This window comes from Panicum virgatum, chromosome 4N, assembly GCF_016808335.1.
Source record: "Panicum virgatum strain AP13 chromosome 4N, P.virgatum_v5, whole genome shotgun sequence".
Taxonomy (NCBI): domain Eukaryota; kingdom Viridiplantae; phylum Streptophyta; class Magnoliopsida; order Poales; family Poaceae; genus Panicum; species Panicum virgatum.
In genome coordinates this window covers 38,815,350-38,885,737 of record NC_053148.1, presented here as the reverse complement: position 1 = coordinate 38,885,737, position 70,388 = coordinate 38,815,350, and the positions used below count along the sequence as shown (strand labels likewise).

General features: G+C 47.1%; 5 protein-coding genes and 2 long non-coding RNA genes across 12 annotated transcripts in view; 4 read left to right on the top strand and 3 right to left on the bottom strand.

Moving 5' to 3' along the window:
* LOC120670519 overlaps positions 1 to 235 on the top strand; it is a 1,124-nt gene extending 889 nt beyond the window's left edge. Inside the window, exon 2 of the long non-coding RNA XR_005673226.1 lies at positions 1 to 235. This exon is cut by the window's left edge and continues 344 nt beyond it. This is a non-coding gene — a long non-coding RNA (uncharacterized LOC120670519).
* Positions 236 to 15,178: 14,943 nt separating this feature from the next.
* LOC120670992 lies at positions 15,179 to 24,477 on the top strand. Of its 3 annotated transcripts, XR_005673464.1 has the most exons (5): positions 15,179 to 15,628; positions 15,765 to 15,982; positions 23,142 to 23,415; positions 23,797 to 24,043; positions 24,137 to 24,477. XR_005673464.1 is itself a non-coding variant. In XM_039951183.1 (3 exons), exons 1-3 carry the CDS (start codon positions 23,003 to 23,005, stop codon positions 24,218 to 24,220), a joined length of 744 nt encoding a protein of 247 aa, XP_039807117.1. In that variant the 5' UTR covers positions 22,986 to 23,002; the 3' UTR covers positions 24,221 to 24,477. The 3 variants fall into 3 exon arrangements, 1 of the variants encoding a protein (XP_039807117.1); XR_005673463.1 differs by having other exon boundaries at positions 15,180 to 15,982; XM_039951183.1 differs by lacking the exons at positions 15,179 to 15,628; positions 15,765 to 15,982 and having other exon boundaries at positions 22,986 to 23,415.
* A 1,235-nt stretch (positions 24,478 to 25,712) lies between these two features.
* LOC120670991 lies at positions 25,713 to 28,057 on the top strand. Of its 2 annotated transcripts, none has more exons than XM_039951182.1 (2): positions 25,713 to 27,611; positions 27,740 to 28,057. In XM_039951182.1, the coding sequence occupies exon 1, from the start codon at positions 26,172 to 26,174 to the stop codon at positions 27,609 to 27,611; it is 1,440 nt and encodes a 479-aa protein (XP_039807116.1). In that variant the 5' UTR covers positions 25,713 to 26,171; the 3' UTR covers positions 27,740 to 28,057. The 2 variants fall into 2 exon arrangements, with proteins under 2 accessions (XP_039807116.1, XP_039807115.1); XM_039951181.1 differs by having other exon boundaries at positions 27,726 to 28,057.
* Positions 28,058 to 29,153: 1,096 nt separating this feature from the next.
* LOC120670740 (flavonol 3-O-glucosyltransferase UGT89B1-like) lies at positions 29,154 to 30,914 on the bottom strand. Its single transcript, XM_039950887.1, has one exon. It carries the CDS (start codon positions 30,902 to 30,904, stop codon positions 29,297 to 29,299), a length of 1,608 nt encoding a protein of 535 aa, XP_039806821.1. The 5' UTR covers positions 30,905 to 30,914; the 3' UTR covers positions 29,154 to 29,296.
* A 903-nt stretch (positions 30,915 to 31,817) lies between these two features.
* On the bottom strand, positions 31,818 to 32,681 carry LOC120670118. The gene is made up of 2 exons (XR_005673060.1): positions 32,400 to 32,681; positions 31,818 to 32,269 (listed from the first exon to the last, which is right to left on the bottom strand). It is a non-coding gene; the product is annotated as an uncharacterized LOC120670118 (long non-coding RNA).
* Positions 32,682 to 40,483: 7,802 nt separating this feature from the next.
* On the bottom strand, positions 40,484 to 45,873 carry LOC120670990 (disease resistance protein RPM1-like). 3 transcript variants are annotated; one of them, XM_039951178.1, is made up of 5 exons: positions 45,665 to 45,873; positions 45,501 to 45,571; positions 45,205 to 45,353; positions 41,860 to 44,630; positions 40,484 to 40,972 (listed from the first exon to the last, which is right to left on the bottom strand). In XM_039951178.1, coding segments are annotated over exons 4-5 (2,769 nt in total). In that variant the 5' UTR covers positions 44,627 to 44,630; positions 45,205 to 45,353; positions 45,501 to 45,571; positions 45,665 to 45,873; the 3' UTR covers positions 40,484 to 40,970. The 3 variants fall into 3 exon arrangements, with proteins under 3 accessions (XP_039807112.1, XP_039807114.1, XP_039807113.1); XM_039951180.1 differs by having other exon boundaries at positions 41,860 to 44,619; XM_039951179.1 differs by having other exon boundaries at positions 45,501 to 45,547.
* A 2,859-nt stretch (positions 45,874 to 48,732) lies between these two features.
* LOC120669013 (UDP-glycosyltransferase 73B5-like) lies at positions 48,733 to 50,364 on the top strand. Its single transcript, XM_039948844.1, has one exon. The coding sequence runs from the start codon at positions 48,764 to 48,766 to the stop codon at positions 49,916 to 49,918; it is 1,155 nt and encodes a 384-aa protein (XP_039804778.1). The 5' UTR covers positions 48,733 to 48,763; the 3' UTR covers positions 49,919 to 50,364.
* Positions 50,365 to 70,388: the final 20,024 nt, after the last annotated feature.

The window sequence follows — 70,388 nt, the reverse complement described above, 5'->3', positions numbered from 1 at the left end:
AGCCCAACTGAAGTTATAGACCATCAATGCACTATTGTGCAGAGTCAATCTTTGATTCCGTTCTTGATTTTGTTCAGTTGATTTATGGTTGCCAAATTCATCTGTCAACGTCTCAAAAATTTCGTTGGTGAACAAATACTTAGATTAATTGTTAGATGCAAAAAAACAGGTGCATCCTGTTTGGATGATCAAATTTCATGATGTTTTATTTGCACAAAATCTGTGCATCCTTCTAGTCGAATTTTAGCATGCTTCGAACATTTTTTCCAATACAAAAAACACAAAGTGTTTTTACTCGTTCTCTAATGTGATGCACTGTTTTTAACAGTAAGGACCCACTTGCAAATCTTTTAATATCATCTTCCCCGTCGCATGCATCTAACAAGAGTGAGAAGACAAAAGAAATTATCCTTTAAATACGAAAAAGTGAAAATCAATTAGGGATGATACTACTCACAAAAAAAATATTGATGATATGGGCATCCCCTAGTAATGGCTGAGAATATAATCTATGTGCAAGAAAATGTGCATCCAAATTTATTGGACCAATTAGTCTGCCACTTAAAATTATCTGGCTAGCAAAATAATTTGTGCATCATTAATTATCTAACAGTCCAGGCTTCCCATTATGCCCAAAAACATGTGCATCTTGTTTTTTTTAGAATTTCTCAACCATAATCTTGTGCACCCTTATTTATTGAATAATTCAAATAGTTTCTGCATATAGAAAATTATTGCATCTTGGTTTCATAGTTTAAACAAAATATAATTGCATCCTCTTTGATTGAAATAAACTGTAATGCAATTAATTGATTATTGCAGCAAAAACATAGGTGCATTGCTCAAGTCTTTGTATTTTTCAATGAGCAAAAATATATATCTAGGTACATAACAAAATATATGAATCTAGAAAAATTAAAACGGCCTACATTTTGGTGCATGTTTTCTACAGCTTGATGTTATGCTACTTCGAAGCATTTGCAGCACATGCAACCAAACTTTTGCATGTGTGCTCTTTCCCATCTTGCTATGCATCTGTCTTGGTCCAACCACTCTTGACGCACAAATGCACCCAGAACAACACACACCTTCCCCGTTGCCGTAAAGGAGTACTCGTGAAATCTATATATGGATAGAGTAAGCAACCCCCGTCATGCAAAATTTGAGGTGAAAGAAAAAAAATTTGTAAAAAAAACAAAAAAGAAAATCTTGCACTTGAGTAGTAGCAGATTCAACTGTTCATCTCCAATCCGTAACTCGCTACTATTGATAGCTACTATTAATAAGCTGATTTCTTTAATTTATTTTTTATTGCACAAATTTCAATTGCATCTCAAATTTTGCATGCATTGTCCATCCATATTTTTTTATTAAATTCTTAGATGCACAAATTTAAATTTCTATTATTTTTAAAGCAAACAATGTTTCCTTGGTCCGTCAATCCGAATCTTAATCGGAGTCTGAACAAATCAATCTAAATTCTAATCGAACCTTGAACAAATCAATCGAATTTCCAATTGGAATACGGACAATCAATATCTCGCACAGTGACGGCACAATTTGTACATGAAGTGAATGAACATAAAATTGATGGCATTACATATGTCTATTATATTACCCGTAGCAACGCACGAGTACTATACTAGTCTAATTAAAGTTGATAATTTAGTAGCATCTAACCCTTGGTAACTCTTAGTCCATCTCAAGCCCTGTTTAGTCCAAAAAAAATTCTACAGTATCTGTCACATCGAATCTTCAGACACATGTATGGAACATTAAATACAGTTGGAAAAAATAACTAATTACACAGTCTAACTGACTCATACGAGATGAATTTTTTAAATCTAATTAGTCTATAATTAAACATTATTTATTAAATAACAATAAAATGTGATACAATACCAAAACCTAAAATTTTTAACCAACTAAACAGGAGCTGCGCTTCATTGGAAATGTGGTACATTACCAAAAACTAAAATTTTTAGCCTCAGGCCGTGTTTGGTAAAGAGTCAAATCAAGATTTTTAGCCTCCTGCCTTATCCTCTCCACTCACGGGTTGGCCTATCCTCTCTTCTATCCCACTCTCTTTCTCCCTCGGGCAACAGGCAGCGGTGATGGGGCGGGGCTGCGACAGCGCGAGGAGCTGCGGTGGCGCAACGGTGATGTGGAGCCTCGGCTACGGGAGGAGCTGCGGCGGGGCAGGGCGGCGCGGAGCCGCGAATGCGCAAAGCAGCGACGGGCGGGGCCAAGCAGTGCCGGTGCCAAGAAGCAGCGAGCGACACCGTGGAGCTGGGCACGGCGCCTGGCGCGGAGCCGCGGCGTGCGGCGGCGGCGGCGAGCTGAGGCACGCGGACGCGGTGCCGAGCAGTGGCACAGAGCGGGGGACCGGGCCACGACACGGAACAGCTCGACGGTGGCTCCCGGCGACCATGATCAACGATTCATCTGCGGCGGTAGAGCGCACCGTGATCCATAGATGTCGTTGTTCAGGAGGACCCGGGAACTCCTGCGCGGAGCATCTCCAGGGAAGAAAAGCCGGTGAGCAAGAAGTCGACGGACGGAAGAGTTCTAGATGGATTCCATCCGCGCTGTATCCCTTTTCTCGAATGCTCCCGTCCATCCTCTCCTCGGGTCTTGTGCCGCCCCCAGGAAAAATCAGTACCCCTAGTCTGAATACACAGTTACTATTCATAAATACGCCCATAGTACATCTGCCGCTGCCGTCGTCCACGAATCTTAGCAAAATCGGACCCGTCCAGATTACCGGCGCAGCGGCCCCCGGGGGCTAAAAATCCGGTCTCGTATTTAAAGCCGGGAGGCTGGCTGCTGCTGACTGCGAGATCCATGCGGCGGCCCCGGCTGCTGATCTTGTCTTTTTGTGCTGAGGTCACTCGCACCGTCGCACGCGGCCACGCCCCGAGCCCGCGGAGCCGGAGCCGGAGCCGGGCCAGTCGCACGCACGCGGTGCAAACGGCGCGGAGGGGCGGCCAGGTGGGGTGGGGCCCGACGCTGCTGGCTGCTGCCACCGTGGGATGTGCCCAGCCTGGCTCGTACTAGGGATGTCAATTTTAGCCGCGGTTGCGGGTATCCGACCCGATGGGTGAAAGTATGAGTATAAAATTTTACCCACAGATATGAGTACGAATATAGAATTTTACCCGCAGGTAGAACACGGGTAATAATTATTACCCGCGGGTACCCGTTGGGTACCCGAAATACAATAATCGTAACCTAGCGAACTCATTCATTCTTAAATTTTATGTCTCATTTTCTCGTAATTGTATGAACTATATAGATTAATAATGAGATTGTGTAACAAATGTGAAAGCAATATATTTTACTTATAGTTTGTAGTGAAGTGTATGCATCATTATTGTATTTTTAAATAAAATACTTAGCTACAATTGTGTATTTACTCACATACAACTACAAAAAGATGATGAATATAAGAAAAAAAATGGTGCAGGATGAACCATTTATTAGTTCTCTATTTAACTAATGCTTTGCGTTCACTTGTATAAGCGATAAATTCAAAATATGCTAGTCTATAAGGCCAAATGACTTGTTATTTACTCTATCATTAGTAGACCCGATGGGTATCCGAAACCCGACCCGTATCCGGTAGGTACAGGTATAAAATTCTACATGCTAGACTTTGCGGGTACAAGTATGCCTTTGAGTTTCGAATATCATCACGGGCGGATATTTACTCTACCCACACCATATCCGACCTGTTGCCATCCCTGGCTTGTACCGCGCAGAGTCCTGTCCTCCGCGGTTGTCTCGGCTCACGTGGTTGGCTGGTTGCCTGGGCTATGTACATGCACCGACAGTTTTTTTATTCCAGCTGTTTTGCTGACAGGGCACGTACACAGAGCCAATCAAACGACAGATCTTTTCGCAACCCCGGATGTACTGTAGGTTTGGCTAAGAAGAACTGGCTGGGCTGGAGTCCAACCAGCTCGAGCCAGCATTCCAGCTAGGGCGGGTATAGAAATTGAAAGCAGAGGGACTCATCTTTCTTCATCTTACTCTAATCCTCACCCTCTAATTTTCATAGAGTTCTCAGGGCTTGAGCCCCCGGCCCCCGCCAGCCCCCACATTGGCTCCGCCACAGATTCCAACCGTTCGGCTGGACCTGGGCTAATGGGGTGCCGAGTGGTTGGACTAATCCACCAGCTGTTCGGCTGGCTCAACTAGAACCAGCCCAGCTAGGTTGTTTTCCCACAATCCAAACAGGATGTTTGCATGCTGCTGGCCAGCGGCGGATCCAGTAGGGGGGCTAAGGGGGCTTCAGCCCCCTACTGGTTGCAGCCTCCATTAGAAGCAAGGGAGCTAGGGAAGAAGAAAATGGGAGAAGAAGAAAATAGAGAGAGGAGAGGGTGGGGAAGAGGTGGAAGAAGACATCAACCCCCCTACGTCTCTTGGCGAGATCCACCACTGCTGCTGGCCTCATCCAATTCCAAACTCGTGGTGTGCAGGAAACCAAACGAGACAAACTTGCATCAGGGAAGTTCTGGCAAACCAAATCTAGATGTCTGATTGGTTGATTGAATGCTGATTTTCGCCAAATCAAAATTATGGCAAATTAAATTGTAGACATTGCTAAATTGTGGCAATAAATTATGTATTTATTTGGTTCGACAAACCAAATTGTAGATATTGCCAAATTATGTACTTTTGGTAATGGATTGGGCTAAATCCAAATTCAATTAGATTTTAACCCTTGGATTCTACTGGATTTGGATGTGGTTGGATATGCATATCCATTGCTTTAGATTAATTAGAATTGGATTCTATCGGATAAAAGAATAGGAAATAATCCAAATCTTGCTGGACTAGGGGGAGCACTGCCAGGCACGACGCACGCACATCATCTCCCCCGCCGACACAGCCTCGGGGTGCTGCACACCGGGGCCTAGGCCGGCGCCGGCGTTGGGCGTGGCGGCACCGCCACTTCCGGCGGCCCCGGGGGCGGAGGCGCCTCCAGCGCCGTGCTGGAGCTCGATGATGAGCCAGCGGACGGCCTTGCTCATCTGCTTGAGGCGGGCGGCGCTGATGGGTTTCATGTTGGGGGCAGCAGCCAGCGGCGCAGGCTCGGATCCGGAGGAGGCAAATCACGTGGCCTCGTCGACGAGGCACCCGGAGCCAACGCGCTGGTGGATGAACTCGACGAGCTCCTCGGCGTGGTCGCAGGCAACGCAGAAGAGCTCACATCACTGCTTGAAGGCCTCGAGAGCGACGTTCGTGGCTGCCGTCTTCTCTCCGCCCAGCTGCACGTGGGCCTCCACCACGGCCGCCGCCGCCACGAACTTGTTGAAACTCTTGGGACAGCACCATACAACGCTTGATTGTGCTCTGGCCTGTCCCACTGGGGGCAGTCTGTCTCGACCCCCTCTTACACAGAAATCACATGTGGTATAATTCCAGTCCCAAGAGGCTGGTACACATATTTCGACAGAATGGATCATTGCCAATTGTATGGCAGCGGTTTATGGATTTCAATTCAAAATAAAAGAAGAACAAAAAGAAAGTAAGCTAGTATTAAAGCTACAACATTGATGAAGCAGTCAACATCGCAACTCAGCATCGTGAAGGCCCACGCCACAGGCAAGTCGGGTGCGGACGCGACGACTAGGGTAGACTTCTCCGGTGTAGAACCGTCTCTGTAAACGCAGGCAAGAGTGAGTACAAAAGTACTCAGCAAGACCAATCCTGCCCCACGGAGGGGATAAAAATTCATGCATAATGAAGTACAAGGAAGTGGCTGGGTTTTATTTTGCGAAAAGCAGGTTTTTACCCATGCAAAGTCAATTTTGTAAAGGCATTTTAGCAAAAGAGTAATATAGTCATATTTATATTTATAAGTATTTTTAAAAAGAAGTGAGTTCAACTTTTAATGCTACTGGACACTCCGTCCGCAGTAGCCCACGGCACTCTTGCCGGACATTTCCAAAATCAGACTCAAATCCCATTTTATCAAAATGGTTTTAAAAACTCTAAAACCGGCGACTAGTACAAGCGCTATTGACCATGAGCACGGCTATTCGAATAGTTTTACACTCTCCAGAGGTCGTACACTTTACCCACACGACATGTTTCGCTTTGATGCCAGCACGGGATCAGTGCGCATATACATAATTCCTTAGATGTGTCGGCAAGCTAACATGACAGAGCTGTTACATCAGCCGGACCCAAAATATGCTACACGACAGACTGCCGGAGTATCGCGGCTCCGTACATCTGACCGGGTTAGCTACCCCGATACCGACGAGCTCCTCGAGCACTCGGGCGGTAGCATCCTCTTGAGCCGACTGACTTAATAAGCTAAGGCCAGTGCCCATTTAGCCGTATGGTTGCACTGTAATATTTTACTAGAATAATGCCAATTATGGGTCCTTAATCGAGATAAGGCGGACAACTACAAGACCCTACCACACAGGCTCGAGTCCAATCTCCAGTGGTCCCACACATGGACCTTATTCCGCCCCATCTCTGGGTAATCACCGTCATCGTCATCATGTTCATTATTTTTTTAAAAAATTAACTCACACCTTTTAAAAATAACCAACCCATTTTTCTCGTTTTATAAATGATTGCATTTGGTAAATAACAGTGAGTAATATTATATAAATAAATCCTAAGCATGCTAGCATCATTTATCAAGGCATTCATCCAAACAGAGCTAATCATATTTAGAGATAAATCTTAGGTTGTCAAGGGATAATCAGGATGCAAACAATAGCAAGGTATGGCCTTTCAAATGGGTATTTAACTACATCAAGCAGTAAAATATTTCAAGATTTCATATACCAATTGAATGCACTTTTAAATAGGCTTCTACGGATTGTGTTTAAAAACTGGGATAAACATGATCAAAAGGGATAAGGTTGGACTTGCCTTCGCTCAACGAATATGTAGCTCAACTCGCGGTACGCGTTTTGATTTCCGTCTCGCGGTACTAGTCCTCGTGCTCGTGGTACGTACTTCGGGCTTCTGCTTGCGGTACGGCACCGGACTCCAGGCTTCTTCTCGTCGTCGTTTGTCAGCTCTCGGCGACTACTACACGACACAAACCAAATAAACAAAGCATCCATAATAATAAACTGAAATCCTTAGTTTATAAAACTAACAAAGACAGTTAGAGCTTGATTTTTGATGAATTTAGGAAAAAGAGTCGGGCCAGATAGCATGCAATACTTACCAAGAGCACAATGAGCTTGCTAGGATGAGAGAGCGGCGAGCAAATTCTTGCTCTAATGGAACTGAGGGAATGAGTGAGCTCGGGATGGAAAGGTAGCTGGGTTGGTCGGGAATGAGTTGGGAGTGATGGAGGAGCTACGCGAATGCGCCTTTTATCGACCAAGAGGAGGCAGTGGCTGACAACGGCGTGACAGGGTACTGGTGCGAGAACAGAGATAACACTGTAGCGAAAAGCAGCGTTGCCGACACACATGTGACGAGACGGCAAAGCCGGCGCGGGTGGCAAAGCATCATGGTGCCACAGTGTGGAACGGCGCCGAAAGCTGCCGAACAGTGATGTGTGGTCTCATCGTGGGGCCAGAGTGTTGCGACGTGCGTGAGTGCAGTTCACGCGTGTCGTGAGTTCAGCGAAAGGGGATGGCGCCGCGAGGGGCACCTTGAGTAGGAGGTTGGCGTGTGGCAACGAGTCGGCAATGTTTCGTCCGGCGAACGGCTCGGCATCCGTTCTACCGAACAAAAGCGTGCCATGTGCACGGTTGGATAGATTGTAACTTTAGATTATTTATGAAAAAAGAACGATTGTGCATGCTTGCGCTCGTGGTGTCCAGCGACAACTGGTCCACGGCGACTTGGCTCGTGCCCGGGGCGTGCGAGGACGGTGGCAATCATGACGGCCTCCGACAGTATGCATGCGCACGGTGCCCGGCATGGCCGGTTCGTGACGTGCCCGCCCGCGGTGAAAGCACGGGGCAGAGCGGTCGTGGTACCGCAGGTAGGCTTGGCAAGGCCAATCATGCGTTCGTGGTGACTAGCTACAGCTAGCTCGCGTCGCGACATCGGCGACGACGGAACGGTTTGCCTGTTTGGTCTGGGTCGGGGCGTGTTCCATGCTTGGTCGTGGCGGACCTGCGTCTGTGGCTGCGGTGTGTGCAAGGACATGTTCAGCTTCCTCGTGCTCGTGGCCGTTGACGTCGTCGTTGCTCCCGGCAATGGCTTCAGCTCGGCGTCGTCGTCTTGACATTGTGGCAGAGCAGCTCGGCTAGGTTGAGCGGCACAGAGGCAGGGCCTTTGGCCGTGCGCAGGCACGCAATTCAGGTTGGGCTTTGAGGAGTAAAGGGAGTGCCTTGTGGCCAAGGGTGAGCACGCGCGCACGGGCTTACGGCATGGCCGAGGCCGCGGCATGGCCGAGACACTCGCGAAACGCTGCCAAGGCCGGACCGCAGCAGTGTCTGGATGCAGCGAGGAAATGCATGGTGACGGTGTTCGGTTCCTGCACAAGAACACGGAACGGGGGTCCTAGGCTCTATGTAGGGGTCATCGGCGGCCGTAGCTCACGTCGGCAGCACTAGGACGTCGGGAGCGGGACGACGCTCAATGTGGGTCGACGGTGAAGGCGTGGCCGGCACGGTGTGAACTCGCGGTACGACAACACACGGCTCGGCGGCGGCAGCTTGGCTTGGTCGTCGGCGAGGTCGGAGCTACGGCTTGCGGCACTGCTCGTCGTGGCTGTCGGTGATTTGGCGTCGGCGTCGAGGGAAAAAGAAACGGAGGGGCTGCTGGTGCGGTCGTGGTTGTGGGCCCCGTCCATAGTCACAGGATTCGGGGTCGATGCCTCGTCCCTCAACCCGGGAACGTCGTTCCGATTCGAGGGTCGGGGTCGAAGAGGGTCAGTGTCCCATTCAAGGTTGGATCGTGTCCCGGTTTGAAAGGGGTCGCAGTCCCATTGCTAGCAGATTTAGTTGGGATAAGAAGTTTAAGGACAGTGGATTTGTGTGGTTTTTGTTAGACAATGAGCTGAGTACGTGTAGCATAGTCTAAATGTACTTTTTTATATGTTTCTTATATGCTTGTGCAGATTAGTTTCTTCAGTAGTAGCACATATATAGTTTTTGTCTTTATCGACCCCGATGAATCAAAATCGCATCCCATATAATAATTTATTATTCCATAGATGTATACCCCTTTCGTACCATAATTTTATAAAATGACGACCCTCGACCTCGTTCCTCGACCCGGTCGACCATGAACTTTATGACTATGCCCCCGCCTGCCCGAGCTCGTCGCCGGTCGTCGCCTCGGGCTCGCCGGCCGAGCCACGCTGGCCGCTCCTGCCTGGGTCGCGCTGCTGCGCACCTGGCCGCTGTCCCGACCCGTGCCCGCACCTGGAATCGCCCCGCGCTGGGCCGCGCCTACACCTGCGCCACACGAGGAGGCGAGGGGGACCAAAGGGGCTGGGAGCGAGGGAGGAGCGAGGGAGGAGCAGGGAGCCGCTTGTGCTTGGTGCTGCTGGTGGATGCGGAGCTCGACGCCGTGGTGGAGAAGCTGCTGGTGTTTGGCGCCATGGGGAAGGGGAGGCGCCATAGTGAAGAAGAGAAGCAGAGCGTGCTGCTGTTGTGGCTCTGCTGGTGGATGAAGCAAGGAAGAGAGAGACGCTGCTACTCTGGTGGCCTGCCCTGCTAGCGCTGCTGCTGCACGTGCTGTGTGCCTATGTGTAATGTGTGCACGAGTGTGCTTGCAAGGAGTGGTGGCGTGCAGCACTTGCTTGTGCATGGATGGAGAGTGTGATAGGGAGGGAGGAGTGCTGCCACCGACGGAGAGAGAATGAGAGAGCAGCAAAGTTAATGCTGCTGCTGTTTGCTTGCTGCGGTGGAGGAAAAAAAATAGAGAGGGAGTACGAGTCAAATAGACAGAGGCTTCTCCCCATAAACGCAAAAAAAAACCGTAAACGCAAAATTTTGTGAAAGAATTTTATTAATTTAAAATACTAAATGAAGTCTATTTACAAAACTTTTTTTCATGAATGGGCTGTAAATCGCGAGACGATTCTAATGAGCCTACTTAATTCATGATTTGCAACAGTGATGCTACAGTAACCACCCTCTAATTATTAATTAGTCTTGGATTAATTAGCATCATTAGATTCGTCTCGCGATTTACAACCCATCTGTGTAAAAAGTTTTGCAAATAGACTTCATTTAGTACTTCAAATTACCTAGATTCATTTGCAAATTTTTTTTGCGTTTACACCCCATGGGAACTAAACACGGCCAGAGTTCGGGCGGGTCCGTGTGTGCGTGCGCTGTTGTGCTGCAGGATGGATCCGGATGCCTGAACATCCGAATTAGCCGTATTCGTATCCGCTTAAAACGTAAATATATATATCCGTATCCGTATTCGAATTTAATATGGATGTCATATGGATGCATCCGAATTCGATTTTAAGAACTTTTCTCTATCCGATTCCATATTCGTATTCGAAGAATATCCGATCACATCCGTATCCGTCCGTATCCGCAAAGAAAAAGTGACTAGTGAGACAATTTTAAACTTATCTTTATACCTATTACTTAATGATGTACACTATTTAAATTATTTAGAAAGTTAGATAACTAATAATATATTTATTAAAATTAGTAATGATATAAAAATTAACTTTAACTATTTAATATATTTATTTCATGATTAAAATTATTTAATACGAGTCAAATTAATTAATTATTTAATGATAAAATCTTTTTTATATATCTTAATTATTAAGTATTTAAGTATTTATTTATTTTACATTTATAATTAGTATTATATAATTAATATAAAAACTATGCATATATAATTATATTTTTTTATTAGCTATCTCCTAATCCTTTACTCCCTACTTGTATAATGATTTTGATCTACTATAAAATTGTTGACAAAATAAACTGATACTCATGATAGCTCTATGTTTCAAATCGAGAAGGTACCCGGATTCGTATCCGGATTCGAACTATCCGTTTTGTATTCGTATCCGATGAGATCCGCATTCGTATTCGTATTTAGATTAAAATGTGGTAAAAAGTGACATCCGGATCCGATTTCATCCGTATCCGATCCGAATCCATCCTTAGTGCTGCTGTGCTGGTTATTGCTCCACGTTGTCATTGCTCCGATCTTTTTTTCCACCGATATAGAGAGAGAGGATGGTGAGAGAGGCTAGAGAGAAAAAGATAGTGATTTGATAATAGTTGTTAGAAAGAAATTAAATAACTTAAGATGGTGAGGGATTTTTTATGCAAAGTAAGATGAGCTCAACAGTCTTAAAATTATATTTTTAAAAAACAAATTTTGAATTCAAATAATTTTTATTTATGTGAGATTTTGGACTGTTACACAGTCCTTGCCGCCGACGCTCTTCCTCATGGGCGTCACCATGCTGCACGAAGGCCTCGTCCCCGCATCTCATCCCGCGCATCCAATCCAAGACATCTCAGCCAGCTCAACATGGCTTGCCATCGTGTAGTACTTGCCTGTTGCCACACGTTGGGGCGTTGGAAATCCACTCGCTGTTCAGATGCAGAGATGCAGTCTGATTGATCATGCTGCTCGATCGGTGCATGGGGGTGTAAAGCTGCTGGTCAATCTCCGTCGTCAACATGTAGGGGCGCGGCACGGTCGTGTTCCAGTGCAAGAATGGCGAGCACAAGGCACTGACGGATGTGTACTACATCCCCAAGCTCCGGTGCAACATCGTCAGCATTGGCTAGCTAGACGAGCGAGGCTGCCAGGTGCTGATCGACGACGGCGTGCTCCGGATCAGGGACCGCGAGCGGAAGCTGCTCGCCAAGGTCGAGCGCGGCAGGAATCGCCTCTACACCTTGGCGCTGCGCATTGCATGCCCGGTGTGCTTGGCGGCAAGGTGCGACGATGCGGCGTGGCGCTGGCACGCGCGCTTCGGCCATTTGAGCTTCGATGCTCTGGCCAGGATGGCGTGGCAAGGCATGTTGCGAGGGCTGCCACTGTTCGAGCATGCTGGCGAGCTGTGCGACAGCTGCCTTGCCGGAAAGCAGAGGAGGCTGTCGTTCCCCAAGAAGGCGAGCTACCGCGCTGGCGACACCCACGAGCTCATCCACGGCGACCTCTGCGGGCCAGTCACGCCGGCAACACACGGCGGACGGCGCTATTTCCTGCTCCTGGTGGACGACTACAGCCGCTACATGTGGTTGCACCTGCTGTCGAGCAAGGACGAGGCGCCAGCGGTGATCAAGGAGTTCCAGGCGCAGGTGGAGACGGAGACAGGGAAGAAGCTATGCGTGCTGCGGACGGATCGCGGCGGCGAGTTCACCTCGGTCGAGTTCGGCCTCTACTGCGCGGGATAGGGCGTTGAACGCCACCTCACGGCGCCGTACTCGCCGCAGTAGAACGGCGCCGTGGAGAGGAGGAATCAGACGGTGGTCGGCATGGCTAGGAGCATGCTGAAGGCCAAGAAGATGCCGGTGGCGTTCTGGGGCGAGGCGGTGAGCATGTCGGTGTTCATCCTGAACCGCGCGCCCACCAAGAGCCTGAAGGGCACGACACCATTCGAGGCTTGGCAAGGGAGGAAGCCGGACGTGTCCTTTCTCAGGATATTCGGCTGCGTCGGGCACGTGAAGAAGACGAAGCCCAACCTCACCAAGCTGGAAGACAGGAGCACTCCCATGGTGTTCCTAGGGTACGAGCGCGGGAGCAAAGCTTATCGGCCCTATGCCCCGGCCAGCAGCAAGGTGGTCGTGTCCCGTGACGTCGTCTTTGACGAGGTGACGTGCTGGGGCTAGGAGTCCGGCGATGGGGAAGCGACGCTAGGCGGCCTGAGCAGCTCTTTCACCGTCGAGTACATGGTGTACTCCGGTGCGGGGGAGCTGGCTCACAACGACGGGGAAGCAACACTCTCGAGCGAGTCGCAGGGGACACCCTCGAGAGCGGCACAGGGGGCACCCTCGAGAGCGGCACAAGGGGCACCCTCGAGCGAGTCGCAGGGGACACCCTCGAGTGCTACCAGGGGGCACCCTCGAGCGAGGCGCCGGGGACACCCTCGAGCGAGGCGCAGGGGGTACCCTCGAGAGCGGCACAGGTGACACCCTCGAGCGAGGCGCAAGTGGCACCCTCGAGAGCGGGGCAGGGGACTCCGATCTCCACCGCAACGAGCACCGTTTCGTCGATTCGCTTCGTCACGCCTCCGCCGAGCGCCTCCCCAAACATCGACGCCGATTACTCCGACGAGCCACTCCGATTCCGTCTGGTGGATGACATCGTTGGCATGGGGAGTCCGCCCGGGCAGGCGGCCCATGTACTGTACGACCTCGAGCTGCATCTGGGCAGCGCAGAGGAGCCACCAAACTTCGCCGCAGCAGAACAGGAGGCACGCTGGCGGGCGGCGATGCTGGAGGAGATGGTGGCGGTGGAGGAGAACCGCACGTGGGAGCTGGTGGATTCGCCGGCCGGTTGCCGGCCAATTGGGCTCAAGTGGGTGTTCAAGGTGAAGCGGAACGAGCGCGGCGAGGTGGTGCGGCACAAGGCGCGTCTCGTCGCCAAGGGATTCGTGCAGCGCGAGGGCATCGACTTCGATGAAGTCTTTGCGCCGGTGGCGCGCATGGAGTCCGTGCGCTTGCTGTTGGCGCTGGCGGCGGCGAGGTGCTAGAAGGTCCATCACCTGGACGTGAAATCGGCATTCCTCAACGGAGAGCTCGCTGAGGAGGTGTACGTGCAGCAGCCGCCGGGATTTGTCATCGCCGGCGAGGAGCACAGGGTGCTCCGCCTGCGCAAGGCCCTGTATGGGCTGCGTCAGGCACCGCGCGCGTGGAACATCAAGCTCGACGCCAGCCTCGCGTCGCTCGGCTTCACCAAGTGCACCACCGAGCACGCCCTCTACACACGGCGGTCGAAGGGAGGCCTGGTGATTGTCGGCGTGTACGTCGACGACCTCATCGTCACCGGAGCTGAACAGCGGGACATCGACGTGTTCAAGGAGAAGATGAAATCGATGTTCCGCATGTCAGACCTCGATCTGCTCACCTACTACCTCGGCATTGAGGTGGAGCAGACCGGGAATGCCATCACGCTCCGCCAGAGCGCCTACGCGAGGAAGCTGCTGGAGCGGAGCGGATTGGGCGAGTGCATGGCATGCCAGACGCCCATGGAGGAGAAGGTGAAGCTGTCAAAGGACAGCACTGCCCACTTAGTGGACGCCACGAGCTACCGAGCATCGTCGGCACACTGCGTTACCTCACGCACACGCGGCCGGACATTGGGTTCGCCGTGGGGTACGTGAGCCGGTTCATGGCGGAGTCGCGGGAGGATCACCTCGCCGCGGTCAAGCATCTGCTCCGCTATGTGGCAGGGACGCGCGACTACGGGCTCGTCTACCCAAGGAGGAGTAGAGGAGAGCTGGAGCTGATTGGGTTCAGCGACAGCGACATGGCGGGCGACGTTGATGGACGATGGAGCACGACTTGTGTGCTCTTCTTTCTTGGAGCATGCCCGATCTCCTAGCAATCGATGAAACAGAAGGTCGTTGCGCTGAGCACTTGCGAGGCAGAGTACATTGCGGCGGCGACGGCATGTTGCCAGGGAGTTTGGCTGGGGCGGCTGCTGGCAGAGCTCACCGGAGAAGAAGCTCGGACACCCGTCCTAATGGTGGACAACCAGTCCGCCATCGCTTTAGCAAAGAACCCCGTCCACCACGACCGGAGCAAGCACATCGACACCAAGTATCACTTCATCCATGATTGCGTCGATGGTGGATAGATCAGGCTCGAGTATGTCGAGAGTTGAGGACCAAGATTGGAGTTGAGGAGATCAAGCAAGAGCAGTGCAATTAGGGGAAAAATTGATAGATAATTACCCATGCTCATGCTTGCTTTTTCCATGCCTAGTAGTAGTAGCAGCACTAGCTTGTACTTAGTCAAGCCTGCCATTTACTCTTGGGCGGCAAATGACTATTGTGCATAGTAGCCGCTGCAAGTTGCAGCATGATAGCAGTAGATGGCTGTACATGTAATAGTCATGGCTGCATTGTCCTGTAGAGTCATGGCTTGTAAATTCTCACTTTGACCGATATGTCTATAAAGAGGAGAGCAGCTACAGCTCAGAGTCTTAAGCAGCTCCACTTCATGTGCTCTTCTTGAGTCTTTTCTTCTTCCTCTCATCTTCTTCCTCCACCTGCAAGCAAGAGGGTATTGTGTGTGTGAGGGAGTGCCAACAGAGTAACCATCCTAGCCTTGGAGCTAGTAACCATCTGAATTACGAATCATGGAAGCCTTTGCCCACTGCGCCATTATAGAATCCATATACAATGGAGTTCGATACGCCTTCACATTCAAAGAAACAATTGCACCGACTCTTTGTAGGCTTTATAGCCACTTTTGAGCAGAGACAGAGTACTCAAAATTGATAATCTTAATTAGCTTGTTCCAATATATGCTATTCTGCTTTGTCTGTTGCGCTTGAGAGTTATCCATAATGCAACATCTGAGGGTGTCTCTTTTGCAAATTAAGCTTCGCTTAAATGACGGCATGCGTCATCAGTCCAGTGTTGCTAGCATCACAGAAAAAGAATCGCAATCCGCACGGGAAACTTGCAGAGTGAGCTTGACCTGTTATTACTCTTCTGCTGATCTTTATTCTGAACTGAAAGGTACAATACGTTTTACATCAATGTCACGGCAGCTAGCTGCAGTGCCATCGGCCATTTGCATTGGCATCACCAGGTTTATTCACACCAACACACAAGTACATGGGATGCTTTTTTTTTTCGTTTTTATATTTTTCAGTACTGGAGCTGTGCACCTCGGAGCTGGGAATGTGACGAAGGCAGTAGGCAGCCATCAGCCCATCAGGGCTGAGGGGTCTATGATCTCTCCGCTCGGTGCTGGTGGAGGCGCCGTGGGTACCGAACCGCGAGGACGAAGCCTACCACCTCTGGGCCATCCTGTCCATGATGGGTGGTAGAGAGGCTTATATCTAAACTTTCAAAAGTGGTTAGAAAATGGTGAGATATCAAATTCTAAGTCAAATATTCTAATTTATTAAGTAGATTTCAATTCCTCCAAAATGAGAGGCATTTCATCAGGTTAAGTTTCCCAGTACACACCACGTGAAAAAGAAGACCATCTGTAACACCTAAATTTAAATTTTGTTTGAATTCAAGAAAAAAATATTCAAATGATGTTTGTGAAAAAAAACAACAAAACCTCTTCCTCAATTCTCTTCCCAACCCAGCCCACCAACCTCCTCCCTCCCTCTTTTCTTTCCCGCTGGCCCAAGTCACCCCAACAAGAGCTGGCCCAGTTCACCTCCCCTCCTCTCTCTGTCTCACCGATAGGTGGGGTCCACTCGTCAGGGTCACCCCCAACCTCCAACCGGTTCCTCTCCCCAATGCCGACGCCGCCGGCCGTCTCCCTCCCCGCAGTTGCATGCCTCCCCTTCCCCCTCCACCAAACTCGCATTCAATGCTCAGTGGAACCGCCACAACCTCCTCGCCTCCCCTTCCTCTTTGCGCCAGTAATGGCCGCCTCCACCGAAGGCCATTGATGGTCGGCCGACGAGCTTCGCCGCGCCCCTTCCCCTTGCCATCTCCTCCCCTTCCTTCCTCAGCCTACAAAAAGGCGCACCCAAGCCCCGTCTCGCTCTTTTCCTTGCTCTGGTGCCCCGCCCTCCCTCTCCCCTATCCCGCGGCGCCACTGCATGTCATGCCCGGAGCGCCGCCGCAGCCGATCTCCCTCGCCCCTGCCTCTTTTACCTCTCTCTTTCACTTCCCCGTGGCCGGAGTTCCCTCTCCGCTCCTCACCATCGTGAGCTCCACTCCGGCCACCCCAGCGCCACCAGAGTCCATCGTCTTCCCCGTTCCCTCCTCTCCCTCATCGACTTTTTCCCATGTCAAATCGAGGCTGAACGCTCGATTTCGAGCAAGTCCGGCGAGGCGCCGCCACCTCTGCTCGCCGCCGGGCGCCGGCGACCCGAGCCGCCGCCTGCGCCGCTCGCTCCGCCTTGAGCCGCCCACCTGGAGCCGAGCCGAGCCACGCCAGAGCCGCAACTGAGCTGAAGCATCCCCTCATAAGAGAAGACTTAAATGTGTTACAAACATCAGTCCCAGGAGGCTGATGAAACATTTATTACATCAGATGGTTCATTACCGTACAACTCTATGCGGTAGTGAGCAGAGAAGTGCCACTATCGCGAGGATTACAATCCACACACACGCAACGATATTAAATATAAAAAGAAGGTCATCAGAGTCTTGCGCCATGCGGTAAGTCCTGCGGGTGACCCAAATCCACAGGCAAGGCTGGGTGCAGACGATACCCTACTCAACGTCCTCTGGAACGAAGTCTGGGTCTTCTTCTGTAAAAATTAAGAATGGGGTGAGTACAAACGTACTCAGCAAGTCCAACCACACCCACGGAGGGGGTATAAACAGAATATAATGCACAGGGTAAATCAAGGATAAGGCTAGGGTTTGATTTGCGGAAAGCAATATTTTATGCAGGGATCATTTGAAAGAAAGCATTTTCCAAAACCAGTTTTCTTGTACCGAGTAACACGAGGGGTTGATCCACACAGGATCCAAGTTTTAAGCTGCTACCGTACTCCTCATACGCAGTAGCACACGGCACAACTGCCGGATTTATTTCCAAAACAACTCACACCAACCCATCCCACAATAAACACCAGTTATGTGATCACACCGTAACTCGCCCAGTACCGTGGGCACGGCTATTCGAATAGATTCTTAACTCTGCAGAGGTGTGCAACTTTACCCACAAGCGGGGTACCGCAACTCGATCACCTTAGTGTCAGTCCAGATCCCAACAAAGCCATTACCCACCTTAGCTAGACCTGACTAGCCATCACGAGATGCACCAAGGGGTTATCGACCTATCACAGAGGTTCTAACCGGGGCATAAGTCACACAGAGCTAATCCCTTCTCCTTGATTACCCGTTGCTCTCAGCTCTCCTGATGGCTATCAGACTAACTAGTGGGGTTTATGCTAAGCCGTTGCCCATACAACGGTCGAGTGGTTTGCACGATTGTGGAGTTAGGTGAGATGACACACCAACTCGGTCCTTAGTTGTGACAAGATGGATATCTCCCTTCCTTGCCCTGCCACACAGGCACGAGCACACCAATCGGCAAATCACACAGAAATGCCATCCATCCCGTCTAAACTTATTTTTCGAAAATTTCACTTTTATCCCTTCCCACACACACCTTTTCTTTATACAACAAGTTGTATTATATATAAGATCCTAAGCGTTCTAGCAGCGATTAATGTCCAAACAAAACACATTCAGACATTAATCTAGGTGGTCAAGGAATGGTTATAACAAATCAAGGGGTGTCTATCCAACCGTGTTTTCAGCAAGCAAAACATATGCAATTTTGTAAAATAGGCCAATAGGTTGTGTTTATAAAAACTAGGACAAAAGCATGCATCAAAGGATGGGATTGAACTTGCCGTCTTCGAAGCCTTCGGGGAGGTCCTGGTCGATGCACTGTCCTTCGGGCTCGGGGTTGCGGAACTGGTCCTCGTTCGCTGGCTCGCAGTACTGCTCGTCAATGGGCTCTCCTTCGTTCACACCATGGTCTATGACGCATACAAACAAACACACAATCAAGAAAAAGAAATAAAAGTTTTATCGTTGAGCTCGAATCGGAAATAATGAAGATATGGAGTTCGGAGTAATATTTTTGAGCGGTTTACTAATGGCATGGACAAAACTAAGTCATGAGAAGCGTGGTAAAGTTTTAGGTAGATCCGAGGTCGTTTGGCGCATGAAATGATAGGTTGTGTAAAGGTTTAGGAGTTAAATAATGGTCCCGGGACCCGTTTGTAATTAGTGAAAGGACTTAATTAGAATTTCAGGGAAGGTTTGGGTTAATCTGGAAAAGGTAGGGGCTCAATTAGAATTAGTTCTATAAGGTGGAAGGGTTTATTTGAAATATAATAGAAAAAGAGTTTATTTTGCAAAATGGTTAAAAGGTGGAGGGGCTCTTAAATAAAAACAACAAAGGGCAGGGGGGTAAGGGCATTTTTGCCCTGTCTCCTTCCTCCCCTCGCGCTGAGAAACAGGGGAGGGAAGGTGGCTCGCCGGCGGCAGCCCGGGCCGGCGGCTCAGGGCGCGAGGGCGGCCCCGAGGTGAGGGAAAAAGGAGAGGGAGGAGGGAGGGCCCGGTCCCCGGCCGCGGCTCGGCTGGAGGCGGCCCGAGGTGGCCTAGCCACGACGGCCGGCGGCAGTGGGCAGCAGTGGCACTGGGTCGGCGGCTCAGAGGTGTGGTGACGGTCATGGAGGTGGGGGAGAGCACCGGGGGACTCCGTGGAGTCGATTACCCCGCTCACCTTGGGCAGGGGTGACGCGCAGAGGCGGGGCGACGGGAGAGGGCGGCGGTGGTCTCTGGAGCTTGGCGTGGCGGCGCTGCAGGGCTAGGAAAGAGGCGGCGAGGGCTAGGGTGGCCGTGGTGGCTTATGGAGCGGAGGACGGCGCGGGAGGGGGTCGCTTTATAGCTGAGGAGAGGCGGTGGCGAGTCCGGTTGTAGGTGGAGGCCGGCGAGCGGCGCGGAGCGCCATTAATGGCGTTCGGCCGTCTGCTTGTGTCGTGACGCGGCGTGCAGCGATGGCGTCGAGGGCGTCGTCTAGAACGTGGGGGAGATGCTGTGCGGGCACAGGGGTGATGGTGCGCGGCGAGGGCAGGATGCTGCGCGCGGCCGTCCTGACGACGAGCAGCATGGCGGGCGGTGCACACGCGAGCGGGGAAGGGCGGTGGCGGTGCGTGCGCGTGGGGATTTGGCTTGGCACGGATGCGCGCGGGCGGCCGGTGCCATGGGCGAGTGCGGATCTGTGCGCCGCGGCGCGGCGAGCGCGTGCGCACGGGCCGGCTTGGCGTGGCGCGTCGCTCGGCCAGGGAGGGGAGGCCGGGGGTGGAGCGCGCGGGCGTGCGCGGGTGGCGCCGAGCGTGGGCGTGCGCGCGAGGGGGAGCAGGGTGCAAGGCGGCGTGGGTGGAGCGCGTGGTGGCGGACTGCGCGGGGAAGGAGAGAGGAAGGAGAGAGGGGGAGGGAAAAAGAAAAACAAAAGAAAAGAAAAAAAAAGAGAAATGGAAAAAAGGAAAAGAAGAAAATGGAAAAAAAAAGAAAAAGAAAAGGAGGGGAGAGAGATTCATGCCGCGATCGCGGCGTCAACCTCGGGGCCGGTCGGCCGCGTTCAGCGGTCACACGCGTACGCTGACGAGGTCACAGGGAAAGGGGTCGGGGGCTAGAAATCGGGCACTTGGATCAGGGAAAGTTTTCGGGAAAGAGGGTTCGGGGTTTAGGAGGGTTTTGAGCTCAATGATGAAAAGTATTTTGAAAAATTATTTTTTAGCGTGTGATTTATTTTGGTGGATTTCTGGGGATGTCACATGAGCCAAGCCAGCCAAGCCACCAACCCAAGCCGCCCGATGCTCCTTGCACCGTTGGATTTTGATCCAACGAATAAGTTCCAACAGAGCCGAGTCAATAACAGTCAGCGCCCTGGTGTTTTGCAAAAGGCCCCTGGGTTTATCTGAAATCAACCCGAGCTCCATCTCAGTTCAAAAGTAATATCACAAAGGTCCTTTCTTTTCTGTTTTAGCCCCTGTACTTTTACAAATTCGTACCCGCCGTCCAGGACCTATCCTTTTGCAATCTAGTCCTTGTATCTAATGTTTATTTATGTTCTAGTCTTTGGTTTCTTCGGAACTAACCCTTGAAAATTTTGTTTCTTCGCAAATAAGCCCCTGGAACCTTGTTTTGGCCATATCTTCTTCGTTTTAACTCCGATTTCAGCGATTCTTGCAACGCGTACAACATTTATCACCTTATTCTTCTATGCTTTTACTGTTTTACGTGTTGTTCCTTATTTTGTGCATATTCTGCCTGTGTGATCGTGTAGATGACACGCCGTTCGAGGGAAATCAAGAGCAACAGTTCAAGGAAGAGACACAACAGTTTGGCAAGGAAGGCAAGTGGACTTCTCCCTCTGCATATTCCATTTTGTCCCAATAATAGCATGATAATTCACTTTACTTTATTGTTGAATTGCATAAACTTGATGGGACACCTATTAAGGATTTACCTAGTCTTTTACCCCAAAACCTTGAACACCGGGTTTAATATATCTGTTGGGTAGAAATGCTTAGTTGCTTGACATTGGGAATGGTTATATCATAATCTTTTGAGCAATGTTAATGATACTTTATTTATGTTGTTATGTTGTGGATAATTACAAGATCATATGTTTTTAATTGGAACATGGAGAACCACCAAAAAAACAGTACAACCACAAGGACCACATGACTGTGGTCTTGTCTAATTAATTAGAGATTCTAGTTTGAAGCGGTCTTACCAAAAGGGCAAGAGGGGCGGCGGTTGACAGGGTATAACCCGGTCCTCTTGGGCAGTAAGCTTTGCTAAGACACTATGCCCATTAGGGAGGTTTATGTTCTGCTAATGCTCCGGAAACCTTAGCGGACTACTTCTTACTAGGGAATCTTTATAAAGACCTCGTAGCATTGGTAACTAGAGAAAACAAAAGAAAAATAGGCTCTCCCTGGACTCCACGCAGGACTTCTTTCTAAGCCTCACATAATTAGAATTTCTCTGACATTCCATGTTTCCGAAACGGATCCTACAGAAAATGTCATATTGCTTGCTTCTTTGAAAGAAATACTTAAGAAGCTTGGTTTTTTAGTGAAGATCAAAGGAAGTCACTAGAAGATACTTTCTGGCACTTCTTTCAACTGGCTAAGATATTCCTGCTTCGGCTTCTGCCTTGTCTCGAGTGCACCCTAGAGAATTTTTTAAAGCAAGTATTGGCGTAGGAAGAGCTCGTTAGCGTACTAGTATGAAAAATTTGAGTCTGTTTTGCCCACTTTATCCATCCCCCTCTATTAAAATGATCAAAAAGGCATTGCTTCTTATTCCCGTATTTGATCTTATCCATCTCTGCCCTTGCTTGCCCAGTTTGAGTAGGGAGGGATATCTAATTTCCTTAAATTGTGCTGCCAGGCCTATGCAACCACACCTCAAAAGTGTGGTATTGTGCCTGATCAGCACAACATGGTTGGGTCCAAAGTTCTTTTGAACTTTTACGCGACTTGTGAGTAAAGTGTATAACCTCTGCAGAGTGTTAAAACTGATATATCAGTCGTGCTCACGGTCATGACGACCTGGACCTCACATGATAATTGAACTTGAAGAATGATTTAATTCGTGGGGTTTTGGTTTTATAATATTATATTTTTTATGATTTTATGTTTAAGTGGGTTAGTATAAACTTATACCTAGCAGGGTTCACCTTACCGGTGGGAACCGGCCCGGTTTGCCCGGTTACCGGTCAAACCGGTCCGGTCCGGTTCCGGTTCCAGTTTGGGCCGGTACCAAACCGGCCCAAATTCAAAATTCAAATTTGAATTCGAGAAAATGAAAAATTCCCAAAAAATTTCTAAAAATACTTCAAGGTGCGACGAATCTAATGGTGTCAAATTTTCTCAAAAATTTGTTCATTTAACATACTTTTCGGGCATTTAAAGTTAAAACAAAAAAGAAAAAGAAAAAAATGAGACACCCATTAAGGCCCATTTGGTAAACCAGTAAAACCGGTCTAACCGGCCGGTATACCGGTCCAAACCAGTTACACATGCGATTTTAAATTTGGATTTGAATACAAACCGATCAAACCGGCCGGTAAACCGATCAAACCGACCGGTAAACCGGTCTAACCGGTCGGTATACCGGTACGAACCGGTTGAACTGAGTTTTTAAATTCAAATTTGAATTTGACCGGTTTCTACCGGTAACCGGTCAAACCGGTCCGGTAAACCGGAACCGGTGGGCGCCGGTTTGGTTTGGGTAAACCGGTCAGGGAAAAAAAACTGGGAGGCGGCGCCGGGTGGGATGCGGCGGCACAGTGGTCTTCTCTTCCTCTTGGAGAGAGTTTTCTCCTATGGGCGGCGCCCCTGCCCCCCCCCCCCCTCCCCCCCCGCGTGCGCGCGCCCGATGCTCGCTGCTGTCCCGCATCTCCCGCTCACGCGCGCCAAATCCGTCCCGCATCTCCCGCATAGCGATTCCTCTCATGCTGCCTCTGAAATACTCGTGCCAGGCGTCTCTCTAACCCTCCCCATCCCAATCCATCCAGACCTCTTCGAGATGAATGGTCGGAAGAGAAACCTTGCGCCAAGTTCCAGTCGAGGCCCCGACCTTTCTGCTGCGGTCGCCGGTGGTCCCCCGGGACTTGCTGCCGCGGTCGTCGGTGCTCCTGTTGGCGTTTCTGCTGCATCTGCGGCGGCTGCTGGTGCTCCCGCCGGCCCTGCGTCCTCTCCACCCGCAAGTCTTCACGCCAATGGTTTTCCTGCATGGTGGACAAGTTCATCTCCAGTGTCCTTCAGGCATGAATCATCTACTAGCGCAGGGTAAGTTCATCTCCAGAGCCTCTTACTTGAGATGCAGAGCAATCGGTGGGGTTTGGTGGGGATGTGATTTGACTATTTGATGTGGCCAATTACATATGGTCAAATTTATTGCTTCAGAGCGATTCTGAGATGCGATCTGCATAATTGATGCAATATTGTTTATGTGTAGGATTTAGAATAGTGTTGACATAAAATTGCTTCACTAAGATTTGAGTTCTGTTCATAGACACAGCAAGTGAACCTTAAATCCTGATATTCACAGACACAGCAATTGATTTTTGTATGATTCTAATGGCCAGATCACTTTTGATTCTTTTTTTGGTAACCTTAAATCCTGATATTTATATTTTGGTAACCAGTCTAAATTCAGATTTTTTTCAGGCTGTACCCACCAGGTGGCTTTACCAATTTTATGCAGTCAAACAACACTCTAGAAGATTTCCATTTAGTTGGCAATACAACAAGCAGAACTAGTGTTGGTCCATCTGCTACAAGTTATAGAGGAACACCCCCAGGTGAAAGCAATGCACAAGATAAAGAAACAATCACTGTTGACGCGGATGAAACCATTGAAGATAGTAGGACTGAGAAGAGATTGAACTGGACAAAAGATGAAGACATTAGATTGGTAAGCAACCTTTCTTAGTTTTTAATTTCCGAGTTTGTACTGTAGGAAAAACTTCTTGATTGTAATCTTGGAGCTGTTGTTTCCGAAATGTAGGCTTCTGCTTGGGTGCATAACTCAAAGGACCCGGTTGATGGAACTGATAGGAAGTCAGATCAATATTGGGCGGATGTTACGTAAGAATACAACAAAACCACAGAGGTTTGCCGCAGGAGAAATCGGAACCAACTGAAAATCTGTTGGGATCGTGTTAAGAAACCGGTTAGTGAGTTCCATGGTTGCTGGGTAAGAACAAATAAAGCGTACAGAAGTGGTATGAGTGATGACCAATTGATGGAAATTGCTGAAAAGATGTATGCTTCTGACCATAGTGATAAGGAATTCATGTTGAAGCATATATGGAAGGTTGTGCGAGGTGAAAGAAAGTGGTCTGCATATGTCAAAAAAACTAGATGATACCCCGCGCGTTGCTGCGGGATTTCTTAAATAAAATTTTAACGTAAAATTTAAAAGTAGAAAAATTAAGATGATTGCATGGCAACATTCACAAAAAAAATCGATGGTAAACATAAATAGATGGCCCTAGTGGGCGTTGATGTGGCATTTGATATAATGGGTTCCTATATGATGCGGATAACTTGCATGTTAAGAGAAATAGAGTAAATGACTTTAGTGGGTGTCATATATATAGGCTATACAGATGATATGAATTTTATTTACATGTTATTTTTTACGAGGATCTGGTAGAAATCGATAAACTAACAGAAGTAACATCAATAGAATATTTGATCACATTATAGAAGAATAGGTGCTCAAAGAAATAGAGTATGTATATAAGTCTTTACGTTAATAGATTAAACATTAAAGGTATTGCAAAAATAGAGTATGTATATGACTTTACGTTAATAGATTAAAAGTATTGCACATAGTAGAGGTCATATGGACATTTTCTTGTTTATGGAATCTCGTAAAAATCGATAAGCTAAAAGAAGAAACACCAATAGAATATTTGATCACATTATAAAAGAATAGGTGATGAAAAAATAGCGTATGTATATGATTTTACTTTACTTAATTAAAGATTAAAAGTATTGCATATTGTAGAGATGACATGAACATTTTTTGTAATTAATAAGATAGTTAAAAGTTAGTGAGACACTTAGTGGAGAATGAGGTGGACACCTTGCATGAAGAGAGAAATAATTAGTGGGTGCTATCTATATAGGATATATAGAAGGAACAGGAAAAAGACAAGAACAAGGGTACAACTAATAGCCCAACTGTAGTGGTAAATTTGGAAGATAATCCTAATATTCGTCCTATGGGGCATAAGTGGGCTAAGGATGAGCGCTATAGGAACAAGAAGACACCTGAAGCATTTTCAGCTATTAGTGAGAAGCTAGACAAGTTCATTGAAGTTAGCACATTGGCTAGGAAAGACCGTGAGAAGATGTCACAGACACAACAAAATTTGGCAAACAGTAAGGTTGAAGTTGCTAGGTTGAATGAAAAGGCAGCAGAAAAAAACCTTAAGTGTAAAATGCTGGACACTTATAGAGAGCTACTGTTAGCACCGACAACCAATCTGAATGCTCATGATTTGGCTGAGAGGGAGAAAGCACTAGAGAGTATGAGGTTGGCTTTATTTGCTTCAGATAATTAAGGTATTTGGTAATTACTACATGTGACAATCACTTGAGCACTTTAAATTTCTTTGTGCTAAAATTAATTTCTTTGCAGCAGATTCTGAAGTTTAAACTTGATGTCCACAAGCTTGGTCGAACTATAAGTTCCATGTTTCTTTCTCCTTTCCACGTGAAAATTGTCTCCATTTTCATGATAATTGTAGTATTTATTTGCTCAAACTGAAACTGCATAGTGGGATGTCAAACTGTAGTTTTTATTTGCTGAAACTGAAAATAGATAGTGGACCTGAAATTGTAGCATTTATTTGATGAAAATGGGCGTGAATAGTGGGATGTGAAACTGAAAAGTCAGTGTGAAACTGAAACTAGATAGTGGACTTGAAACTGTAGCATTTATTTGATAAAAATGGACGTGAATAGTGGGATGTAAACTGAAAAGTTAGTGTGAAAACTGAAAACTGCATGCTCAGCTAGCAGTACTATATATGCTAAGCCTACACCTCTATATGCACAGCCAAGACCTCTATCTCTCTCCTCTTTGCCTACTCCTAATGTCTCACCAACCACCAAGTGATGTTGAACCTCATGACGAGGATGCTCACCAATCACCAACCAGCATAGACCCAGAAGATTTATACACGGATGATGAATTTGTAGCCGAGCAAGAAGTATTAGAAGACCTGCAAGATGAAATAGTTGCAGATTTGAGTACTGAAATTGAAAGGGTAGAAGGGAGGAAACGGAACAGTGGTCCAAGGAGATATTTGGCAAGGCCTCGTGAAGAAGCCAATCAGCGGCTTATGCAGGATTATTTCACAGATATTCCTGTCTATAATTCAGCAATCTTTCGTCGAAGGTTTAGAATGAGGAGGCCCTTGTTTCTGCGTATTGTTGATGCCCTCGGTGAGTGGAATCCTTTTTTCACCTTAAGATTGGATGCTCTTAATCGCCCTGGGTTGTCTCCAATTCAAAAATGCACTGCTGCTATAAGGCAGTTAGCAAACAGAAGCCCTGCAGACCAGCTTGATGAGTATATTAAGTTTGGTGAAAGTACTGCTGTAGAGTGTTTGAAGAGATTTGTTCTGGGAGTGATTCGAGTATTTGGGACAGAGTATTTGAGGCGACCAACGGTAGATGATGTTGACCGCTTGATGGCTATCGGTGAGCGTCGTGGGTTTCCTGGTATGCTAGGGAGTATAGATTGTATGCATTGGCACTGGGAAAAATGCCCTTATGCATGGAAAGGGATGTATACCCACGGTGATCATGGTGTGCCTACTATCATTCTAGAGGCAGTTGCTTCGCATGATCGTTGGATATGGCACACTTTTTTTGGTGTTGCTGGATCCAACAACGATATCAACGTGCTCAACCAATCTGATTTGTTTGTCGAGCAGCTGAGAGGAGAAGCTCCTAAGGTGCAGTATTCTATCAATGGAAGAGAATACAATATGGGTTATTACCTAGCAGACAGAATATATCCAGAGTGGCCTGTTTTCGTGAAGTCTATCCGTGAGCCACAATCGGATAAACATAAACTCTTTGCACAGCAGCAAGAAGGGGCCAGGAAGGATGTTGAATGCGCCTTTGGCATTTTGCAGTCTCGTTTTTGTATTTTGCGTCGACCAGCACGTCTCTTTGAGCAAGGGGATCTTGAGAATATCATGCTTGCTTGTATAATGCTCCACAATATGATAATTGAAGATGAGAGGGATATAGAGCAGGTTCCACTTGATTTGAATGAGGAAGCCAGCGCATATACTGTTCAAGAAGCTACAATCTCTCATGGAGAGAATCCAGAGATGGAAGACGTGCTTAACAGAAATTTCATCTTACATGATCGCCAAGCATACAAACAACTTCAATCTGATTTAATTGAACATATTTGGCTAAAGTTTGGGAATTCAAATAGGCAAAATAATTAGGTACATATCTAAAAGTAGATCAGTTTCTAGAGATTTTAGGTTCATTTTTGTTCTCTATGTTTATCTCTGTTATCATTTTTTTTGCTGAAATTCATTGTTTATTTTCACTTGCAGATGATGATATCGAGCTTGATGGATTTTGAGGGAGATTTGCAACCTGATGGCTTCTGGAGGACTTCTGAACCTACCTGAGATGATGCTGTGCAATTGAGATGATGATTGATGACGTGCAACCTGATGATGCCACCTTATTATTTTATACTATATTATGTCATGAACTTTAGTTATTTTATTGCCCAGCTATATGGACCTACTTTACTTTACTATGCATGTTATGAACTTCAGTCCTTTTGTTATGAACTATATGTATGAGAGATGATGGATGATGCTACCTATATATGGTTCTCGCAAGTGTGTTGGACAGCAGCAATATTGCAGTTTCTTTTTGTCAGTTTGCTTTGCAAACATGTTGGCTACTATCATGTGGTCACGTTGGCTGCACAAAAATTGCCACAGTTGATCTATCTCCTTTTTGTGCTGCATTTAAGTTATTCTTTGTATGACCATTAATATAGAAACCATGGGTTAGGGAGAATGGTTTCTATTGACATTAATTACTCCTTTTTTTTCCTCTCGAAAACTACTCCTAGACACTGGCCATTGGGACTGCCCTAGGTACTAGCCGGCTGCCTGCCACACCGTACCGACAACTTGCTGCTAGTCATGCACGACTCACGACTTCTTCATGGATCGATCCGTTCATTTCACACTCAATCGGCCCACCGAAACCTAGTGGAAAAGTTTTATAGAACAGAGGGACGAGAGTCCATGCCGTTTCTCCTTTCTTTCATCATGTAATCATTACTTATTTTTAAAGCAAGCAATGTTTCTAGTAGAAATTTTGATTTTGTCCAACACCACCAACAGGTGGAGCCGAAACGTATACAATGAGAACCGAACAACAACACTGAACATATTCGAATACAATAAAAGTGTGAAAATATGACAAAATTCATATTAAAAAAAGCCTATTGTAGAATGAAAATCAGCCAAGACTATATAAGCTTGCTCACTTATATTCATACATTTCTAATTGTTTTCTTTGTTTTTTAGTTTTTCTCTCCAATTTCATCCAAATTTTAATGATTTTGATGAACTTTTGTTTAAAAATTCTACATAATTTCTGTAACATTTTTTTTAAGTTTTGTTTTAAAATTATGTTTCCTATTTTGATTTATATATTTGTGTTTTATATAATTTTGTCATATAACTTTGTCTCAAAATTTTCCATTTTTGTATTTATAAATTTAGATGAGGCTTTGGTTTGGGGAATTAATGAGAAAAACATGACATGATGAAAAAGGAAAAGAGACACGGACCACATGTTCGCAATCGTATGTCCGAATTCAAGCATAGGGAATGCTTCCGTTTCCATCGGGCGACCGTAAATTTGGCAATTAGCAGCAGGCCCGTCTCAAGCTCAGCTGGTGTGAAAAAAGAAGCTCGAGCAATCATGTTGGAAACAAAAGGAGAACAGATAAAAAGAATTATGCTCTTCTTATGACTCAAAGTTGCCACCCGGATGAACAGTATGGAGGAATTCAGGGAGCACATGCTTACATAACACAGGCAAATGGCGTAGAACAAGCCGATGACACTTATATGAAACTGAACCTGGAGAAAGACTACTTTGTCCCCCTCACCTCGCTTTCTTTGCCCACGACGTCGCCGTAGGTCCGTTGCAGCTCTTCCACCAGATTCCGTAACGTCATGGCCGAAGTTCCACCGCGGCTCACCGCCGACTCCGCCGCTTGCCGCGCCCACGCAGCCCTCTCCCGCATACTCCTCGCCGCCTTGCTGCCGGCGTCCATCAGCTCCCGCACCTTCTCCTCCACGTCCGCCCGCCCGACGACGTCTGCGCCGGGCCTCACGGCCACCCTGACGCCGACGCCCAGGATGTTCGCGACGTGCCTCGCGTTCAGGTGCTGCTCGGCTATCATCGGCCACGCCAGCAGCGGCTTCCCGGCGGCGAGGCTCTCCATCACCGAGTTCCATCCGCAGTGGCTCACGAACCCACCGATCGCCTTGTGGGCCAGGACGCTCCTCTGTGGGACCCACCCGCGGACGATCCGGCCGTCGGGGCCCACCACGTCCGCCGGCGGCGACCACGTGTCGGATCGGACAGCCCAGAGGAAGGGGCAGCCGGACTGCGCCAGCCCGTGCACCAGCTCGTCGAGCTGCGCGTCCGTGACGTGGGCCTGCGTGCCGAACGAAATGTAGACCACGGACCCCGGCTGCGCCGCCCTCTCGTCGAGCCACGAGAGGCAGCCCTCGGGATCCTGCTCCTTCTCGCCCTCCGGCGGCATGTCGTCGCCGGCGGCGAGGAACAGCGGGCCGACGAGCCAGGCGCGGGATCCCGGCTCGTAGAACGACTCCAGGCCCGGCACGTAGTCCCCGTCCAGCGCGGCGAAGCTGTTGACGAGGACGCCCCAGCTGCGCACGTCCGAGTCGCCGATCTCGTGCACGAAGAAGCGCGTGAACGGGTTGTCGGGGTCGGCCCTCTTGGCCACCCCGTCGGGGACCTCCTCCGCCCGGACCACCACGTGGTCCGGCATGTCGGGCACGTGGAGCTGGGCGCCGGGCTCGAAGCTGGCCAGCGGGCTCGCGGCGAGCGCCTTGCAGATCGCCGACGCGAAGCAGGACATGCCGTTGAACACGATGCGGCGGACGCCGGCGTCGGCCGCGACGCGGCGCGTGAACCCGAGGAAGAAGTCGGAGACGAGCGCGAGCGGCGGGGACGGGAGCGAGGCCAGGAACGCGGCGAAGGGGGCCCGCAGGAGCGCCGTGGCGCGCAGGAAGGCCAGGTGCAGCGACTGGGACGGGAGGGCGTCGGTGGACTCGACGCCCGCCGGCAGCGGCGGGAGCGACGGGAACGGGAGCGCGACGAGCGGCACCGACGCCGGCAGGCGGCTCCTGGCGAAGGCCACGTTGCCCGGCGTGGTGACCAGGGTCACGCGGAGGCCCCCGTGGCGCGCCGAGAGGGCCGTGGCGAAGTGGAGCAGCGGGAGCATGTGGCCCTTCGCCATGAAGGGGAAGATGACCACGTGGTCGCGCCCTGAACCTGACACGGGGACGCCGTTCCCGTCGCCGCCGTTGGCCACAGCGGCGGAGGTGGTAGCGTTGGCCATGGAACGGGCGCCATTGTCGGCGGCGGCGTTGGCCACGGCAGGGGCGCCGCCGTTGGTGTCGGCAGCGGCGGCGTTGGCCACGGCTGGTGCGCCGGCGTTGGCCATGTCACCAGTGTCGCCGTTTGCGCACTAGATGTTTTCCAGATCCTATTTATAAGTCTGGTTCTTCATCTTCATGTAAATCGATCTTGTTTTTGTTCCTCTTTTGAGAGGGTCGTATGGATCTGTTGTGTCTGTTAGATCACATCATCTGTGTTCCTTGCCAAGTTGCGAACATACCGGCTTTGATCGAATCTCCCCCCCTGTTTCCTGCATCATCTTCTGCGTGAACAGCTAACGTGCAGGCGGTTCGTGCGCCGCCCGGGCTGCCGATGGCTTTGACTGTCTCATCGTTCGGGAGACGGGGCATCTCATTCAGGCACACAACAAGGATCTGTGCATGCAGGTAGGTAGAGCTGTTTGGCTTGCCTTGTCAAAGCTAAGCCAGGTTGGGTGTGTGACTGTGGCTAGATGACTCTGTTCAAAGGAAATGGCCTGTTACCTTGGCCCAACAGCTGTATATGGTTGCACATTTTGTTCTTTGGATTTTGAGCGGCATCAGGGGAGCATTTCATAGCGAGATTGGAAAAGGAACCAAACAGACCCTTAATTTGGTTTGGCATCATAGCAACAATGTAAAAATGAAAGAAGGGAGCAATCACAACAGACAAGGAGAGAACGACTTTTTGTTTTTGATAAGGAGAGAACGACTTAGAAGCTGACGGAAGGACATGCACGCTGCATATATACTCCCTCTATTTTTATTTACATGTCGTATTAAATTTGTCTTAAATCAAATTTAACAAACTTGGACCAAACTTATAAAAATAAATAATAACTTTACAATACCAAATTTGATTAATTGAATCCACCATGAAGTATATGTTAATAATGCATATGTTGGACTATAGTTGTTGCTATATTTTTCTATAGGCCTGGTCAAATTAAAACAAACGCAATACAACATGTAAATAAAAACGGAGGAAGTAATACTCGCTGTCGGCCGCCAATCTTTATTCTGAACATGAATGAAGTACTAGTACATTCACAGAACACAAACCGATATTTATGCCGCGTAGCCGCGGCACTGTCAGCCATCTGAACTTCAGTTTTATTCATACTACACAAGCACACGAGACAATACGGTGCTGCCCGTTTAGATTGCGGCTACATCTTAGGTAACTAGTATGTTGTTGCCAAGTGCCAACTCTATCGTTACGACAACGTGATCTTGATCGAGGGCAGCCATCATCCTTCAGGGGTTCTCTCCGTTCGGTGGCTGAGCGGGTGTACCACGGTAGTATGGGATGCCACCTCCCGGGCGCCCATAGGGACGAGGGATGTAGGGGCCACCTCGTACTGGGCACCTCTCGCCGATGCAAGCAGGTCGGTTAGGGTTTAAACCGCCGTAACCGTAACCTATCTCTGGAACTGCATCATCCAAGTATATATCCAGATGCTCCATCTGTTAGCATATCCCCGAATTCTACCATATTGCTAATAAACGCCACGAGACGAAGAAACAAGCAGTTTACAATTGTGATGATTTAACTATACCCACCGGTGCGCGCTCCGTGGCAACGTGAGCCGCCGCTCATGATCACCGCGGAGACGACGAACAGCGCGATCTGCAGGACCAGGAGGAGGCGGGCGGTCTTGGTGGAGGGCGCCATCATCGCGCGCTTTGGCTGGCAGCGAGGAGCTAGCTAGCTGCTTGTCCGCGTGAGTTGGAGTTGCGCTGGCTGGTGCTTGCTGAAACTTCGTGATCTTGGATGCCGTATTTATAGCGCAGCACAAGAAGAAAGAAAGGAGAAAGGGCATGCACTCTCGCTCGTCCCTCTGTTCTATAAAATTTTGGTCTTGAGAACAATGGCCACTAAGTTTCAGTGGGGCGCCGGTTGAGTGTTTGAGTGTCAGATGAACTGGCCCGTTTGTTTCACTAGCGCTACTGCTACAAAAGAAATTTTATATGCATGAAGTACTTAATGAAGTTTATTTGCAAAATCTTTTCACAAATGAGTTTAACTTTTCGAGACGAATCTAATGAGTCAAATTTCAACATGATTGTCTACAGTAGTACTATAGTAATCATTCTCTAATCATACGGTCAAAGATCTTATTAGATTCGTCTCGCGAAGTAGTGCGGGGTTGTGGAGTTAGTTTCGTAAACTGCTTTTATTTAATACCTCTAATTAATGGTCAAAGTTGTCTACAGTTGCTCGTGCTCCACGAAGACTCGTGAGTCGTGCATGACTAGCAGCAAGTTGGCAGCCAGTCGGCTAGTGCATTATATTGGAGGAAACTTTTTTCTCTCCCAAAAGCAAACAAGCAAGAGATGACCACTAATCTGACCCCTTCTGGTTCACGTTCATGCGCACCAGAAGTCTGATAGCTAGCGCGGCTGTTGCTCAACCGTGCGAGACCGGCAAAGGAAACTGATGAGTCAACCGGGCGGCGAAATCAGGTCTTCGTCTCGCAGAATTTTTATTTTTATAAGGGTGGAACATTTAATTATAAATTAGGAACAAATATTTTGGGTTAAAAAATTTATTTGATATTCAATAAAAGATATGATGAGAAACAAAGTTATGTGTATACTATTATGAGTCAAACAAAAGAACATATATCTAAAACAAGTCATAGGGGAACACAAATCTGTACGCCTAGAACAAATATAGAAACTTATAAAACAAACATTCATATACATCTAAACCAAATCATGTATACTTTTGTAACAAAACAATATACATGTAGAGTAAAGCGTACAAACACGAGGAAAGAAGTATGTACATTTAGCATACAATTTTCGATGGTCAATCATAATTTCAGGCTGAATATATACTACATAGGCTGAACTAACTTATATGGACTAAAATAATAAAAATTATAAGTGAAGAATCAGTCCAAATAAAGCCCACTAATTAAAAAGAATAAAAGTAACACAGGGTGGGCGGCGGACGGGAGTATTTTGGGCGCTCCTGGGTAATGCGCGTTACCCCCGGTGGAACTATCGTAGAAGGTATAGTTAGTTTGATTCCTTCTTAGTTGGACCGAAAGTAAGAAGATAAGTTAGCCCAATATATCAATTCATGGCAAATATAAAAAATAGAATATCTTTTTGAGCGTGGAATACTTCTTTTTTATTGCTGGAATAATTATTCCAGCAATAAAAAAATTATTCCAGCAATAAAAGAATTGTTCCATGTGTGATGGTCCCGCACCTTCTAATATTTGCGAGTATTTCTATGTTTGTTTGTGCAAGGAATCTTTGTTAAATGGCCACTGACCCCCTCCTTGATAGTTTCCTTTAATTTCTCACATGGTAGGATGCAGGCCCCCTATCACCTCTCACACCTCCTCTGCCGCCACGGGTGGTCTCGACCCCCGCCACGTCTCGCACCTCCCTAGATCAATGCGATGGCCACAATGGGCGTAGCTATACATCACCGAAGGTGATGGAAATGAGATCCATCGCCTGAAGGCCCATGGTCGGCCCACTAACATCTTCTTCCTCCTCCTCGGCCTCGCACCGTCGTAGTTGCGGCACTAGCTGGAGTCGAGTTGAGTAGTCAAGGTCAATGTAGTCGTTCACTCAAAGATCCGATCTTCGAACTCGTCGAAATCGACCGCTAGGAGTAGATTGATCTTGATGAAAAGATCCTTCAAACTCACCCAATGATCGCGACGATTGGCCCCATGGTGGGCGCCAACTGTCGGTGTTTTTACTACCAGCCTACCTAGGGATACCTCAAGGTAGGATATCGTTTGGTGAGGGATTGCCGAGATCTGGAACTTAAAGGTAAACACAAGGACACAAGACACAAATTTAGACAGGTTCGGACTACCAGAATAGCGTAATACCCTACGTCCTGTGTGGTGGTTTAGTATATTGCACGCTGCGCTAGGTGTTGTGCTCTATTGAGCTTTGGGTTGTTTCTCTTGAACCTATGCCGATCTTGGTACTCCGCCCTCCTTTATATACTCCAGAAGGTGGGGTACTAGCTGGTTACAAAGTATGAGTCCTAGGAGGATTACAAAGTAGAGTTCTAGTAGGATTACAGAGGAATTCTAGTAAGAGTCCGATTTCTTCCTTCCTTGCGGACACCCGTAGATCTATCTATGACACAACTCATACCAACTGGTCATATTCAAAACATGATCTCCACTTGTCTCATGCTCTTTAAGTCTAGTTCCAAGATGTATCCAATCATTATACCCCTCATTTGCCAACTGTCCCTTTCAATGCCCTTATGTAAATAATTTACAACCAAAGCAAAATACTCTTTCGAGTTTCTTAGAATAGACAAGCCAATCACTATCACAATGCTCTCCATTCGGTAAATTCAATTATAGAATAGTGCAGAAAACCTCCTAGAATATCTATTGTTAGGACCTTTCAGAATCGATAGGTCTCTTTTAGGACACTTTTGTGCCAAAATGTCAATCTATTTAGTATCAAGAGAATCCCAATATCTTGGATCAAATATATCAGGCTAAAAAGAATCACCATTACCCTCCTTCTCAATTTTAGTGGTTCCGATATTGTCACCATTATCATCCATCTCAATGTTTGCACTATCAATAAGAACTTCCTCAGCCCCAACATTATTTCTGTTTGTGGCTAGCCATCTCTAGGATTATTGTCAACATTATTGTCAACATTGTCAGCACTTGTGATTCTTTTACAGTAAATCTGGCTCCTTTATGATATTAAGTCATCTAATCTTAGTTTCTTTTTACGCTTAGCTGCCGGAATCATATTTTCTAGACACGACTTCAATTGACCTATATAAGACAAAAGATGAAAAGAATAAATATTAAAATTAAACTACTAATTGCATATAAGTCGATCAGTACAGTTGGAGAGGCAAAGAAATACCTATTTACCTTGACTCCTTGCAGTTACTGAATGGTGATTGGTGAAGACATGTTACACGTATAGTGAATGCCCCTGAATGCAAACGTGAAAGGGGAAGCACTGAAAACGTTGCTCGGTCGCAGCCCTGCCTGCCGCCGGCCGTCGCGCCTCGTCGTCGAGCAATCGAGCGCGTCGCGTGAGATCCGTGAGTCGTGAGATTGTGAGAATAGAAGATGAATCGCCGGCGGCAAGTTGAAGTCGAGAAGACGGCAACTGGTAAGAGCAGGTATAATAAGGGGGCGGGGAGCCGGCAAGAGCCAACCGCGAGGAGAGAGAAACCGGAAGCCAGCGTGCCGATGGAGAGTCGGCGAAATACACTGTAGTTGTTTCTTTCTCAATCCCATACCTACATGTCATAGCTGAACAATAAATTTTGGTGGGGTCCACTACACAGTTTGAAGAACCCACACCTCTTGCAGCCGGCGAGCGGGCGGATCTATTAACCTTAAGGCATCGCCACATCTGGTGGATCCTCTCGAAAGCTAGTAGGCTGTCATTTGTTTGGCAAGGGACTAGAAGAGGGGAAGTTTTTCATTTTTATATTTAAAAAAAATTCAAAAATATATGTCGAATAGAGAAATTTTCAAAAATGGGTGTCTGTCGCCCCCCTAATGGGCGACAGGGTGCCTGTCGCCCATCCAATGGGCGATAGGACCTAAATGTAAAAAAAAATTACATTTAGGCCTTGGCGCCCAGGGCGCATTAAACAGTGAACTTGTAAAATTAATATAAAATCGTAGAAAAATCGGAAAAATACAAAATCAGCTGATCTGGATTCTATGAAATAATATCTACAACTTTTGTTACATAAAGTTTTTCATTTGATCAATGTATCTAAATCAAGAAAAATAGTTCTTGTACCTAGAAAAATCTGAAATAATTCATTTGATCTAGTTGTGCTTATCTAAAATTTACCAAACTTTTTTTATAGCTCTTAGGAAATAAAATAGTGGTACTGTAAAAGTTATGGCTTCTAATACTCAGTATAGCAGCATGGATAAATAACCCATTTAGACTAGACATATTGCAAGATCTAATTTAAAAACTTATTCTAGAAATGTTTTCTGGGTCTACTAATTTTGTACAAGCCTATGCTCACCATATGCAACACTCTGGCCAAAGATGACATGCATCCAAAGGATGGATCTTGAGATTTAAATAAAAGTGCATTAAACTGGTATTTAAAATAGAGCAAGATACATTGATCAAATGAAAAACTTTATGTAACAAAGGTTGTAGATCCTATTTCATAGAATCCAGAACAATTGAGTTTGTATTTTTTTGATTTTTCTATAATTTTATATCAATTTTACAAGTTCACTATTTAATGTGCCCTCAGCGGCAGGACCTAAATGTAAATTTTTTTTACATTTAGGTCATGTCGCCCACTGGCACCCTGTCGCCCATTAGGGGGCGACAGATACCCATTTTTGAAATTTCCTCTATTCGACATATATTTTTGAAATTTTATTTTTTAATATAAAAATGAAAAAAACGCTAGAAGAGGAGTGTCCGTCTATCCGCTGTCCATCTTGACGTGCTGATGTTATGGGCTGCCAATTTTTTTGGGCCCCCGAAAATAGGGGCCCTGTGCGGCCACGCCCCTAGGCCTGGGCCTGGGCCTGCCTCCATGGAGGTCGAGGAGTCGGGCATCTGATCAACATGGCATGGGGCCCGCCTGTCTGGTCGAGCCGACAGAGGGGGTGCAACCAGGTTAGTGCCGATTGTGGTTCGTTGGGGGTGTCTATTCCTCGCACTATGTGAGATTAGATTGATCCATTACAGAGACGAGTACCCCGGCCGGCCTCGCCGTCGACCACCTCTCCGGCTCCGGCGGCCTCCGCCGCCGCCCTCCACCACCACCACCACGCTAACCAATTATGCCGCCGTGCCGTCGATCCACCACCGCTGCAGCCTTCTCTCGCCCCCGCCGCCGGCCTCCGCCCACTGGAGGTCCTACCCTGCCCGGCCGACGGCGCTCCCGTGCCGCCTTGCCCTCCGCCGGCCGAACCGCCGCCGCCCCCGGCCCTCTCCTCTAAGTCCGGCAGCCATGGAACTCGTCCCAGCCCCCAGCAACCCGAAACCTTAAAGCTCCGCCGCCTCCCGCCACCACCCTGGCCGCCGGCGACCTCGCCGGCGGCCGCTCCGCCCACCTACCACCCATTCCCGCCCCTTCTCCCCTTGCTTGCTGGGGCAGCGCCCCCTCCCTGTCCGGAGGAAGAAGATGAACAGGGGAGGGGCACGATGCTTGTGCGATGTGGCTGACAAATATCACTCGCGCGATAAATAGATTTGGCGGGGTTCGTTTGCACATCGTGTCGTCGGACTCTACTCTGGATCGGCCGGGGTCTCCCCAACCGTCGATGGGTCCGTGCGGCGAGAGAGAGCGCCACATGTCTGTGAGTGGCCTGCCTGGACCCTTACGCTGTTTGCCTATCTAGCGGGCCAGTGCTGGATGTACCCCTGGCGGGTGGGCTGGTTACCCGTCAGAGGCTGCCTAGTTCCTGCATTAGGCCCATGAGAGAGCCCATCTTTGAGTTACCCAGGCCCATGAGAGAGCCAATCTTTGAGGCGGTTTTTTCTTTTTTATATTTAAAAAAAATTAAAATTTCAAAAATATATGTCCGTTTTGGAAAATTTCAAAAATATACCCCGGTCGCCCTATGGGGGGCGACAGGGCTCAAATGCAATTTTTTTTTCAAATTTGCAACGAAGTCCCTGGAGTAAAAAAAAAGGGGGCCTGTCGCCCCCCCCAACGGGCGACAGGGGGGGCCTGTCGCCCTCCCCTCGGGCGACCGCTGGGCCCAGCCCACGGGCGCGGCAGGGGGGCCTGTCGCCCCCCCCCCCGCGGGCGACCGGGGTAAGCCCCTCTATTTAAGGTCCAACCCTCCCTTTCCCTCCTCATTTGAGCCTGAAAATTCCACCAAAATTCCAGAAAAAAAGAGAGGAGTGAGGAGAAGGAAAACGGCGAAGCCCTGTCGGATTCAGCACTTGTGATCTGCAGGTTAACACTTGTGCACTTGTGATCGAGGCAGCGTGATCAGTTGCGTCAGGTAGTGCAGAACTTGGGAAGCCGTGTGCAGTACGAAGACAGCCACGGGCCGTCCCAGGCCTCATCTTCGTTCCCGTGTCCGTCGACCGTGCACGGGCCGACGTCACAGTTCTTCCTAAGTGCAGGTAACGTACATATCTCTTCAAATTAGATCAAGTGTTCCTACATATTTACTAATATCACATACAGGATACGATCCAGCTACTGCGTTCGGCCATACTGGAATGTTTAGAGGGACAGCACCAGTTGGCGGACCGTATCCAGGGATGGTACCGGGGCCACAGATACCGGTCTACACAGGTTAGTTTATGTTTCGTATTTCGGTTTCTACATGTCATTACGAAATATACGAGCATACGCTAACATCCACATTTTTTGCGTAGGATTCTACCCCGATGCGGGCGCCGGACCTTCTTCTTCCTCCTTTCGACCAGATAACGAGACCTTCACCTTAGACGACTTCGACAGCTTGTCTCCAGAAGAGCCTGCCGTGCAAGGTGACCCCGATGTCTTGGGGTATTCACAGCTAGGAGGAGCACCACTTGGGATCTCTCAGCAGCAGACACCGCAGCCCCTTGCGCGTCCTGAGCGACATGTGAGATCTCCGGATGTTCTCACCTACTCCGAGGGCCATGTCCGTGCCCAGCAGAGGGCTAAGAGGGTCCGACGGCCTAGGGGTGGTTAGATATATCTGATGTTTGTATCTCTGATGTTTATTTGTAATGAGATAGCTGCGGACTGCTTATTTGTATCCGATGTTTATGATTGTGCTAGTTTACTTGTCATTTGTTTCTATACGTACTATTGATGTGAATTTGTTATGTTTGTGGGTTCCATAATAATCGTGAAATAAGGGAAGTTCTTGCGATTTTTTTCCGTGATTTAATGAAGGACAAGTTAGGTGCGGTAGGAGTTAGCGGCCGAGATCCTGCCGACGATGATGACGACTACACGCTCGAATAGCTCAAAATAGGAACCATAGTGTATCTAGCTGTGAGTACGAAATCCCAAATGCCGTATTCTTTGCCCAGACATACGTAACCCAATAACAGTGCCCTTCCACCATTTCAAAAAGATGTGACAACACGGCAAGCACTCCAGCTTTTTTCATGAATTTTTAGGCTCAAATGACAAAGGGAATGGCGGCTAGGTTATAAAAGAGACCCTGTCGCCCCCCACGGGCGACAGGCCCCCCTTTTTTTTACTCCAGAGACTTCGTTGCAAATTTGAAAAAAAATTGCATTTGAGCCCTGTCGCCCCCATATATTTTTGAAATTTTCCAAAACAGGCATATATTTTTGAAATTTTAATTTTTTTTAAATATAAAAAATAAAAAACCGCTTTGAGACCTGTGGTATTTAACCCGTCAGCAATGCTGGGCATCACGGCACAGCACGCTCAGGAGATGCACTCCGGCCACGGCTAGCGCCGCATTGCTTTGCTGCTAATTTAACACTAACTGCTGGCAGTTGCAGCTAAATCAGCACCATTTGCCGACAGAGTCAGACTCGCGCATCGACATGTCCTCATGTTCATTGTTCTCTAACCTGAATTTCCTGCATGACATCCTTGACTAGTTACAGTCCTTCACCAATCATGTTCTGCCACAAGCAACATTTGCACTGTTGCACATGAATAAATGTACAAGCACATAGATCCACAAGGTGTCTTAAGATTAGTCCACGCAACACTACTCACATGAATGTATTACATCAGTAGGCCCAAAACCGTTTACAGTACCACGAGTGTATCCCAATCAATATCCAATCAATATGCAACCACCACAATCAAATTCAAGCATTCTACCAAAAGCGTGTCAAGCAGTACATGCATATCACTATGCAATGACAATTTGAATATAAACCATTTTTTTAGCACACATGATGTACATGCATATCACTATGCATATCACTATGTACATGATTTCACACTCTAAATGAATTTGGAGGTGAGTCTGAAACCATTGATAAGATAATAAACAAACACTTCATTTATCTGAACAATTGATCAGACCCCATTATGTGAGGATTGCGATAATTTTCTAAGGGTGGGCTTCCATGAGACCTCTGGATTGGACTGAGCTAGACCGAATTTGGGTCAAGTGAGCAGACAATATGACCAGCCGGACGTATCATCATCCATAGGAGCACCCATCTTTTCAGTCCTGAAAGAAAAATCATGCAACACTATCAAACCTGAAAACCTCATTAGGCTGAAAAATCACTGTCATAACATTAATAAATGGTCTATGAATGGTTTGAACTTCTCTACTGTAAAGCTTCTTCTCTTCTTGTTTTTGGCTTAGATTGGCTTTGAACCACAACTGTAAGTATTCATCCTTTGTGTTTTTTTTAGTTTAATAAAAATTTTCTCACAGCGAGGGTCTCCCTCGCTGTGCACAGTTCAAAAAAATGGTTTGAACTTTCAACTTAAGGAAAAACTATGTATTCAAGATTTGGATGAGTGTGTGTGCATGTGTTTGAGTGTCTACATCTGCATTTTTTGGGCAAAAAAAAGTAGTCAAACTAATGTACCGTTCTAGTAATGATCTTTGGTATTTCTCTCAATCTTAAGAAAGGAAATTGATCATTTGATGGGCGTACATAGTAAGTAATTTGATGATGTGTGATATGTGTGGTACAGCTAACAATATCACATCACATCCCATACAAATGCCATTTTCTAACAAAGTAAAACTTACACAATTATTTGTGTAGTAGTCACCAAATTAATTGGTGATGCTCACATAATATTTTCTCTAGATAAACCACAATACTTCATTAAAAAGCATTTTTTCCTATGTCTAATTTTAAGTAAGAGTGGTGCTTGAACTAACTTATTGTCTCAATCACCATCCTAACCCCTTGGATGGAATTACAAGTAGATCCAAGGGGCTAGGTTGGTGATTAAACAATAAATCGGTTTGCAAATTGCGAGCACTTAAATAATAGCACAAACTTCTACAGGTAATTTTGGGTTTCCTGTGGGTTCTTGATCCATTTGTAACTAACATGAAGAAAGTAAAAATGACTTCTTTCTTGAGTGACTTACATTTCCTTGACAACGGCTGGTCGGGTGTAGAATACCACCAGCGAATGTGTTGTATCCTGGAACACTGATTGAGCAACATTAGGAAATCTTCAGTAACATGGAGAAAACTTAGTCGTTGTAGGGATGTAAGAAGCTCAATGCCAACTGGGACATCCTTCAACTTGTTGAGGTGTGCTAGCTGCAGAGTTTGTATACTTTCCATGGCACCTTCTTGTATCACTAACTGAAGTAGATTAGGCAAGTCCCGCACTAAGAGAAACTTCAAATTTGGAAACCACCCACTCCTGAAAATTAATTTGTCCCCATTGCATGTCCTTGTAAGGTTCAGTTGTGTTAGATTATGCAACCGAGATATGCAAGGGAGGGGGTCTTCTTTCAATTGAGACCAGATAAGATACAGAGCACGCAATTTCTGGTCCCCAGTTTGGAAAAGAGAAGACTCAAGTGTCCCCTCATCCAATTTCCCTCTGAGACAAAGTTTTTCAAGGTTGGGAAGTGGGGAATTCAACATATTCAACCGAAGAACCTCATTCTCATCAAACATAGCAATATGCATGTTATACAAAAATTGCAACCGATGTAGAGAAACACTGAGGCGTTCACACTGGGTACCCTTGATGTTCCATACCCTCAAGGCTCTTAGCTGTGAAAGTGCCCCCAAGTCTTTAATAGACTGATCTTGCGCTTCAATTGCATGCAGTGTCTGCAAATTTGTTAAATTCAGTAGACCCTTTGGGATGTGCATACCATGGCGACTTCTAAAAGCTCTCCAAGATGGATCACTGACTCTCTCTACAAGTAAGTGCCTTAGATTCTTCAACTTGACAATTCCAGGTGGCAACTCTTGTATGTAGGAATTGAGGACATCCAGTGTCTCTAAGTTGGAGAGTTTCTCAATAGACTTCGGGAGGAATTTCACCTTTGAATGGCGCAGACCAAAATAGCGTAGATTGAAAAGGCATCCAACAGCGTCTGGCACTTTTTCAATGGGCAACCCACGTAATTCCAGAACTGCAATGTACTTTGACTTAGCTGATAGTGAATGAAGTATTCTGGATGATGGCATGGTCTCATCAAATATTTTGCAAGATCGAAGATGAGGTAGATTTATACTTGATAAAATATCATTGCTACTTTTGACTATAGCCAATCGACGAGTGTCTTTGTCTAGAACACCGTGATTTTGATACTGAAATGCAATACCAAAACTTTCTTTCCGTGATAAATCAATAGCCAGTTCACGGACGATGTCATGCATTTTGCAAGATCTTATCCTACCAAATGAGTTGCATTCTAAAATCTGCAGCATATTCCTGTGGACAAGCTCCACTAAATAGCCTTCTGCCACTTCTTCCAATGTACTTTCACCCCTTTCCTCAATGAACCCCTCTGCAATCCATAGTCTTATAAGAACCTTCCTACGAAGAGAGTAGTCCTCTGGAAACATGGTACAATATAAAAAACAACTCTTCAGGTATGTGGGAAGGTATATGAAGCTCAAATATAGAATATTCCTCACATCATCTAGTCCTGGGTTATTAGTCATCTCCCAACTGAGTTGGTTGTTAATTCGCTTCCATTCTGCAAGATTCTTCTCACGCACAGACAAGAGACTTCCCACAGACACAATCGCGAGAGGCAAGCCTTTACATTTCATTACTATTTTCTCTGACACAGCCTTCAAATCGGTGGGGCAGTCATGATCTGTCTCCCTCTGGAAAGCTTTCTTACAGAAAAGCTCCCACGACTTGGCTTCTGACAAACAATCTATTGTTAGGACACGTTCTTTGGAAGCAAGCATAGCTACATTAGCAATTCGTGTTGTAATAATGACTCTGCTTCCTTTAAGATTTTGAACAAGTGCTCCTGACAGATAATTGAGTGCTTCTGATGTCCAAACATCATCCAATACTATCAAATATTTCTTTTCCTTCAGAAATTCCCTCAACGCCTCCTGAATACCGATCATGTCCATAGTTGCAAGCTTGCTTGGGAGATTTTCCTCGCCCTGAAAAAGTTCAACAAGTAGTTTTCTTAATATCACTACTGGAGAGTTTGTTTGAGAGACAGAGATCCATGCATGACAGTCATAATATTCTCGCTCCTCTTTATACACATTTGCGGCTAAAGCAGTCTTGCCGAGCCCTCCCATGCCATGCAGTACTATTGTTGACAATGCCATCCCATCATTTCTTAGCCAATTCAATAATGTTTCTTTGTTTTGCTCAATACCCACAAGATCTCCACTAATAGAACGAGAAGCACTTGCTAAATATTGAGATCTCTCAACAATGTAGCCAGAGTCATTGGATTGCCCAGCGTTTGCCATCGGAACCCATCGCTCTTTTACCTGAAATAGGTGGACAAGACTGGCCTCTGCTTCCTTTATCAAGGAGATTATCCTATTTAGAGAAAGCAAAACTTTTGGTTTCTTGAATCCTTCTGTTATATAAAAGGTCCATCCGATATCATGACCATTCCGTACAAGGTGTAGATACTCATCTACAATGTCCTCAATCCCATGTGCAAGCTTTCGTGTTTCTTCGACCCAAATTTCATAGGCCTGGTCATTCCGATTGCGTACATCCATTTTACAAAGAAATCCATGAATGAACCTTAGCTCACGACTTATACGGGTCATGCTACCATGGAGTTCTGCAATCTGTGTTACAAAGTTTGTGAATCGAGAACTAGCTTGACTGATTGCTTCATTTCCAAGAGCAATGCTGATTTTCTTCACAGCCAATAGAATCACAGCCTCTGCCATTATTCTGTAAAAGTGTTATGCCGCAGAATTTATAAATTGGAAATGGAATTTCATCTGCTATAGAAGCTTCATATTAGGGATTTCAGTTTTATACTAGTGATTTTTAAGAATAAATGCAAGATATCAAGAAGACAAAGTTTTCCAATTAAATTCACATATAGCAAATGAGTTCATATTAAGCTGTGTGCTATATACGTGATTCTCACATCCCTGATGGCTACAAACGTGACAATCGTGTTTCTTTTGTCTTTTAGATTGTTGATTGATTACCTCTAAAAGAACAACAGCACAGTTAACATTAATCAAGTCGATGTTGTTGGTAAAATCACCGTAAGAATTTATTTAATTGATAATCCGGATGCTATACTAGTCTTTGCCCTTAGCAATGGCACTCACGAGTGTGCAATTGATGATCAGGGATTTCCATATACTATAATCATATAATAATAAAGCAAACAGAGATCAGATATATTCATTTTCTCCCTAGAAGGGATTAGTTTTAGCTGCCACTTCTTCTTTTTGCATACTAGTAACTGTATAAAAGCAACGGAATCTAGAAGGGAGAGGTTAGGACGAACTCGAGCACTGAAGTTGTTTAGATCTGGATAATGGATCTGAAAGGTTGACTTCTGTGCATGCCTAGGGGATCGGGTACGGTGAGCTTCTCTTTCCTCTGAACTTGTCTCGAATGAATTTGGATTGGAAAGCACAGTCGACGAAATTAAATCTACAAAGAAGATTTCGAATAACCTTAATAGATGTAATGAGTTGCTTCAATAAACCAACAGATCACGTCACTTAATTGATACACCCGAAATATGAAAGATCAAGTAGAAGCTTAATTGATACACCTGAAATATCAAGTTTTTGATACCTTGTGCTCCAGCACCAGAAGTAAAGTGATCTTGTCCTGGTCACGAGCTGCAAAAGTTCCCGGAGCAATGGCTTGGGAAGCATTCACGTCATCATTTTAAACATATAGAACAAGCATATTTCGAAAAACAAGAAAAGATTTCGTCTTCGAATAAGAGCGGATACCTCTGAAAAGCGGGGTGGTGATTAGACCACAGCTCCCCACTCTTCCAAGCCCGTTGAAGATCTGTGTAAGCATCCCCTCGATCCTATGCCATGATTTGGAGCTCTTAAGCCTCAAGTCAAACGACGCATCAGTCGTTCTTATCCTCTACTTCAATGTGCATCCTCCCAATTGTTTGTTCATTATTATACGGTTGGATAGTTTATCATTTTCCCACCTAACGCGAGTTGACCGGCGATAGCAACGAGCTCAGCTTCGAAGAGCCATTCGTTTTGACAGATATGTTAGCCAATCCCAGTGAGTTGTAGGGACCTCAAATGGGGAGAGAAAAAAAAAAGAAAAACCCGTTTGCCTTGCCGCAGCTCCTCCGAAAGTAATTTCGGCTCCGGATTATCTCGTGGAGCGTCTTTTCTAATGGAATTGAATTTGTTTTGAAAAATGCATGATAAAAAATTTCCCCTTATTTTTTGTAAATAGATTTTTCGAAACAAAATCGGAAGTATAGTTTACAACAGATAGCCTGGCATACCAGGAGGGATTACAGAGGTCTCAGCAAGAGCTTTTATACGGCACATAGTACTACTATATACTACTATTTGAAAATGGCTCGTACATAAACATTATGCGATCGATATTTATTATATACTACTGAAATATTGGTTAGAAGTATGAGGTAGTATAGTTAGTATAAGGTTAATATGAGAAAGATTATTATCTTTATTTATTTTTAATTATCATCCTCTTTCAGATTATTATCTTTATTTCCTGTTGATTATCATCCTCTTTACATAATTTAATTTTTACCCCTTCATTTCTCCCGTTCTCCTTAAAGCATCTCCAAGAGCTCTTGTATTTTGTTAGCTAAATATGAAAATTGTACCCCTTTGTAAAAATGTAGAACTCCCTAATTCTATGGGGTAGTCAAAGAGACTAGCTAAAATGTGATGGCTATATTCAAAACTGGGCCCACGTCATCAATTTGCATCGGACTGTTCCGCTTCCGCCTTCCCGCGACGTCGCCAATATTGCCTGCCGCCGCCGCGCCGCCGCTCTCCATCGATCCTGCATGCTCTAGTAACGATTGTGAAATTAAACAAAACAGTCCTTGTTGCTGTCAGCCTTGCTAGCTGGGAACAGACGGAGCGGAGAATGGATGCAGCGACAAAGCAACCGCAACAGACCGGCGAAGCAATGCAGGGTCCTCGCAGCGGCGGCCCACGCCCGCAACGAAGCTCGCCCTCGTCGGAGCACGCCGGGGCTGGGTCCTCGGGGCAGCGGTCCGCGCCCGCGACAACTCGCGCCGGCGGCGAAGCTCGCCCTCGCCGGAGCGCGCCGAGGTTGGGGCCGTGCGCCGGAACATGGTTTGGACGCATCCCGGCGCTGACCATAGCGGGTCACGGGAGGAGGCAGAGCAGAAGGGCAGGCAGGCGAGCAGAGCAGACGGGCAGAGGAGCGGCGGGAGGGAGCGGAGGGGTGGGCAAACCCGCGCGAGAATCACGGGAGGGCTGGATGTCGAGCGCTCAATGCTATGCATCTTTGCCCAGTAGCACCCCCGGGATACAAGACGAGAATAGAAAATGATGTGAATAGAGTTTATATTGGATGTGGATTTTTTGGTCTTCTTTTCTTTTTTTAGTCAATTCATCCAATATACAAGAGTTCTTGGAGATGCTCTTAGCATTTTCTTCTTTTCTCCCCTTCTCCTTTACCTCACGAGCAAGCAACGTCGCCGCCAATGAATCATCTCGTGCACGTCCTGCCGCTTGCCGCCGGGATTCGAATTGGGCCACCACTCGGCTCTAGAAACCACTGGCGGCGGCGGCCCCGTGACCATATCCGATTTGTAAAACTAGGCCATCAACTCGTGCTACCGCACGAGTTAGCATTTGATGGTGACTTTGAGATTACATTTTTTTTAAATTTCACTTTGAGATTACATTTTTTTAAAATTTCATCTGGACGAACAATCGATTGAATTTGTTGTGATTGCTGTACGTGTTAGTTTAGACAACTCATTGTATAAGCTGTTTTTTAGCTGTCTGTATGTGATAAATAGACATCAGCTGTCTAAACTGTTGTACATGCCCTTAGAAACTACACTCTACAACTCATGATTTCTTGGTGTGGATTTCTATTAAACTCTCTCTCTCTTTTCTCCACCTATCATATTTGTTCTCTATTTATTATGAAGACATCACCTCACTCCTAATGCATAGTATGTGCAGCAAAGCGTAAGGAAGGAAGGATGAGTGGCACAAGATTGGCTATGGAATCTGGTGCACGCTGGTGCATGCTGTTCCGAGTGATGTTCTGTTCTGGTGCATGATTGTCTATTCTGTTCTGTAATCTACTTTGTCTGCATTGTTAAAGCCCAGTGATGTTCTATAATTTTCCTCCTTTTATTGGTTTTTTTGGAGATTTTTTAAAGCTGTACAGTACGAATATTATGAGAAATTACCTGCTGCTTTCAAACAGTAAACATTATATGTTGTCCTTGGTGTCGGGAGTCATTGGCTATTTATTTTTACGTTTGATGATCATACCGGAAAACCAGCATGCTTATTAAGCCGTTAAGGGTTATGCAGGCTGCGTCACGTACACACACACGAATACAGCATGTGGGCTGCCGCATGAGCCCGCAATAGTATGCGGCATCTCGCGGGCAGCCTGTATAAGCCCGCTAGATTTTGCTGGTCACTAGTTGGGACGTGCGCGGAATGGTGGTGGACCCGCTGCTATCTCACTGCTCAGCCAATGGGAAGACACCCAGCGTGTCTCCGCCGGCTTCAGTCGGCGTCTCGCGAGCAGCCCGTGCGACTCTCTCTCCTCGCCCACGTCAGCTCCTAGCCAACTCCCCGCCAATCATTATACCTGCTCTTATGCGGACGGGTACAGTACAGGTACCCCGTTCACCGCCCCACTTGCCTACTATTGACTCGCATTTCTTAAACGTTCTTTGATGCCGGCACGCCGCCATTGTCAATAGTGCTCAAATATTTTCAGCTGAAAGTGACCATAAAGATTCGCAATCTAGTATAAATCACCCCAGCGAAACTTCAACTTTGCAGCACCCAACAGCAGCAGCAATGCCTTAGCTCGCCATGGCCCCGACGACCGCCACCCAGGGCGCCACCGCAGCGCACCACCACCATGCTGCCAACAGCACGCCCGTGGCCGGCCGCGACCACGTCGTCATCTTCCCCTTCATGGCGAAAGGCCACACGCTCCCGCTGCTCCACTTCGCCGCGGCCCTCTCGGCGCACCACAGGGACCTCCGCGTCACCCTGCTCACCACCCCAGCCAACGGCGCGTTCGCCGCCGGCCGCCGGCCCCCGTCGGTGCGCCTCGTCGAGCTCCCGTTCCCGACGCTGCCGCCGCTGCCGCCGGGCGTCGAGTCCACCGACGCGCTCCCGTGCCCGTCCCTGTACCCGGCGTTCCTGGGCGCCACGGCGCTCCTGCGGGACGCCTTCGCGGGGTTCCTCGCGACGCTCCCGTCCCCGCCGCTCGCGCTCGTCTCGGACTTCTTCCTCGGGTTCACGCGCCGCGCCGCGGCCGACGCCGGCGTCCGCCGCGTCGTGTTCCACGGCATGTCCTGTTTCTCCATGGCCATCTGCAAGGCGCTCATCGTGAACCCGGCGGCGGCCAGCTTCGGACCCGCCGGCGCTCCGTTCCACGTGCTCGGCATGCCGGAACACGTGGCGATCACGCCGGACGAGGTCCCCGACACGTTGGTCAAGTTGGCCGACCCCGAGGACCCCGTGACCCGATTCATCATCGACGACGTCGGCTTCTCGGACGTGCTCAGCTGGGGCGTCCTGGTCAACAGCGTCGCCGCGCTGGACGAGGACTACGTGGCGCCGCTCGAGTCATTCTACCAGCCGGGCGCCCGCGCGTGGCTCGTGGGTCCGCTGTTCCTCGCCGCCGGCGACACGTCGGAGGGCGACAAGGAGCAGGACCCCGACGGCTGCCTTGCCTGGCTCGACGAGAGGGCGGCGCAGCCAGGATCGGTGGCCTACGTGTCGTTCGGCACGCAGGCCCACATCACTGACGCGCAGCTCGACGAGATAGCCCACGGGCTGGCGCAGTCCGGCCACCGCTTCCTCTGGGTCGTCCGGTCCGATACGTGGTCGCCGCCGGTGGACGTGGCCCCCGACAGCCGGATTGTCCGCGGGTGGGTCCTGCAGGAGCGTCCTGGCCCACAAGGTAGTCGGTGGATTCGTGAGCCACTGCGGGTGGAACTCGGTGATGGAGAGTGAGGCCCCGTTTGGGAGGGCTTTTGGAGTGGCTTCACGAGCGGCTCCAGGTGAAGCCCTCCCAAATGTTTGTTTTGTAACCGGCTTCACGTGTGAAGCCGGTTCTGAAGCTAGCGGCGGCTTACACAGACAAAGTGAAGTCATGAAATCGTGGCTTCACGCGGCTTACACATCAATCTAACAAGTGAAGCTGTTTTGCCAAACATTTTCTAAAACGGCTCCAACTCCACCAGAGAAGCCGCTCCATCTGAGGAGCCAGAGCCGGAGCTATTTTTGGAAGAGCCGGAGCCCTGCCAAACGGGGCCTGAAAGTGATCGGGTGCTCTAGGCTAAATGTGAGAGGAAGTGAATTAGGCACTCTAAAAATCTTAATCTATGTCTCCAATTAATTTGCACAAAACTGAAACTAAAACAAGTTATCTAAATATGCAACTATGGTTCACCTTAGTGTAAAACCCTCACCCCAAAAGAGTTTTGCAACATATAGCTAATCCTAACAAGATACTACACTAAGAAAGTAAAGGCACACAAATTGCAATATGAAATGCGGAAGCTTAAAAAGGAGGGATGAGAGAAAGCGAACTCTCGACACGAGGATATATCCCGTGGTTCGGTTTGCAACAAAGGCGCCCCTACGTCCACGTTGTTGAAGCACTCAATAAGAGTATTACTTCCCGGCAATTAAGTCTCTTCCGTGAACACAGTCACGGTCACCTTGATCCCGATCTTTACTAAGTGAGATTGCGCACGAAGGAGGGGTCTTCGTCCCCCGCACGATGTCGTCGACGCCGCTCCACACCAAGCCGGAGGGTCGTAGACTTGCCGGCGAGCCACCAAAACTCCAAGGATGGCCGGCGCACCAAGATACAATGTTGGTTCATTCTAGAACCACAGTACAATGATCTAAACCTTGCTTGATCACTCACTCAAGAGCTAACCTAGAACTAACACTCACAAAGCTTGTGCTAAGAACTAAGGATTTGATCTTTATGCTCTTGGATGGGTTGGAGATGTTCTTGGTTGTGTATGGGATGTTCAACAACTCCAGCAAACTCAAAATGGCCAGGGTGAGGCATATATATAGGCCACCAACTCGAACTATCCGTTACTAGCCGTTAGCCAGTTTCTGCGTAGGCATCGGAACTTTCGATACATAGGGCATCGGTTCTTCCGGTCACTCTGCGCTCTGAAGTAGCTGTTGGCAACTCTGACACTTCTGCAGCTGAGTTGGCAACCACCGGTTTAATCGATGACTTAGTGTCGGTTCAATCGGTGCCTCTTGATCTCCATATAGCCGTTGCCCTTGCTGACATCATTGCACCGACGCCTTGCTCCGACACTCCACCGGTTCAACCGGTGCTGAAGGCGTGGCTCCCTCGCACTTGACATCGTTTCTGGAACATAGTACGTTGATTGCACCGACGCTTCTCTTGACACAGTCGGTTCAATCGGTGCTTCATTCTTTCTTCACTTGATCTCCAGAGGCGCTCAGTCTTGCACCAAAGCCAGGCCGTCGGATCTTCCGACAACCATCGGATGCACCGATGCTATAGGCATCGGTTCTTCCGGTGCTACAGGTTTCAGTAGAACTCATCCAATTCAGCGTTTTTTTGAGTTCTTTCTTCATGTTTTGCTTTGTATGGCCTTTTTACTTCATCCTTGGGAACTAAAAATGTTCACTTAACAAAACCATTAGTCCCATTGATTGCGTTGTCATACGATCACCAAAATCACTCGAAATGACATAAATGGTGCCATGTTCGTTACAATCTCCCCCTTTTTGGTGATTGATGACAACACAATCAAAACAAGCATAAAATTTGCAAGAATTGACAAACTTAACCACTTACACTCGCTTGGATGCTTACCATCATCCAATGACGGTTTGGCCTCCCCCTAAAACCATGATCCCCCTTTGATCCTCCCCCTATTTGCTACTCTTCTCTCATATGTTGACTTGATCCAGTCGGCATTTTCCTTCTTTGGAATATTTTTCCTTCTTGGGAACATCTCTCTCTTTGTTGGGAACATGCCTTGCTTTGATCCACATTTCTCCCCTTTTGGAATCAAATCACCTAAAAGGTCTTGCAAAACAATATAGCTCAAGAGAAAATTAGTAGCCTAGGGAGTTAGTTCCATGACTTATGATCCAATTGTATGATATCAATGAAGATACCAATTGAAAATTTAGAGTTAATTCCCTGAATGCCATTGAAATTTTCGCCAATCCCTTGAATGCCACTAAAAGACATTGAAGGGATTTTTTTGTGTCTATGACATGTGGGGTCAATGGCAATCAAGGGATTAGCTAAAATTTTAATGGCATTGAGGGAATTGGCCCGAAAATTTATTATGGTGGATCACAAAATCACGAAACTAGCATGACATGAACTAAACTTTCCACAAGAGTGTGCATAAAAAGATAATGTGAAAAACAAGTGCACAACTAGATGTTATAACTAGAAAGCTTAGATCATATCATGCACGAAGATAGCTCTAAAATAATAAAGGTTTGACAATGATATCAATTGAATGAATTTATAACCTTGCATACCTCCGGGGGTACTTTTGGTTTACCTTGCATGTACCAAATTTAAGGTGACTTGCAATCAATACCAATTGAAAGTCTTTTGCAGATGAGCTCTTAGTACACCAAAGTTAAGTAAATGTATGAGCACATAACCTAAGAACTTAGATATGAGCATTTAAGTTCAATAGAGTATGGCTCATTATGCATGAAGCACAATTTAACTAATCACACTTATAGAGTTGTTTGTTCACATTGATCGTGAGAAACATTCTCATAGAGTGTTAACTCTACGTGAGACTACAAAAGATAAACTTGCAAACATGTTAGTCTCAAAATCACAAGCCATAGGATGAACTACCCCTAAATGTATGCATTAAGTGTTTGAATCACCAAGCAAATATATGCACATTGATTTTGACACAATTGGAAAGTTTACCCTATAGCTTGTGTTCATGGTACACATATGAAATACATACCTCATGAGATCCATGTACCATGAAGGGTAGCCTTGTGTAGCTTTCTACACACTTATCAAACCATGTAGGTTGCTCATGGGTTAGAATCATGACACAAGCAACCCACCATATATCACACTAGGAGATGCAAGACATGCAAATATCCTAGCAAGAGTAATGGAGCTACATGATGCTTGAATTGAAATCTAGCTACCATTATCTTATGGGGGACTTGGGCAATGAATGTTCAAGTTGTGAACTTAGCTTGTTTTGGCTTGAACTTTCACTTCAACTTGTAAGCTAAGCCTCCAAATCCCCCGTTACCGTTCTTGGCTTTAAGTTTCCTTTGGAACCCACACCATTTGAGGCCCCTTCATGTTGATGATGATGTCCTTGGACACCCAAATGGAGTGGTTCGAATTCCTTTCCTTCTTCCCAACCTTGTGAGCAACCACCTTCCCATTGGTCTTCTTTTTGAGCACATAGGAGGTGCTATTGCTTTTGTTCCTCCGGTTGGACTTGGTGTAGATGAGAGAACTCTTGATTGTGAGCTTCTTCTTGTTCATTTCATCCGAAAGCTTCTTCTTGGGTTGAGGACACTTGTTGGACTTGTGGCTTTCTTTGTGGCACTTAGAGCAACTCACGGTGTACCCCTTCTCAAGCTTCTTCACCATGCCTTCACGGTTATCTTGAGAAGGTTGGACATTGCTCTCTATACCCTTGCCTTTCAATCTATACAAGTCCTTCATGAGCCTTTCCACTTCTTGCTTGAGCTCATCATTCTCCTTGGCAATAAGATCATCGCATGATTCTACAACAATATTCTCATAGCATTTTTCATTGCAAAGGTTAGAGCAAGATTCATCAATTAAATCAATGCAAGAAGTTGAAGCATCTACCCTATAGATTGCAATTGCACAAGGGATAGTTTGCTCCATTTCCAAAGAGTCATTAGTATCATTAATGCTCTCAAATTTTAATTTGAGTTCTTCATGCTCCTTGCTAAGCAATTTGAATTTGCACATCAAATCTTCAAAATTTGTAGCAAGAGAAGCATTTAGATCATTGAGGGCATTAAGATTTTTAATTTCTTTTGATTGCTTCTTAATGACTTTTTGGTGCTCATGAACAAGGTCAAGAAGTTCATCAATTGAAGAAGAGTCGGAGTCATCATCACTTACATCGGTATCCATACCTTTTGCCATGAAGCAAGTGTTGGATGATGATCCCATGCGGGTGGTGAATTTCTTGTTTGATTCATCACTTGAATTTGCACTTGATTCTTCACCACCGCTTACCCATTCACCAAATACGGCATATGATTCATGCTTGGGCTTCTTCTCCTTCTTATGCTTGTTCTTCTTGAACTTCATCTCAACCTTCATAAGTTGATGGTGAGGTCCATATTTGAGGAAGACCATATACCCCATGGAATTGATTTTCTTCAAGCATTTGTTCATCTTCTTTACTTGCTTGTAGAGGTTGGGATTCATTGGCTCTTTTTCATCATTTGTGGAGCTTCTTGCATCCTCTTCTTCCTCATCACTTGAGCTACCTTTGATGGCCATCTTCTTCAACTTCTTGAGTTGTTTGCATGCAAGAGCGCTATGCGTTGGTGAAGAAGAAGGCGCTTTTGCCTTGATGTCATTGCGTAGCTCATGGGCGATCACCTTGTTGAGGATTTGATTTGATGTCATTGTGTTGAGATCTTTCTCATATAGAATTGTGGTCACCAAATCATAGTCCGGCCTTCGGAGTGAGTGAAGAATCTTGCGAATGAGTTCGAGATCTTCAATTTGCTTCACACCTAAGGAATTAACCTCATTCACAAGAGTATTCAATCGTGAGTACATAGATTCGGCATTCTCATCATCAAGTTACTTAAAACTATTAAGCTTATCAATGAGAACGTGATATCTTTTGTTGGCAACATCCTCCGTGCCTTCATGGTTCTCGATGATAGTCTTCCATAGCTTTTGAGCATTTTCACAAGAATAAACACGATTGAACACATTGTCACTAAGAGAAGACAAAATTATGCATTTGGCGGTGACATCATTTTGCTTCTCTTGTTGACCATTATTTTTTACCACTTCACTTACTACTCTCCAAACATTTAGCCCTGTCGCTTGGAGATGGGCTTGCATCAAAACCTTCCATCGTTGGAAGCTCGTGCCGTCGAACCGTGGAGCGGGTCTAAAAGGATCCATCCTTTCTCCCTAAGAGCTAACTCACTAGGCGGTGAAGCCTACTGATCTAATGAGCCGGTAAACACAAATTTGCCAATGAAATTGGCTTTCTTTGTGAGAGAAGTGAGTCCTAGCTCTGATATCAATTGAAAGTGATCGGGTGCTCTAGCCTAAGAGGGGGAGGGGGTGAATTAGGCACTCTAAAAATCTTAACCTATGGCTCCAACTAGTTTGCACAAAACTGAAACTAAAACAAGCTATCTAGATGTGCAACTACGATTCATCTTAGTGTAAAACCCTCATCCTAAAAGAGTTTTGCAACCTATAGCCAATCCTATCAAGATACTACACTCGAACTAGCCGTTACTAGCCGTTAGCCAGTTTCTGCGTAGGCATTGGAACTTCCGATACATAGGGCATCGGTTTTTCCGGTCACTCTGCACTCTGAAGTAGCCGTTGGCAACTCTGACACTTCTGCAGCTGAGTTGGCAACCACCGGTTTAACCGATGACTTAGTGTCGGTTCAACCGGTGACTCTTGATCTCCATGTAGCCGTTGCCCTTGCTAACGTCATTGCACCGACGCCTTGCTCCAACACTCCACCGGTTCAACCAGTGCTGAAGGCGTGGCTCCCTCGCGCTTGACATCGTCTCTGGAACATAGTACGTTGATTGCACCGACGCTTCTCTTGACACCGTCGGTTCAACCGGTGCTTCATTCTTTCTTCACTTGATCTCCAGAGGCGCTCAGTCTTGCACCAAAGACAGGCCGTCGGATCTTCCGACAACCATCGGATGCACCGATGCTATAGGCATCGGTTCTTCCGGTGCTACTGGTTTCAGTAGAATTCGTCCAATTCTGCGTTTCTTTGAGTTCTTTCTTCATATTTTGCTTTGTATGGCCTTTTTACTTCATCCCTGGGATTTAGAAATGTTCACTTAACAAAACCATTAGTCTCATTGATTGCGTTGTCATAGATCACCAAAATCACTCGAAATGGCGTAAATGGTGCCATGTTCGTTACAGAGAGCCTCGCGGCCGAGAAGCCCATCCTGGCATGGCCGATGATCGCCGACAGAACCTGAACGCGAGGCATGTCGCGGACGTCCTCGGTGCGGGCATCAGGATCCGCACGATGGCCGGCTGCATGGCGTCGGCCGACATCGTCGGGAGGGCGGAGGTCGAGGAGAAGGTGAGGCAGCTGATGGACGCCGACGGCGAGGCCGGGAGGAAGATGCGGGCGAGGGCTTCGTGGGCGCGGCAAGCCGCGAAGTCAGCGGTGAGCGACGGAGGAGCGTCGCGTGTCGCGTTGCGGGATCTCGTGGACGAGCTTCAGAAGACCTACGGCGATATCGTCAGTGAGGGGAAAATGTAGCCAGCTGCTGAGTCATTTAAGAGCAAAATTAATAATACAGCTCGTGAGCAGTTGGTTGTAAAAATTCTTGGAGCCTATCTCTCAGCTCATTTATATAGTAGTTAGCCGCTAATATAAGGTTTATTTGTCTCTCTCACAAGGTTTTTTTTTCTTGTGTCGAATTTGGGTGGAAGCTTGCAACCCGTTTTTCTCTCTCTTTTTTTTTCCACTCAGCATTTAGCCTGCTTGCAATCTATTATAATACTTATTCTGAAGTGATGGACGTCGTATCAAAATGCATTTCTTTTTCTTTTATGCGCGTGTCCTAGCAATCCAATCCTCCTCTTGGCAGTTTGCACCCTCTGTTCTTGAATGTGATCCTGCAGATATCCTGATGGGTAGTGCAGAGATTTTGAAAGTCAGATTGAAGAAGCCGAGAGATGTACCGCCCACACTTGTTCACCCTCTGTTCTTCAGATTATTCATTCATGCATTTGGGTAGTCGGCGCAGATTAAAACAATAGAAAGTCAGAGGAATGGTGCGGCTAGTTAAGTTTGTTCCATGTCACCGGATGTAGTAGTTTTGTTGCTTGCAGGCTTGTTTCAAGCTCGTATTGCTTTGAGAAAACCGGCCGTCGACCTGAGCTAGTATTCCTCGCCCGCACACTGCCGTCCATGGAAGTTCATTGGCAGAGCCGCAGAGGTGTCCGATGGCGGAACCGCTTGGTAGTCTGGTCTCAGACGCGAAACGGTCGCAAGGGATGAGCGTGCATGGGCAGGCCGGCCACCCGGCCGCTCTCCTCCGCTACGTCCGCCTCCAGAGCACAAGCGAGGTTACAACAAATGGTTGAGGTTAGTCCTATCCATCAATCTACTGTCGTGTATTTGATGAAACGCGGAGGCTCATAGCCGAGGCCACTGATCCATCTTGTTCACGGTGGCAGCATTGCTACCACAGAAAGGTGCCTGTTAGCAGTCCATGTGGCTCTCGAATGAGCTCAAGTGATGACCAAGTCATTTCTTAAAAGTCCAAGACACTTCTAGCTAGGACTACCTTGAGATACAAGCAAGTACGCAAGTTCTTCAAAAAATAAAAACAAGCAAGTACATGGGCCAATTTGATCTTCCTGTACGAATGACTCCAATTCTTCCTGTACGTGTGACTCCAATTCTTCCTGTACGAGAACGACGAGAATGAGGAAGCGGGAGGGGAAGGAAGAGGAATGGTGCCGCGGCGCATGGAGAGGACTAGCCGAGTAGAAAGGGACCTTGGCATTTTTAGTCACGCCGAACCACGTCGGCTCTAGCATGGAGGGTCACATCGGCTAAAAGACCGGTTCGGGTGTGGTTTGGATGTCTGATGTAGCCCAAACTAAGATTATGAGTTAAAAATGTATTTTAGGAGTTTAGGGATTGCGATGACACCACCTCGCAAGTTTAGAAACCCGCCATGATTTTTACTCTTTGTGTTATTAGATTAGACTAAAATATAGTTGGCATTTTTAGAACTTTTTTGCGGGCATCATCGAGATTCTAAAATCCTAAAATGCATGCATGGTTTATGGTCCCTAAATTTGCTAGTATCGCACGTACTGCTATTTCTTATTTTTTTAGTTGTACTAGTAAACTGCACGTGCGGTATGCACATATTTAAAAAGTTCGTACGTACATATAGTAGTATGTAATATATACAATATATATTGAAATACAAGTTAAGTTTTGCAACATTTTTATGTCTTTCACCTTCAACTTTGTCGGCATCCAGATATGATCAATTTTGGGTAGGCCCACTAACCACATAACATAAATAGCAGAAATATACTCCCTCCATTCAGTTATGATATATTTCTAAAATTAAAAAATTCAGGTTTAATTGATGTATTTAGTCTCCGCCTCGAGGTTTCCGTGAAGCAATTCATTTGGCTTCCTCTTTGTAGTAACACATGATTAATAATCGTTGGAAACTAGAAGGCTCGCCAAAAAAGGAATTGCCTAAACAAGGAGAGGGATAAGCATACTTGATACCCTTGGTCACTGTGCCATATGGAAACATGGAGTAAACTTTAAAGAGAATAATAACAACTCAAAATTGAAACTTTCTAACTGGGGTTCACTCGAAGTTTGCATCACTTTGAGAACTCATTTACTACAATGTCCACAAAAAGGGATGATTAGAGCTTAGGATATCAAAATTTAGTTATCAAAAAGGGCAATATAAAAAATATTTATCTCACAAGTTAGACCTATGATTAGAGATGCACATAAACAACTCCTATTCTCCTATGTTTCAGACATACAAACTTTCAGAATGTTGAAATAAAAATTATGAGTGATGATGATCTGGGTCTTGATATTCCTTCCCCTGTATCTCCTTCTAAATTTCAAACATTTTAGTATTGTTCGATTTGCATTATGAGAAAATAAGACATCAACAGTATGCCATTCGAAAGATCAAGCTCATCTTGTGAACTAAAAACAACTTTTGAATATAAAAAAATGACTTATTGCAATGGTTTCCAAAATTTATTAACAATTGTTTCCCACATAGTTCAAACATTGGGAAAAAAAATGTGGAAGAATAATCCAATTCTAGCATACCTAAACTTTCAGTTTTCAGCAAAGCACACAACTTTTTTAAAATTATGGGATCCACCACTTCTTAAGATTATAGGATCCACCTTCTGCCAATACATCCCCATCTAAGAGCATGTCCAGTCGTTCCCCAATAACCCTTTTCCAATAATTGGTATTAGGAAATATTCCAATATCAAATTTAGGATTATTGGGGGAGTTGCTTTTACAGTCTCCCAATACTCTTGTCACATTACAACAACATATTGGGAGAGCATGAATCCTCCCTTTATTTGAGGGGAGATGGGGTGAAATATTGGGACATTCCAATAGTGATCGGGAAAAGGGAACTGTATTAGGGAATTGCTGGAGCACATTCTTTTCCCAATAGTAGAAGATTATTGGAGAATGGGGGACTGCTGGAGATGCTCCAATCTCTCTGTTCTCATCCTCATCCTCATCCTCTGCCTCCGCATGAACGGCCGCTGGCGACCCCCTCGGCCTCCGGCCACCTCACCCAGTCCCGCACGACCACCTCACCAAGCCTACGTAGCGCCGCCAGGCCAGCTCCTTGCCCCACCGCGGCCCGCCCCCGTAGCCCTACTCGATGGTGCTTTCTTAGCCTGTCGCGCTACCTCGCCTTGCCCGATCGCGCTGCCTCGCCCCGCTTAACCGAGGCCGTCTCGCCGGGCCGCAAGCTTGGAACTGCGCAGCCCCGCCCAACTCCAGTCTGCAGCGCCGCCTAGCCATGGCTGCCTCGCCTGCTACCATAGCAATCTCCTCCGGTGTCAGCGGCTCCGTGCAACCGCACATCACCTTGCCCCGCTCAACCGAGGCCGTCTCGCCCGGCCACAAGCCCTTCGCTCGGCGCCGGTGGCTCCGCCCTGCCTTGACCGGGGTATCTCGCCCGGCCACGAGCCGTCGGCCTAGCACCGCCGGATCTACCCCACTGCGCTGCCTCGACCGCTGCGGTGGCACAGCCCAACTGCAGTCTGCAGCGCTGCTGCGCCTAGCCCTAGCCATGGCTACCTTGCCCGTTTGCCCCGCCTCGCTTCGCTGTGGTGCTGCATCCCAAACCATGGGGCCCATTGCTATGCGCTATCGGCCTTCGTATGCGGTGGGTGGGTAGGAGCGCCAGGTGAATAAATTGGTTTTGGGCAGAAACATCCTTCAACTCGCGGTTTCTATGGATCTACCCTTCCCCTCACCTCCCTCGATCCTGACAGGTGAGTACAATGTGAGGGGTACGGCGAGCCTAATATGAGTGCGAAACATTTTCAATTATTTTTATAGTATAGATAGATAGATTAGGCAATTATACATGTGTGTTGCTACGGACTGAGTTGGTATAAGTATCGGATACGTACAGTTATCCGTCGTTAATTTGTAGTGATCGAATTGTGGACGGAGGGCTGGTCCAACATGCATACGGGGTAGACTGGGCTTAAAGCATGCTGGCCTTGCGGCATGAACATCAACCGTAAGAATAAATAGCCAATGACTCCCTACACCACGGACAACAGATAATGTTTACTGTTTGAAAGCAGCAGATAATTTCTTATAATATTCATCATGTACAGCCTTAAAAAATCTCCAAAAAACCAATAAAAGGTGGAAAATTACAGAACATCACTGGATATTTCAGGGAGGAGGATGCCGCTGTTAGCCCATGTTGGTGTTTCATAACCTTCTACTAGATTAACCAGCAACAGTGCCAGAAAGCAGGCTGGGTAACAGAACCTCACAAAAGAATTCGCAAGCACACGGATACCACTATAGCTTTCACCTCAGCGTATTCCAAGGATTATCGAATCCAAGGAAACGTGAGTACAATATCTAAGGCTCAGGCTCATCCAAGGACACGGCACCGGTAGGATAAAGGGGTAGAGAGGACTACTCAAAATCAAGGTAAGATCGGACTAAGAATTAGCTGTAAACGTCGGGCACCGGCTTCGCCTGGTCAGATGTTGGCATTTCTTAACGTCGCCACTAGGAGGGGTTAGTTCCCGGCAACGGCGCCAGAAATACTTGTTGACTTTCCTTAGCGTAATCACTAGGAATGGCGGTGTTTAGCCCATCCCTAGCAACTGCACCAAGAAATGCCACTCTCGTGGTATAGTCTATACGATTACAGATGAGACCTGCAAGCACACAGATATACCGTTGTAGCATTTCACCTTGAGAGTAAGAGTATTATTATTTATATTTTCTCAAAGGATGGCAGTGGCAAGGTATTGTACTTAACATTAATCATGACATCGTTCCTCAAGTAATAGGCAAAACTCCAGCAGGGGTAAGTCGTGACAAAGAAGATAAATCAGGGTAATGTGACACAAACACACAACCAACATCCAAGGGAGAAAAGAACAAAAGAATGAAAGAACAAACTAAACTATCCTATGTTAAGTTAGCTGGAGCTTAGGCTTGGTTAGGGGTCCTAGTGTATCTATTCAAGCGAAGGCTATGTTAGAACATGGTTAGGGCTGCAGGTGCCAGGAAATTGGGATAGCGGGGAGAAGGTTCCGCACTGGAGAAGGTCCAGTCCCGTTACCTCTTTGCATGAACTCCTACACCGTACCCGAACGTCGAGGAATGCACTAATCGCAACACAGCTATTACGACGGACGGGCAGGGCTGTTACCTCATGCCGTCTACCCCAGTCACACCGTGGAGCATGGTCATATCCGAAGGATTCCGCATACTTGAGCACCACGCCCGTGTATGAGGTCACTACTCTAGCGTCCCCGGGTCTCCCACCCTTCGGATGGACAAGTAAAACACTAGAGCAAGCCCGAAAGTACAATAAACTGATATCCGTACCCGGATCATCTGGCCTAACCATACTCGTCACACAACTCATGATAAACAGAAGCATGGATTGATAAACTATCGAAATAGTAAAGCAACCATGATCAAGCTCTATATTATGAATAGAGTACCGACAGATAGAATACAAAGCCATACCGAGAGTCGAGGATCGCTCAACGACTCTGAGGAAGACTTGCTTCGCTAAAGGAAAACTATCCTAGCTCCACTACCTAAGAAAGAGAGCAAGACAGCCTAGAGAGGGAGTGGGTGTGTGAAATGGTGTGTGTGTGTGTGTTGAATGAGAGGGAGAGGGACCCTATTTATACTAGTGGAGGTCAGTTCCCGCCATCTGCACATATGGAAGGTGATCAGGAGACTTGGCAGCTACTCCTCCTCGAGGTGCATCTGGACGGGATGGTGGTCAGGTGCGGCCAACCCCTATGGTCGGCCGACCCCACCTGTCAGCCTTTTGATCCTATCCTTTGCTGGCTGGCTGACACGTGGATCCTCATCCTTATCCTCTTGTGCATGTTCCGTGGCACCCCCATTTACTCTGCCAGGTGGGCCCTCCTTGTAAGGGTGTGACGCCGAATGCAATCTTCTATGTAGTTGCGTGGTGTTTTCATCATGTTTTTATCTTATTCCGCTCTTGCTCATCTGAAATGATGTAAACTCCAAAATAGCTGTGGAATTGGGTTAATGATACAAATATGTGAGTAAGGTGTAGAGTTTTCCATTATTGTTGAGTCTAGTTGACGGTCAAAATTAGCACTTAACGACCGTCAACAACTCCCCAAGCTAGCCCTTTGCTCATCCTGAGCAAAGTTTTAGACTTAGGTTGTTGATCAGGAGTTGCTACAATGTCGCATTCCTGACACATACCCAAGGCACAACTAAATGCTTTTTACCTTGATTTTGAATAAGTTGGCCTTGTTCTTACCTTTCACCTTAGTCCTATGGGGCTTATAGCATTACCTTGTCTTTGGCGGTTGAGGGCCAGAATGGTCTTGTAGAGTGCCGCTTTCTTACCATCAATCCGGAGGTTTTATAAAATTTTTGAAAAAGAAATGTGTAGTTCCTCAATGATCTCTCGAATCGCTCGTTTATGCATTAATCCTCACCAAGGCCTGTTTTTGTGATTTTTTCCATCCTACTCCTAAGTCTTCTTTTTGGTGGAACTGTAGGTATGGAGAGTATAAAGGAAAACTTGCTTCTCATATTTTGCTAAGTCAAAAACCAGATCCAAAGGAGAAAAAGTCATAAACCTTGATCAAGATGTGCAAGTGTGTGGATATTTTTGGTGGATGATAGATGAACTCCTTTGTATGAACCATCTCTCTCTTGTTTCTTTTTCTTTGGATAGGGGCTATCTTTTTCTCTTCTCACATTTTTTTAACATGCCTTGTGGGCATGTGGCATACCTTCTTTGGGTATGCATCTTTTATTATTGACATGCCGAAGCATGTGGCATACCTTCTTTGGGTATGCATATTTTATTTCTTTTTTGCATAGCCCCATATCCTTTGTATAACTTTATGAGAGAGAGATGTCATACGATGATATGGAGTTTTTATTTGGTGGATGCATGAGTGGATATATTGCTAACTTCTAGTGTAGAAGTGTAGCTTGTGGTAGTGGACGTGTACGTGATCTTGATCATGGGAGTATGAAATGAATCTCACTAAGGGTCACAGCAATTTGACAAAGCTCTGTTGACAGCCAAAATTGGCACCAACCGGTCTAACCGAGCGGTCTGACCGGTCGAGGCACTGTGGCCTGTCCGACAGGGACCGACCAGTCTGACCGGTCTAGGAGGAGTCCGAGTCAAATAAGGATTTTTTGTAGATCTAGATCTGTAATAGGGATTTCTTGCGGGATAATTCTACCCCACCCTATAAATATAAAGGGTCATGGCCGATTGAGGAGATCCAATTGATCAAAATACAAAACAATTACTACTTTTTATCCTCTTCTCAAACCCTAGCTTTTCCAACCCCATCTGCTATTCTTCCTTCGTCTCCACAATGTTTGAAGGCGTTCTAGGTGGCCTGCCGATCCTAGAACAACCCTACGTGCGCCTACCCTGACGGGGTCCCTCCCGGGTTAGCGTTCGTCGGCTGTCGTCGATTCCCATCGGCGACCGGTCTGACCGGTCCACACAAGAAGAACTGCATCGAGCTCTTTCTCGCGCTGCATGATCTAGTGCGTTCGTGTGTTGACCGAGCTTAGCGTCAACATACTTTTTGGCGACTCCGCTGGGGATGAAAGATCTTGGTTAGCAAAACCGATCTAATCTACCCTAAAGAAGATGGGCTCCAACGCAGAAATCGACAAGGAGAACATCATCCCTTCGACATACGAGCACCTTCCTGAGGATGTCCGTCTACTGCTGGAGGAGTGCAAGAAGAAGCGCGATGAAGAAGATCTACTAGCGGTGCTTGCAAGCATCAAGGTCGATCGACGCGGCAAAGTCACCAAGATCAAGGAGATCGACTTCGCTTCTACCTCCACAGATGCATCTACTGAGGTAACACCTATTGCAACTGCTCCACCTTCTGGTGTTACTATGAAACAAGTTCAGAAATTGCTAACTGAGCGTGATGTTTATTGGGTTAATTGGCTTAGCTCTAAGAAAAGGGAATCGGCTGGTAAGAAACCAGAAACAGCCGATGAACCTCCATCTGTTTCTACTTCTGAATTTTATGTTCCTAAACCATCAGCTGCATCTCCTGCAAGTCAACCTCAGTATGGGATGCCGATGAATTATTTTAGTGGTCAAACTGTTACACCCACGTACACCGACCCTATTATGAGTATTCCTGGTTCGGCCAACATTAGCCGAACAGACGAGATTGTTCAGTACACACCACCAGAAATCTCCAGGAACTCAGTGCCACACATCGGTCCTATCTTTGACGAGATGTTCGACCGATATGTGCAGCGTTGGCAAAACCGGCAGAGACCGGTCAGACCGGTATATCAGTTCGGTCAGACCGGTTCTCCCCCACCGGCCCGACCGGTCGTATCAACCGGTCCGACCGGTCCATCCGGTCAGTTTGTTTCAAACCAGCGAGAGGTATCTACATCCACACAACCAAATTCTTCGAGTAATTTTGATAAAATGCTTACTGATTATAAGAATGATTTGGCCAATCTGCTTAGAGAAAGTTTTGGAGTGGATGTTAGAAGCAAAACCCGCACATACCAAAAGCCATATCGTACCTCATTTGATTCGGTTGCATACCTTGCTGGTTTTAGGTTTCCCGAGTTTATTAAATTTAGTGAGGAAGATACTAGAAATACTTTTGAGCATATTAGTCAGTATCTTGCCCAATTAGGAGAAGCTGGTTCAATAAACGAGTTGAAAATGCGTTTATTTTCTTTATCCTTAACTGGAACCGCTTTTTCATGGTTTTCATTTTTGGCACCTAATTCTATTGGCTCATGAGAACAGTTAGAGCAGAAGTTCCATGAGCACTTTTTCTGTGGGCATGATGAGCTTAAATTTTGTGACATCCGGAAAATCCATCAAAATTAAATCACGCGCTAAAGTAATTTTTGGCAAAACTTTTCATCGTTGTGCTCAAACCCTCAAACCTTTCCCCGAAACCCTTACCCTGATCCGACACCCGAACCAAGTCCATTAATCCGTCCTGGTCCCCTCGTTCCGCGCACGCCACTTCCCGCCAAAGCCGCGGCACGCGGCCGCGACAGCCGCACGTGCCCGACCGGCGTCATTGTCGCCGTCGAAAGGATCGCCGTGAATCTCTCCTTTTCTCTCTCTCTCTCCCCTCCTTTTATTTTTACTTTTCTTTTTTTCTTCTTTTTTTTCTTCTCTCCCTCCTCTCCTTCCTTCCTCCCCCGTCGCGCGCGCCTGCCCCAAGCCGCTCCCCGCTCCCGGCCTGCCTCTCCCACGCGCGCTCACCCCGGCCCTCCGCTCGGCCTGCCCCGCACGACCACGACTCGACGCCACCCGCGCACTCCGCCCCCGGCCTTCCCTCCCTGGCCAAAGCACCGCGCTACGCCGGCCCGTGCGCACGCGTGCGCGTGCACGCGCTCGCCGCGCCACGGTGCACGGAGCCGCGCTCACCCACGGCACCGGCCGCCCGCGCGCAGCCGTGCCAAGCTAACTCCCCGCGCGCACGCACCGCCACCGCCTTCCCCGCTCGCGCGTGCACCGCGTGCCGCACCGCCCGCCGCGCCGTTCATCGTCAGGACGGCCGCGCGCAGCAAACCCACCCTCGCCGCTCGCGCCATCACCACTGTGCAGCACAGCAGCTCCCCCACATGCTCGACGACGGCCTCGACACCCACGCCGTCGCCGCACGCCACGTCACAACACAAACGGACGGCCGAACGCCATTAATGGCGCTCCGCGCCGCCTGCCGGCCGCCACCTACACCCGGCCTCGCCACCGCCTCTCCTCCGCTATAAAGCGACCTCGATGCCGCTCTTTCGCCCCACGATCGCCTCCGCCGCCTCCAGCTCGCCTCTCCTAGCCTGCAGCACCGCCATCGCATGCACTGCAGCATGCCGCCGCCGCTCCCGTCACCCCGCCCCCTCGTCTCGCCCCGGCCCAAGGTAGGGGGTGCACTGGGTTCCTTCCTCCCCTCTCTCCCTTTGCCCCATGCCTGCTCACCCCGAGCCGCCCCCGCTCGCGCCGCCCATGGCCGCAGACCTCCGCCGTGACCATGGCCGCCGCGCCCACCCCTGCAGGACCCATGCTCCGAAATTGGAGAGGGAATCAAACCCCCGAGCCTCCACCTCCTTTTTCCCCACGATCCCGGCCACCCTAGCGCCCTGAACCACCGGCCCAAGGCCGCCGCCGGCGAGCCCTCTCCCTCCCCTGTTCTCCAGCGCGTGGGGAGGAAGGAGACATGGTGTTTTGCCCATAACCCCCTCCCCTCCTCTTTATTTAGTAAAGAAACCTCCCACCTTTTAATATTTTGCATAGGAAACCCTGCCCTTTACCCTATTTCAAAATAAACCCTTTCCACATACAAACATAATTCTAAATATATCCTTAACCCTTCCAGAATAGTCCAGATGTTTCCAAAAATTACAACCAGGCCCCTACCTCCTCCAGATTAATTACAACTAGGCCCCTGACCCCTTAACCGACCCACGAACCTTTATAAAACCTATCATTTCATGTAACAAACGACCTCTGATCAACCCGAAACTTTACCACGCCTCTCATAACCAAGTTTTGGCCATGCCATTAGGAAACCACTCGAAAATATTACTCTATACTCCATATCTTATGTGTTTCCGATTCGAGCTCAACGATAAATCTTAATTTTCTGAGTCATGATTATGTGCTTGTTTGTTTGCGTCGTAGACCACGGTGTGAACGAAGGAGAGCCCGCTAACGAGCAGTATTGCGAGCAAGTGAACGAGGACCAGCTTCGCGACCCCGAGCCTGAAGGACAGTGCTTCGACCAGGATCTCCCCGAAGGCTTCAAAGACAGCAAGTTCAATCCCATCCTTTGATGCATGTTTTGTCCTAGTTTTTATAAACACAACCTATTGGCCTGTTTTACAAAATTGCATATGTTTTGCTTGCATGAAAACATGGTTGGATAGCCACCCCTTGATTTGTGATAACTATTCCTTGACCACCTAGATTAATGTCTGATTTTGCTTGGACGTTAATCGATACTAGAACGCTTAGGACCTGCTACTTTATACAACTTGTTTTATAAAGAAAAGGTGTGTGTGGGAAGGGATAAAAGTGGATTTTCGAAAGATGAGTCTAGACAGGATGGATGGCATTTCAGTGTGATTTGCCGTCGGGTGTGCTCGTGCCCGTGTGGCAGAGCAAGAAGGGAGATATCCATCTTGTCACCCCTAAGGACCGAGTTGGTGTTACATCTCACCTAACTCCTCTTTCGTGCAAACCACTCGACCGTTGTATGGGCAACGGCTTAGCATAAACCCCACTAGTTAGTCTGATAGCCATCAGGAGAGCTGAGAGCAACGGGTGACTAAGGAGAAGGGATAAGCCCGAGTGACTTATGCCCCGGTTAAACCTAGGTGAACGGTCGATGACCCCTTGGCGCATCCTGTGATGGCTAGTCAGGTATAGCTAAGGTGGGTAATGGCTATGTCGGGATCTACACCGACACTACAGTGCTCGTGTTGTGGTACCCGCTTGTGGGTAAAGTTGTACACCTCTGTAGAGTTAAGAATCTATTCGAATAGCCGTGCCCACGGTACTGGGCAAGTTATGGTGTGGTCTCACAACTAGTGTTTATCTTGGGTTGGGCTAGCGTGAGTTGTTTTGGAATTGTGTCCGGCAGTTGTGCCGTGTGCTACGACGGACGGGGAGTCCGGTAGCATTTTAAAACTTGAACTCCGTGTTACTCAATACAAAAAAAACTGGTTTCTGAAATGTTTTCGGCTAAACGAACCCCTGCATAAAATTTAGCTTTCCGCAAATTAAACCGTAACCTTATCCTTGTTTTACCTGAGCATGTTATTCTGATATAAACCCCCTCCGTGGGTGTGGTTGGACTTGCTGAGTACGTTTGTACTCACCCCATTCTTACTTTTTACAGAAGAAGACCCAGACTTCGTACCTAACGACACCGAGTAGGGTTATCGTTCTACACCCAACCTTGTCTGTGGAACCGGCCCTGTTCGAGATGTTTTCGCTGATGCAGTATTCTGAGCCCGAGCTAGATCCCATGTGTGTTGCGCTCTGGTGTTATGTTGTAGCTTGGTTACTTGTTATTATCATCTGCATTGAGTGTCCTCCTCGGAGGTTTGTACGGTAATGAACCATCTGATGTAATAAATGTGGCATCAGCCTCCTGGGACTGATGTTTGTATCACATTTAAGTTCTCTCTTTTGAGGGGACGCTTCAAATTGTCTCACTTGACATCGGTTAGACAATCACGTGATGAATCTGTCAATGATTACATAAGACAATTCCGCGATACAAAAAACTGATGCTTTAGTGTGAATATTGCAGAAAAAGACTTAGCTGATTTGGCTTTTAATGCCTTACGCTCTCATATTAAAGAAAGATTAGAGGGCTATGATTTATTTAATGTTACTCAGGTGCATCAAAGAGCTTTGGCTGTAAAAAGCCGAAGCAAAGAGTCTCAAGAATCCCATAGGCACCATCGTTTTAGTGTGCATGCTTTAGAGTGCAATTCAGATTGTTCGGATGATGAGTCTAATGATGTATATGCTGCTGAGTTTGCTTGGCCATCTCAAGCTAAACCATTTACTTGTTCTGCTCTTAAGCCGATTAACAAAAATCGGCAAGATGAAAGATTTACTTTTGATGTATCCAAGTGCGAGATGATATTTAATGAGTTATATAGGATTAGATATGTCAAGATGTCACATACTCTACCGCCGCTTGAAGAGTTGAAGCGACGAGCATATTGCAAATTTCTTAATACTTTTTCACATGCCTTCAATGATTGTAATGTATTGCGTAGGCAGATTCAATTGGCCATTAATGAAGGACGATTGGTTATCCCTAATATGCAGGTTGATCATAATACTTTCCCAGTGCATATGTTGGAATTGAATAACCCTAAAGTGCTAGTTCGGCCGAGTCAAGCCGAATCAACTAAAGGGAAAAATGTAGTCATTGGTGATGAAAGACCTGAAAAGAAGCTGACATTAAAGATCCCTGAAGGCGCAAAAACACTCAGGGGGAAAGACAAGAAAAAGAAGGCCGACAAAAAGTCAACCTGTCTGACCGGCCACAGTGGCGATCTGACCGGTTCGACCAGTCTGACTGGTCATGGGACCGGTCTGATCGGTGCGCCCAGTAAATCTAGGAACTCCTCTAAGATCAAGACAAGGCCAACTTTTAAAGAACACTTGGCCAAATATGAGAAGGAAGGGAGTGCTCAGAGACAGAAGGGGCAACCAAGCAAAGTCAAGGATACGGGATCATCGTCAAGACATCAAGAGCAATCGAGTCAAGGTAACTATACTACATCTAGTTGACCGATTGCTCCATGGTATTGCTGGTATCCTTACTTTTATACACCCATGGATTATAGTAGGATGCACATGCAATCATATTATATTCAATATCCTCCTATGTATCCAAATCATGCATTACTACAAAGACCGATTATTGCTAGCAATGATCTGGTCAAGCAAGATTTTGATTGCAGCAAGGAGGATGAGAAGGGCAAGAAGCAAGACTCAAAGTATTTACAGCCGAGGTTGTAACATCCCGTAATTTTTACGGAATGTTATATATTCCAAAAATACGAGTTTTCAAAAACTTTTTGTGTGCTTGTGTTAATAGCTAGAAATAATATAAGGTTGATCTCTTTTCCCATCTCAAATCCTAGTAAATTAAAAATCGAGACAAATATAAGGATGATTTGGTAGTGTGCAACATTTGGAGTTTTGGAGTTTAATTGAATCTACCTTGTTTATTGAAAACCCATTTGAATAATTTCTTTTGTTTGAATGAACTTGTGTGGTATTTTATTTGAAAGGGCCATTCAAATAAAATACAAAAGCTAACCCTAACCTCTAACCAGGCCTAAACCCACTAACAAACCTAGCCTAACCCATCTATCTT

Excerpts from the sequence above, each read along its gene's own strand:
- LOC120670990 (XM_039951178.1), bottom strand. The coding sequence starts at position 44,626 with ATGGCAGAGGCTGTGATTCTATTGGCTGTGAAGAAAATCAGCATTGCT.
- LOC120670991 (XM_039951182.1), top strand. The coding sequence starts at position 26,172 with ATGCTAAGCCTACACCTCTATATGCACAGCCAAGACCTCTATCTCTCT.
- LOC120670992 (XM_039951183.1), top strand. The coding sequence starts at position 23,003 with ATGCTCGCTGCTGTCCCGCATCTCCCGCTCACGCGCGCCAAATCCGTC. Across the intron at positions 23,416-23,796 it reads GAATCATCTACTAGCGCAGG|GCTGTACCCACCAGGTGGCT; the intron begins GTAAGTTCATCT and ends GATTTTTTTCAG. Across the intron at positions 24,044-24,136 it reads AAGATGAAGACATTAGATTG|GCTTCTGCTTGGGTGCATAA; the intron begins GTAAGCAACCTT and ends TCCGAAATGTAG.
- LOC120669013 (XM_039948844.1), top strand. The coding sequence starts at position 48,764 with ATGGCCCCGACGACCGCCACCCAGGGCGCCACCGCAGCGCACCACCAC.
- LOC120670740 (XM_039950887.1), bottom strand. The coding sequence starts at position 30,904 with ATGGCCAACGCCGGCGCACCAGCCGTGGCCAACGCCGCCGCTGCCGAC.